Raw genomic sequence first — 72,089 nt, 5'->3', positions numbered from 1 at the left:
AACTGAACATACAAAATAGAGTATAAATATTTATTTAAGGTCATACGACACGTTCCTCGAGCATCTTTTTTGTATCTCCTCGTAATGAAGAAGTCCAATAAAGTTATTGTTTTTATAATTGTTTTTTAAATGATTAGAATTTACTTGTCTATGGATGTATGCCTAGATGGCCGAGTGGTTAGAGCCGTGGTAGCTCACTGTCATGAGCGGACGTAGGTTACGGAAGTTGCGAGTTCAAAGCCCGGCCGCTGTGCTGTATATTTATTTGTTTTTATATCAGCAATTCAAGTGTATTTTCAAGAAGAATATATATAGGAGATTGCATAGTTTAGTATTTTGCAGAAATGCCTGGTAAGGTATCCTAATTTTTTGCAAGAAAGCTTGTCAAAGTAGTAATAAACCATTAACAAATTCCTGGAAAAAGTTATATAAAGTTGAGAAACGTGTCGTCTGACCTTAAGCCATATCTCATCAATAATTTTGCGCAAATTTTTGTAAGTAAGTACGCTTTATGGACCTGATGTATGAAAATAGAATACAAAAATGCAATGCTAGTATCGCGTTTGGTAATTTTGTTTACTATTTTATGGACTCAAACTTAAATTCATGGTGTTTATTCTATAAATTGACATCTTAGAAAAAAGATTTGGTAAAATAAATTATACGTTGACGGAATACTTTTCACGCTATAAGCTTTAAAGCTATACACGCTATAATTTGCGTTAATTTTGAATGACAGTGAAAACGCATGTGTTTGTCTACTTATAAAAGTTATCCTTAATCTGTAAATTACAAGGGTGAATTCCATCTCGTTACAAAGATATAGATTTTTAATTGTTTATTTTCCTGCCAGGAAAATATACCTTTTCATGAATATTGATGAAGGAAGAGCAAACCGACCTCATTGCGCATGTCCGCGGAGAACTAGGTGGTCGTTATTGTTTGCCTAATTAAATATCCAACTTGATTTTTAATATGCTTAACAGTTGTTAATTTGAAATACATACATGTATAATGAGTAAAATACGCTTTCCATTCACGATACCCTTACTTCTGCATTAACACTTATAGGATCTATAAATAGCACATAGGGGAAAAACACAGGTCTATGTCATTTTTTTAAAGGAAGTATTCATATCTACTCACAGGCTTGTATTTTTTCCTTTTGTTTGTACTCGTATATCGGACAAGTTTATGCTTTACTGAAAATATCCTTTCCTTTGTGAAACTATCACAATTATGAAGATGTTGACCCTTCACCAGTTTTGGTATGATAGGCTAAATTTAGCTGTCAATATCACGTGATAGATTGATATTCACGAGGAGGCATTACTTTCCTGGCAGGAAAATAAATATTTTTTATTGTTTAATATTTGATATATTTGTTACGTGATCGAATTGAGCATTATAATTAACAGAATAAAGGTAACTTTTATTAGTAATCAAACACATACATTTTCCCCTTTATTCAAAATTGCCGCAAATTATAGCGTGTATAGCTTTAAACCAAGTAGACCCTAACGAAAAAATCCGTAAAAATCACATTTTGCAACAGTTTTTTGCCTAGATCTGTCAACAATGTTAAATATCATTTAAACATTAATCAATTGACCATTGATTAAATTCGAAATTGCTTCTGTCTCTAAATTTAAACCGGTTTTAGTAAAAGAAAAAGAAAAATTCGGGGGGGGGGGGGGGATCAAAACAAAGATCACGTCCAAAAGGCAAACAACCATATCGTCGGCTTAACCATGGTTCCATCGTCTATGCAAGGCAATAAGGCCGATAAGGATACCAAACAATCACATTTACTTATTAGGTTTGTCGCGCAACTTGTTGCGAGAGGGATATAGCATCGCTGCTGTGGTGGGATAGTTTTTTTGGTCAAGAAAATGTGAAGCAGATAGTGCTTATATATGTGATTTAATTTTTCGGTGGATTTTTAAATTTGCTAAAATTGGTTTGCATGTAGGGGACACATTGTCCCAACTCTTGAGAATTTTTAAACATTTGAGAATGAAACAAGTACAACTTACATATTGCACTATATAGAATAGCGAGGGACGGTCTCAAAATTTTCTGAAAAATTGCCCTTTTTTCACATTTTCACGGGTCCAGCACCACGCTCCAGTCCCGAGCAACTACCATAGGATTGGTAGTTTAATGTATACCCATGCAAATAATCACCAATTGATGGAGGTCAATCACCTTCTTTTCGAGTGACATTTCGTGTTCTGAACCCAACCTACTATTGGAGGTGGAATTACCGCGGCTGCTGGCACCAGACCTGCCCTCCAATGGATCCGCACAAAACCGAAAGTGAAAATTTTAGCCACAGTTTCGCATTTCATTCCATATCCAATGAGAAGTGCTACCGGAATTAAAGTGTCATATATCAATGAAATTGACATGAGCTCCTCTATCTACTAAATGAATATATATAAATATTCATGCAATTTATATCCCCCAAATAACCTTTATTTAAAAATGTTGACGTGTTTTTCCTTCGAAACTATCCCCTGCCACCTGTGCGTGTATATGTGTATGTGTGTGTGTTCAGCTTGGAAGTAACTTTAAAAGAAAACCCTTGCCAGATTTTTATCAAACTTCGTACACTAATTTGGCATGGTAAAAGGACAAACCCTGTTAATTTTCAAGTCAATTAGATGAGTACTTTTTAATATATCGTTAAAATATCACAATTTTAAACAGAAAGTTTATGTACGACTTAACAATAAAGTAGATCTAGTACAGGTAAAGAAAAATGTATTTTTTGTAGTAATGGAGAGTTAGTAGAATGTGGTCTGTTCATTTACATTTACATAACTATGTATTCCTAAATAATGCATCACCAACACAATAACTCATGTCGCGTGGGGATGCTCCGCTTAGTTTTGTATTTTATCTTTTTTATCAAACTACTTAAGATACCAGTGATTCTCTGGCATAAATAATTTAATTATTATCAATGCACTAGATATAACTATACCCGCTATTCATCTGCGCTTGCGACCAGATACTAGTATTCTAATCTAAGTACTGAAGTACTGTCGGGAGTTGATTTTATCGATTATTATCAATTTTAAAATCAACGATATGTTATTTTGCATGGCAAGTAGTTCCTAATCTGTATTGGGATTACGAACAATTTTTATAATATGAATTCTCGAACTTTTCCGACAAGAATTTCAAGAAAACCCCATATGAATCATATTGTGTAATATTAAAAGATAGAATTAATTCAATCAAACTGTGTATCAGTAATCGAAATGTTAGGTCCAAATATTGTTCCTATTTCGGTTTGCCTGAGTAACTGCATAGGAGAGTTGATTAAAATCAACTCCCAAAAAAATGAATAATTAAAAGTCTACACCAAAAAAATTAATTGAAGAAATATATGTATATCTTAATAGTACTTAAGTTTTAGTTTAAAAGTAAAGTGAAAAAAGGTCTTAAAGATACATGTACGTGTATTCTAGTATTTCTGTTCAACTTTAATGTGCATATCATTCATTTCAATATAACATAAACAGCCGCCATGTTACGTTTGTTCCTAAGACATCGATTTACCTGCCTTAAAAGGGACATGGCCACTATATTGGTCAAATTCTATTTGTCTGTTTTTATTACTTATATTGCTTTAGGAATGCATTTTTAGTTATCAAGTGAAATTTGAGAGCCAGTCGGAGAGTTATAAGCAAGACAAAGAGCTCAAAATTCCTTGTCTTGTAAACAAGGCTCGTGTCCTGTTTTTTGTTTACATATACGTATGTTCAATATAGCAGTATAAAATCTTTTTCAAGTTTATATGTCTGTCTACCTATTCATTGAAAGCATAAATAAACAGTTCCTAACACATTCAATTTAGGTCTTAAAATGGAATTTTCACTGTAACATTCAAAATGTGAACAGAAGCAAAGCAAAGCAAATAAATGCAAGCTCTGTAACTCGCTTATATCTCACCGAATGGCACTCAAATTTTAAATGACTATTAAAAATGCCTAAGTGAAGCATTGTTAACATTAAGATCGGGAAAATAATTTTTGACCAAACGTGACCATGCCCCTTTAAAGTTAAGAAAAACCTTAGGAATTTCATAAGATTGGAATATTGAAACAGATAAGTGATGAACTTAAGAAAAAGTTCTTTCCTAAGATATATCTTAGTCGTAGGTATGCTTTGTGAAAAGGGCCCTGCTTGGTAGCTAACCAAGAACAACAAAAGTCACGTGGTTTATATGTTATTATGTGGAAAACATTGCCGTCGTGCAAATGATTAACTACAACAAATAGAAATAACAATTTACAAAATAGGAAAATGAAGAACTAATATTTTATACCTTAGAAAAGATATGTATGGGTATAATCTTATTGTAAATGAACACATTTCATCTACTCTGTCTATTTTTCTACCAGTGTATAGGAAGTTTTTAATATACTTTTATGCAGTGGGTTCGTTCCAGATTAATGGCTAATAGGTATTATCAAACCAATTTATAAAAATAAGGTGGATCCTACTCAGCCGGAAAATTACCGCCCTATATCTCTTTAAAGTTGTCTAAGTAAATTTTTCACTAGTATTTTAGCCAATCGTCTGGAAGCATACGCCACTGAGATAAATCTTATTTATGAAAACCAAGCTGGGTTTAGAAAAAACTATTCAACTTTAGATCATATTTTGACAATACAATTTCTCTGTGATATTTTCATGAAAAGAAAAAAGAAATTATTTTGTGCTTTCATCGATTTTAAACAGGCGTTTGATACTGTATGGAGGACTGGCCTGTGTTATTTTGAATGGAATTAACGGGAAATGTTTTAGATATATTAAAAACATGTACATGGGTATAAAGTTACCAGTAAAAATGGTATTGCATCTAATTTTTTTAATGTAACGTAGGTGTAAGGCAAGGAGGAAACCTTTCCCCTTTTTTATTTTCCTTGTACATCAACGACCTAGAAAACTTTCTATGGAAAATAACATTGTTGGTTTGCAATGCATAAGTAATGAAATCGAAAACAATTATCATTACATTTGAAACTTCTTATTTTATTTTACGCTGACGATACCGTCATAATGGCGGAATCTACGGAAGACCTACAAAATGCCCTCAACGAATTTTATACATATTGTACTCGGTGGAAACTTAATGTTAACAAAACAAAAATAATGGTTTTCTCCAAAGGTGCAACATCGAAAAAGCTTTTTTATTATAAAGGAGAAGTTTTTGAAAATGTTAAAGAATTCAAATACCAGGGTATCGTTCTGTCAAGAACTGGTTCATTTACTAAAGCAAAAAAGCATTTGTGTGAACAGGCTCAATAGTCATGTATGGTGTTATAAGAAAAATTAGAAATTTTAATTTACCATTAAATGGTCAATTTGATTTGTTTGATAACTAAAGGTTGTTTTACCAGTTTTAATGTACGGCTGCGAAATTTGGGGATTTGAAAATCTAGATACTATTGAACGCTTCTATCTGCAGTTTTTGAAAAAAGTACTTAATTTTAGAAGTACAACTGTAAAGTAAATTGCGTCGGACGACTTCTACATATTACCCCCTGGCGAGACCCGTACAATCGATACCATTCTCAACTCCATGGGGAGCATACAAGCATAGCTGCCCAATACCGGCGCTTATGTTTTACATTTACATATTATTAACCAGCTCATCTCTTGTGCCAGGTACTCATTTTAACTCCTGGGTGGAGATGGGAGTGCACTAGTAGAGTAAAGTAACTTGCCCATGATTAAAATGTTATCGCGATAGCGACTAAACAGTCTCGAACCCGGAGCTACCGCGTCCAAATCAAATGCGCCAACACCTCTTGGTATACTTCAGCTTTTGAAATCAATTAGGTTTTATTTCCTCAATGCAATTAAATAAGACGGAAATAATCATAATTTTCAATTATACTACATCCATTCTCGATAAAGTTTGATATCTATGAACCATTCTTTAATGCAGTTATGGGAATGTATGTGTGCCATCTATATTGTTTGCTTTATGTTGATACAGTTATTGGATTAAAATCCTATGATCAGGGAGTTTGTATAAGTCCAAATGCAAAGTTAGCGTGAGTAGTTTTTTCCTCATTTAATTCAAATTTTTTTCTTGACTTTTTAGTACGAAAATTTTATTGTCTGTATATTTTTATTTTAATTGAAGCATTTGAAATGGGTTTTAAAATGATTTGTTTAGTTGTTAACTTAGTAAACAGAGCGCTTGTTAAAACAAAATTAATGTAATTTTACACGTATCAAAAAAGTATAGTTTTCATTAATTCCGTTTAAACGACATGCCTTCAAAAGTTGCCGACTAGATTTATTTTACAATTACAATTCTATACAGTAGGGTTTGCAATTTTGCTTTGAAATTGAAATTAGAACGGCTTTGCAAAATATTAAAAAAGTTTCTTTTGTACATGTTATAGTCATTTAATAGCAATAATAGTTACAATGTACTGTATTAACTGACAGTGCCATGCAGACGTATCGTCCAAAAACTATTTTACATAGCAAATATATTAAATGTTTATTTAATAGACGAAAGGCCATATTTGAAACTGTTTCATGCAGGTGCTGCACAGATTACATTTATCATCCCCAGATTGGTGTTTGCAATCGTAAGCAATTAATTTTAGTACATATAACTGCATCAATTGTTTTCTTCAAAAGACAGTCTGCTAAAGAAAAACTTAAGCATATTGTTATTCATGAATACTACTGTATATAGATCATTGTAAATTCCGTAATTTCATTATACATTATTATTTAAGCTTCAACAACTTTAAAATTGTTCTTTAGCAAAAATCAATATTGAACACATGAATAAATTAATTTTATTAGTTTCATACTTTGCTTGCAAATCTCAATCAATAAATTAAGCCTAATTTTTAACATATTTTTTTTGGTCATATATTTTTGTTGTGTATATAAATAGCATGTATAGGTACATTTGGTACCAACTGTACTGGTGGACCTTGTCAGAATGGATATTACGGACATGGTTGTAAAGTGAAATGTAACTGTAACGAACAACAAGACTGTGACAGATTCATAGGATGCGTGAATATTACAGGTTAGACAAAGCGCAATTTGAAAACAAACGTATGATTTACTTAGCTTTCCAATGTAGGGAAAAATGTAACTGAACGTCATATCAAGACTGTGACATATTTCAAGAATGTGTGCATAGTACAGGTAATTTATTTAACTCTAATAAATAAATTGTTTACAGTTTTTTAAACCATTGTTCACGTTGCTTGTGTTAGGGTATTGCATTTGCCATTTGAAGAACAAGCGAGTTACTTTTTTTCTTACGAAAAACACTCAAGATCAATTTGAGATGTTAAATATAAAAATGGTAACATCTTTCCGGCCTAACAGGTACGTAGTGACCTTCCGGACCTGTTACAGTGTAGGTTGGAAACCACCATAAACCAGAAAACTAGAGCATAAGCTAGGTGAAATATATATCGTACTATGTTATTCTACAAAACTATTTGGCTTGAGGTGGTCTTCAAATGAAAATTTACACTAAAATGCATAACCCTCAGTTTCCTGAATACACTTGTACGGTATCATTTAAGTAGCGGTGTAGTGGTTTAAGCTAACTGTGTTTGCCCTTTTGCCATTTTGCCCCAGGTTCAAGTCATTTTACGTGCTTGTTTCTTTATCTCTCTATTTATGTAGTATAGGTTTTGTCATTTTTTTGTTTTAAATGTCTTTGTTGATGTTTATTTTATTTAAACCACCCACATCACATGTATATATAATAAAAAAAACATTACATGTATATCTATAACATATTCAATCGTGAGTATCGCACTGTCAGTTACCTGAAATAACACCTTGCACTATATTTTAAACTCAATGGAAAGAGGAGGCCAAGAAGGAGAGAAAATTCTAAACGTTTTTCAAAAGCTTGAAATGAGACTTAAGTGCACTGTATGCAATAATTGTGTTAAATTAGGCCAAGGCAAAAAACATATGTAAAACAATTTGAGTTTTATAGCAGAAATATACAAAACCCAAATATAATAATATTGACAAAAATGGTACAATCTGCAATGCGTGCAGGATAAAGATGTATAATATAGATAGAACTATCTATAAGCAGACTGATCACTTGCCAACCACTGTCGCCGACATCACCGAAAACCGGAATACATGTAATACTCAGGATGACGTTGACGAACTTGTTACTATTCCAATTATGCCAATGAACAAGTCACACAATATTTGCACAATATGTAGATTGAAAAAAACCCTCTTGTTTGTATGGGGGAATCATTACGATTAAGCATATTTATTAACCAAGGTGTGTTGCTGAAAGAATGGGTGAGATGTTGCAAAAGACATTTAAACGGATAACAGCTATCTAGAGCGCAGATTAATCATAAACAAATCAAAACTTTGTAAAACAAAAACAACAACAATAAAAACCACACAACTTGTTCAGCTACTATAAATCCCACGAAGGTAATCTACGTCATGAATAAAGGCGTCCCAGCTTTGACGATCTGGATAATTATACAGATATTGACCGTCTAAAGTTAACTGAGCTAAAAAGCAGCAATTTGAGAAATTGGTTGAAATGTTATCTCTAAAGAAGTCGAAGTTAAGGTCACCCAGATTCGCTATTGGGGTGCTACTGAAGAAAATAAGAACTTGGCTTTCTCAGGGGTAGGTTGGTTAAAAGATTAAATAAAAAGGACAGAATAATTTTTTTGCTGTCGCTGTCATCTGTATGTAATAGTAAAAATGAATATAAAACATTTTTTTACAAAATGAAAAAAAATACAATAAAGCCATAGTGAACACATATGCATAAGAGTAAAGCCAGTGTTTGTCACAGCAACTGATGGCTATATCATAAGTATCTGAGACCCTTCTATGCCAATGGTCGTAACAACGATGCATCGATTTAAGATATATTTTAAAATCGAATGAACAGAAAATGCTATCCTGGTTTAAAAAAGATGACAGTCTTATTCTCGACAGAGGCTTCTGCGATTCAATAGATTTCTTAAATGACATTGGGTTTTGAACCAAGTTCTCCGCCTTTCTTGGTTCAAAACACAAACAGTTTACACTGGAATCATTAGAATCCGTGGTGGTTCAATTTTCGTGGTTTTCGTAAGTAGCCCTCCCCCACGAATTTTTGTCCTCCACGAAAACAAGTTTTGAAAGAGTAACTATTCTTACTAAAACTGAAAACCAACACATCCAGGAATTTACATCCCCAAAAATAAGCAAAAAACCAAAAATCCACGAAAATTGGCCCCCATGATTTTAAATGATTCCAGTACTAAAGAGGAAAATGAGTCAAGATTGATCAGATGGGAGGTTGAGTCCGTCAACGCTCGATTAAAGTACAATGGAAATTCGTAGATCGAATTATCTGCAAAAAAGATTTTCCCCAACTCAAAACATACATCGACACTGTTGCTGCTATCTATTGCTGTTTTCGTTTGCCCGTACAACAATCCCTAGAAGTAGAACGTTCAATGATGGAAAACCTAGTTCAACAAGCAGGGGAAAGTCATGTGTAGTTACGAAACCATATAAGTCATAAGCAAAGCATGGCATCAATTGATTATATTTTTCCATTTTTAGTAAAAACTATCTTAGGCCAGTTACATTTGGAGTGTATCAACTCTCACAGGCGCCATAATTCGCTGATCAACAATTCAAAGACGGAGAATTAGACATAAATGTTAACAAAACCTCCAATGAAAACATAAGAGGGAAAATTTAATACATACATCGTCCAAGATATATTTCCTTTGGATATAAATTAATCTAGATGCTCCACACGATCCACTTATTGGTTGGTATTGTAATTGCAAAGCTGAGGCGCGCATGGTTGGGTGTTGCACCCATGTTGCAACGGTTATTTGGTTTCTGGGAAAGGAAAAGCGCTCGGAATACCAACCAAAATGCCGATATACTGACAACATTGGTTCAAGATGCGGCAGGAATTCCTGAAACGGAGTTTGATGCTAAACTTGCTGAGTTCAAAATTTAACATTGATACCTGAGTACTGAACAATGTCAGAAATAGAAATGGCAAGACTTTTCGTCTTAAAGAAAAAACTGATTATTGTGTAATAAAATTTATTACCTTGAATTTATGTGGAATATTATTCAATATGTAAAAATAAATTATGAATTATTTTAGTGTTATAAATATAGAACAAAAGTTATTGTAAAACATTAACGTATAAAAAAAATCCGATGTTAAGCAAAACATTACATAAACTCCAAACGTACTCGGAAACTTTTAAAACCTCGGTTCTTAGAGTCATAAGTTTACGAAGAACAAGAATGAGTACTGGTTTGAGATAAGGCAGACCAAATATCTATTGAATCTGTAAGCCTACACTTTGCTTAATATACTAGTATATGAAGCATGCATGTATATGTATTTATTTTTAAATTTTCTTGTGCATGCCTCTATCATGCGGTTTTCTTTGACTATTACATAATTACATAAATAAATATGTGCATGTATGTCTGGCAAAAGGGCTTGTGATGAAGCAATTCCGATGTCACAATAGCAAACTAAAGACGGCACGATAGAGCATTGCGTCATCGATATCGCACCATCCCAGTATGCTGTAGCTATCGTACCACCGCGTCATCGCTTCATCATACCATTGCATCATTACAGCGATTGTGCCACCGTGGCAATGTTATCGTGCTATCGTGCCATCGATACATCGTCGGTGCATCATCGCCTTATCGTTATCGCATTATCACATCATCGCACTATCGACGAAAACCCTAGATGGTGCGATAACGCGATAGTGGACTAAATGGCCCTAGACTGATAGAAAGATATTAGTCTTGCATACATGTACTTAGGGTCTTCTACACCCCGTAACTTTAACTTGTTATGACAGTACGTCACAACATGACGATTTTAAACGATTGTGAAACATTTTATATGTCATCAAACTTAATTTCTATCTCTGTAGCTCGATAGTTATAGCTTTGGTCTACAAACCTGAACGTTCCAAGTTCGAATACAGCAAGGGCTTTTCTTTTTATGAGCAACAATTTATTTTAAAAAGTTGGATTCATATATTTAAGGAGTATAAAATTTTTGACTTTTATGCAAACATTTTCTATAGGCGTGGATTTTTTTAGCATATATTTAGCAAATATTTTTAGCATAAAACATTCCACAATTGCTACCGTTGTCATTAACAAAACAATGATATTAAAGTAGCGGAAAAAACACCCCACAGTATTTTCTTCCATAATACTAACATGATTAAAGCCTCCTCTACCGCCAAAAAACCATAGATAAAAGACAAATATTTTAAAATCGTATGAAAACCTGTATATTTGTGGCCAAATAATTATGTTGTCAAAATTGTTTTTCAGACAACAGGGCTACGGATTTTTCCCTGCATAAAAGAAAAAACCGATCTTGCAAATGGCTGCCTATTTTACTGGGGGCATTTGTAAGCGTAGGATCTTTAGCTGTTGTGCTGTTTTTTATGAATCTGAACGATAGGTAAATATAAATCTTACTTTATTAATTGGTTAGTGTACAAATAAAAAAAAAGCGTAATGCTACATGTATTTGCTGAAATTGACCAGGGAATCTTGGGTCTCCGATTTTTATAACGTGCCCTTCCTTGATCACCCTAATCGGCGACCCGAATAAAGCAACACACTGTTGCATAATTATGCCAGCGCCAATCATATGCCGTGATTTTTAATAATAAGAAAAACGGTTTTATCGTCAATTCATTATCGTTGAGGATGCACAAGTATGCACATAAAAGTTATAAGTGGCGAACGGACATTTTTGTACCTATCCATTTTGCATGAATGACAGCCAGAAAATCCTGGCAGATGAGCTGGTCTAATACTTCAAAATGGCGACCGTGACGGATCTTGTTATTATTATAATACAAATGAAGATTTTTTTAGGAAAAGAAATATTTTTAACCCCAGGAGCCTGTTTTTATGTTCTATAAAAAATCTTTTTATTCTTAAGATATTGATGTAAAACAAGATCCTTTGTCGTACACTTCTATTAAACCATAATATGGATCCCCTCCCTTTACTAAAATAAATGTGAGGAGGAAGCTCAGGTCGTGGTGATTATAAAGTTTAAATCTATTCCGGTTTAACCTCCGAATTTTTTGGAAATATTTCTGCTGATCATTAATAAATTAACAAAAATAGGAAATAAATTAGCCCCGGATGGCATAATTCAGTTTTGTTCAATGTTTATAAAACCTAAAACAATTGTCAGTTCTCACCCAACTCACGGGTATTATAATTAACTTAATTTCAAACAAATTGAGTCAATAATTTTAGTAGTATGATTGTGATAGACAACCGATTGAATAAGATGCTCCAATGTTCATAATCCGTTAAAATGTCTACACAGAAATAAACGTTTTGCTTGGTAGAAGGTTCATATAAAAATATTTAAAAATGTTAAATGTTTATCACAGTTTTCAAAATAAAATCATAGAGATTGAAACATTTTAATTTCCTCTCTTCCATTTGGTAACATGCCGCCGTCTTTAGTTTGACTATTTAAAGTGGAAATCATTTTCTGTTCGATAGGCGTATTATCCAGGATCCAAATACAAATACCCATAGCCAGGATCAGTCTAACTATGTTGAGGAAATGTGCCTACCACGTGTATACGATCAACCAAAAATTGACGATATGTCCCCGGTGTACTGCGACGTTATTGAGAGCGAAGAAGACAAAACACCAAATATCTATACAGAGTGTGTGTAATCATGCGTCCTTTAATGCGATTTCGGCGTAACAAAGCCATTGGAGATTATTCAGACTTGCTTGTATTCATGTACTAACATCGTCCGTGCTGTTCAAGCCAATAATGTACCTTTTTGCCAGTTTGAATATAACAATATTTTTTGGCTTTAAAAGGGCATGGTCACGTCAAATTTTATTTTTCCGTTTTTATTTACAATGCTTAAAGAATGCATTTCTATTGATCAAATGAAATTTGGGTGCAAGTTGATGAGTTTTAAGCAAGGTACAGGGCTCAAAATTCTTACTCATGTAAACAAGGCTCGTTCCCTGTTTTTTGTTTACATAGGTTCAATATACCAGTAAAAAAATTTCAAGCTAATTTGTCTATCTTTTTTATTCATTTTAAGCATAAATAAACAGTTACTAACAATTAACACATTTATTTGAGGTCTAAAACTGGAATTTTTACTTCAACATTCAAAATGTAAACAAAAGCTTTGTTTAAATAGCGAAGAATTGTAAGCTCTGTTACTCGCTTATAACTCAGCAAATGACAATCAAATTTTGGTTGCTTATTAAAAATGCCTTACTGAAGCATTGTTAACATTAAAATCGAAAAAATAATTTTTGACCAAAATCGTAACCATGCCCCTTTAAAGGTCTATGTATTTTATTTTTTTAATTTAAATATGTAAAAAAATTTATGTACTAAGCATTTAAAAAAAAAATATTTTTGGTGCCAATTCTGGGTAAAAACTATGGTATTTTTTAGTCCCCTACCGGTTTCAGTGGAGAGGACTATAGCTTTCCTGTCCGTCTGTCTGTTTCACTTCAGTTTTCCACAATTTTTTTTATGCGTTTGAGGAAAAATATGAAACTTGCTGAAAAGCTTCAACATGTCAAACAACAGATCGCATTTACACTTTTGTAGCGTTTGGTTGATATATTTTCGGGAAAATTAATTGTACAGTTGTATATTCCAATTCTTTAATGTTCGGGTTGAATAAAACAGGCCAGTATGTGGTCAGTAATAGCGAGCGAAGCGAGCTCTAAGATCAAATGTGCGCGGGAAAAAGAACGAGCTAAACCTACAGATTCACAAACAAAATTTTTTGTCTACGTCCCATGATATTCTCTAATGTTTTTCACCCGTGGTGCTATGCCAAAAAACGGCCGACATCTAACTCGTAATTTGAGGTAACTTGAGGTTTGAAGACACGTTTTGAGTACCGCACAAGCTTTTACGAGAGCCAAGAGACTTGTTACATACTTCCATACTTCCGTATATAGTCGAGATACGTAAACAAATATTATAAAAGTTTCTTTTGTACATGTTATAGCCATTTCATAGCAATAATAGTTACAATGTACTATTTTAAATGACACTGCCATGCAGACATATCCTCCAACAACTTTTTTACATAGCAAATAGGTTAAATGTGTACTTTACGTAGCTCGCGGTTTTGCTGACATCACAATAGGAATCGACATAAAGAGTTGACCGTAATAGTAAACTGATACATTTTAAAAAAAATGACAAATGAGATATTTAGAAGCATAAAAGGAAATATTTCAAAAAGCTTAAATGCAATTTATTACTGTTTATACAAACATTTATAATTATCAAGTGCTGAAAATTTAAAGATGTCACATTTTGTTCTATAAAGTATGAGTGTGCGATGGAACTCTTCCATTTATAATCATGTTTTAAAATAAACAAGTAAATTAATTAAACTGTATGCATTCACTTCGCTTTTATTTACAATTGAATTAAAATTTCCGGAATTTCAACTACCAATCAAATTTTTCGAATTCTTTTGGCTTGAGCTAATTATTTTATACGATTACAAACATATCATGTCAGTAGTTGCCTGGCAATTTGTTTGCATTGATTGACTCAGCGTTTCACAAAAACAAAAATAGCAATTTTCTGTATCTTTACAGCCTTACATTAACTGCATTTGTGCTTTTGGTAACATTCACAATATTGTCTAATTAGTATTAACATGTTCTAAAATGTGTTAATCAGTTTGTCTTGTCGATAGATGCATTTCAATTTTTGGGTTCTCAGACGTAAGGAAACGATGACGTCGAGCTAACGTCGTAATGAAAATTTTGAGATTTGAGAAATGTTTAAAATCTTTAAAGTTGCTTTGTCAAAAATTGACCGAGAACACGCACTGATTATTTTTTATGAATAGATGTATAATGATATCCTCTGTTATTGTGTTGAGTATAATTAATTTCGTTTGAATCGTTTAAAAGATTGGAGCATAATTTTGTAATGCGACTAAGATTTGCATTTTACTATATATTTCATTGAAATGGCGTTGCTTGGTTTTATCACTGACACTGTGTTTGAAACACGATAACATTATTACCCCGCAGACGAATCCCAAATAAATTATAGAAATAACACTTGAAAACCTATGGATCACCTGGACAAATTTTCAAGGTAGGTTTTCTTACAAGCAGGTAAACCCGCGAGCTACCTTAATAGAGGAGAGGCCATATTTAAAAGTGCTGCACAGATTACATTTATCATCCTCAGAGTGGTGTATTGCAAACGTAAGCAATTAATTTGAGTACATTTAACTGCATCAATTGTTTTCTTCAAAGGACAGTCTGCAAAAGACAAACTTTGTACCGTATTGTTATTCATGAATAATACTGCATATAGATACATTCTAATTGTAAATTCATTAATATCATTTTACATTATTGTTTAAGTTTCAATCACTTGGAAATTGTTCTTTAGCAAAAATAAAAAAAATTGAACACATGAATGAATTACTTTTATGAATTTCATACTTTGCTAGTAAATCTCAAGCAAAAAATAAAGCCTAATTTTTTAAAAATATGGTACTTTTTTGGTCATATAATTTTTGCTGTATATATAATTAGCAGGCATAGGTTCCTTTGGTACCAACTGTACTGGTGGACCTTGTCTGGAGGGATATTACGAACAACAAGACTGACAGATTCATAGGATCCGTGAATACTACAGGTTAGACCCAAAGCAATTTGAAACGAAAATATGATTCACTTTAAGCTTTCCAATGTAGGGAGAAGTGTAACTGTACGTCATATCAAGACTGTGACATATTTCAAGGATGTGTGAATAGTACAGGTAACTTATTTAGCTCTTATAAGTAAGCTGTTGTTTACAATATTTTTATCATAAGCATTATTTATCGTTGTTTCTGTTAAGGTAGCGTGTTTGCCATGTGAAGAACAAGTGAGTTACTTTTTTATCTAACGAAAAGCGCTCAAGATCAATCGAAGATGTTATCAAATATGAAAATGGTATTATCTTACGGACCTAACAGGTACGTAGTGACTTTCATTATCCAAACAACTGTTTCTATTTTAAAATACGGTTTATTTTCATTGTGGATTTATTCCTTTTGGTGAGAAGCAAAGACAGGCATATCGATACATCAAGCAAGCAAGAAGTGCTATTTGCTTGAATTTTGTCTCTTCCTTTCTCGGGTTTCATCATATTTCAATAGTGGTCTTTCTTCTGGAGTACACAACGTAATATGCTAGCAAAATATTTAGCCATTTCCTTTCAGATTCTGTAATATCCATAATGGATGAAACTTGAATCTTAGATTTAATTTAAAATCGAATGAAGAGAACATGCTATCCTGGTTTAAATTAAAAAAAGATGATAGTCTCTTTCTCGACGGAGGCTTCCACGATTTAATAGATTTCTTAAATGACATTGGGATTTCAACCAAATTCTCTGCTTTCTTCTTCTTACTAAAGAGGGCAATGAGTCTAGCTTGGTCACGAAGATCAGATAGGCGGTTGAGTTTGTCAACGCTCGATTAAAGTCATAGAAATTCTAAGAACGGGTTTTCTACAATAGAGATATCCATAAACTCAAAAAATACACAGAGATTGTTGCTGCTATCTGTAAATGTTTTCGTTTGTCCGTACAACAATTCCGTGAAGTTGATTGTCACACCGCCCGAAAGATGGTAGAACTTTCAATGATGGAAAACCTAGACTAGCAAGATGTGGAAAAACATATGCAGTTGCGAAACCATATAAGACATTTACAGAACTTTGAATTAATTGATTTTATATTTCCATTTTTAAGTGAAGACTATCTTGGGTCTATTACATTTATAGAGTATCAACAATCACAGGCGCTCTAATACGCCGACTAGTTAGCATCTGAAAGACGGAGAATGAGACATGAAGGTCAAGAAGACCTACAATGAATACATTAGAAGAAAAATGCAATCCAGACATACATCGTCCAAACGATCCACTTGTTGATTGGTATTGTAAGTGCAAAGCTTACTTAAAGGCGCGCACGGCATGAATCCCCAAAACGGAGTTTGATACTTAACTAGCTGAGTTTAAAATAAAATTATTAAATAATGTCAGAAATAGAGATTACAAGATTTTTTCGTCTTTAAGGAAAAACTGGTTATTGTGTAATAACATTCAGTAGCTAGAATATATACCGAATATTATTCAAGATGTAAAAAAAAACAACAACATTGAATCATTTTAGATAAGTGTTATTTATATATATCGTAAAGAGCAGAAATTAGAATTTCTGAACCACAGTAAAAATTTAAAAAAAATATAGAAACATTAAAAAAAAATAGAGACTTGAGAAAGTCTAACATCTACTCACCATTTTTTTCACTTGAGCTTACCAAAACCGTTGCAGAAACATTTTTAAATTACTTATTTGTAAAGTTAGAAAAAGATTCTATAAACGAATGAGTATTTTCAATCATTTGATACTTCTATCTAGTAGTTATAGAACAATCGGTGTACACAGATAATACCGTTGAATTAAATTCCACATGATAGTATTTTTTTAAATAAATGATATTTGATTGATGAGCATGGATCATTCTTAAAAAAAAATAATCATTTCACACCAAATTTATAAATTGTTCTCTGTGTATAAATCTCTTCAGGTCGTAGAATGGTATCCGGAAAATTAGGCTGGAAATAAAAACATAGTCAAACGTCAATTCTTGTAATTGTACACATATCACAGCATTATATACATGGTGAAGGTTTATTAAGATTGGGTTTGCTGCAAAATATTATATTTACTTACCATATTAATCCCGCTTGGGAGCTGCATTGGAATTAGACAGACCCCACCGTCCTCGAAAGGACCGTACATCGCTCCATCTTTCCCATACAAGTTGGGCTTCATACGGGATGAGAAATACACATCTAATCCGGGTTCTGTTGTGAAAACATCAATGTAACGACCATTTGTAGGATTTTCAAGTCTAAAAAATAGAAAGTTGCTGCACTGATCTTTTAATAAACGTGTAGTTAATAAAACTTAACTGTGTTTTACTTAAACAATAAAATACTTTCGTTTGTGATAATTCATTTAGGAAACACAAATCGAAATTACATAGAATATTGAACACTTTGGCTAATTCATTTTCCCATGAATGCGAACACTGCAGAAAATAATAAACCAACAGGTCACCCGAGTACCATAGCCCATACACAGATATGTCGAGGAAACTCATAATAGAGTGCATGACCTGATATTGAAAAGGTGCAAGACTCTGATATGAAATTTTCCCAATATTTGTTAACTTTCAAGATAGGTTTTATGTGTATATGTTTTCATAGATCAAACTAAAACAACCTGGCTTGTATAAATATTTCATTTAAAACAACCTCTCACATACGAAGGGGCCAGACAACCCCCCCCCTTTTAAATTGGGCAATTAAATGATAAAACAATGACCATTAATATCTCTTCCCATATTCCAGTCTTTTAATAATCAAACAACATGGATGCATCATCATCTGGTACTTGCACCCAAACCATTTTACATCTACAGCTTATCAGTTATTTGGCTAACCAATTATTACTTTACAAGTCTATTACTTGACACATATGTTTTAAATTAGAAAGTTTAAAAACTGTTTTGGATGTTTTATTTAAATAATTAAGATGCCCATATAACTCTTTAAATCAAACAAATATAAATGTAGTATGACTACAATCTTTCGATGCCCAGTGTTAAAACAGTTTTTAAAGAGAGCATCAGTCGGAAGGGATCGGACGAAGTATTGAAATACCAGGCAACAAACATGCCAGTGTCTGGAGATCGAAACATTTAAAATGGCGGTATAGCTAAATTTTTTCAGAGCTTTGTACTTTTGTATTTTATAATTACTGTCAATCGGTTATTCAAAATTTACAACTTAACATTTCCCACATAAACTAGTGAAGAACGACTTATACCTTTCAGATAATATGACAGCAAAAATTTATAATAATTTTCATAAAACTATAAGTAGTTTGTCAAGAGTAAAATTTACCAGCCAAGTTATCATTCATATAAAGTTGGTGGGAATTAAATTCATTTCTGAACTCAACTGAAATAAACCGCTTAAAAACAACTACTAGTAACAAATATGACGTACCTTGCAACATGTTTCCTAGTTCCTCGATCTCCGAAAGAATAGCAAGAAACTATGAAATCATTAATAACTTTCCTCACAAGTGTTGGATTTTGAAAATCAAATATGGTTCCGTTGACTGTTGCCAGTTCGCCATCTCCTAATGTGATTTAAAAAAAACCCCAACTCTCTCAGTTTTAGAGACTATCAGATGTTACTTTGTGGCAAATAGTTAAATATATTTAAAATAAATATTATAAATTAAAGATAAAAGTCTTTTCAAGAAAGTTGTTTTCAGATCTAGATGATAAAGTCACACAATGTATTGAGTATTTCATTTTTCCAATGCAACCCCGTTTTAATAAACTTTAATCACATACCCTTTGGAAGAAGAGCTTCATCAATTGGAACATATGTATCAGAAAAAACTGATATCAGATGGTCGCCATTTTTGCCAGCTTTCTGTATAATCAATAGGTAAAAAAAAATACGCTGATATTTGTTTTAAACATCCAAATATTTAAAATTTTATTCAATAAATACAAAAAATTTTAACCATAAAAACCAAGCCATACATGACCCTCCAGATTGAAGTAGACGTGGTTAGAAAGGTTGATAGGGGTCGCTTTTGTTGTTGTCGCCCTGTAATCTAGAATTAGTTCGTTTTCATTTGTGAGTTGAAATGAAATGACGGAGGTCAGCTCTCCAGGAAACCCCTCTTCCCCATCCGGACTCACGTACGTCATCTCCACTTTGTTCCCTTTTATCTTGGCGTCAAATAATTTCTGTGAATTTAAACAGGGAGAATAATGATACAAAGAATTTTAAATGTTATTGTAAACATGAACTTTATATATACGCTTACCACAAATCGGGGTCCAAGACTAAACAATTAAGAATCAACAATTTGTCAATTTGCTTGCACATAAGTACATATAATAGCATATATTATAACATTTGATTTTTTGAGAATAAAGTAAAAAAAGTTCAAGGTAAACCCTTCAATATGGCCTCACCCTACACCCAAAGATCGTGACTTTGACAAACTTGAATCTACACAATCTGACATTGCTTTTACACAGGTTACAGCTTCTCTGCCAAATTGGCTTTTGAGTGGAAGATTATTAAAGATTGTTCTCTACATATCCCTATGTAAAACTGCCATTGTGGATCAATCCTACACCAACAGATCATGATTTGAACAATCCTGAATCTACAGTTATGTGGATGCTTCAACACAATGTACTGCATTTCTGACCAACTAGTTTGTTTTAAGAAGATTTGTCTCAATATATTCTAATACAAATTGAATTGAACGGCCCAATCCTTCCGTCAGGGATTAGGATTTAGACAAACATGAATCTACAGAATCGAGGATGCTTTCATTCAAGTTTCAGCTTTTTGGCCGATTGGTTTTGAGGCAAAAATTTTCAAAGATTTTTCTCTATTTATTCTTAAGTAAAAATTCGATCCTCCCATTGTGGCCCCACCCTACCCGGATCATGATGTGGTAAAACTTGAATCTACACTACCTTAGAATGCTTCCATAAGTGTTTCAGCTTTTCTGGTCAATTGGTACTTGAGAAGAAGATATTTAAAGATTTTTCTTTATAGATTCCAAAGTAAAGATTCGACATCCACTTGAATAATTTTTCTAGCCAAATGGTTTTAGAGAAGATTTTTGAAATTTTTTTTCTCTAAAATTGTTTATAATCTTCCGTTCAAAGAGGTTTGGCCCCTTGATTTTAGCAAACTTGAATCTTTTTTACCAATGGATGCATTGTGCATATGAGACACATCGCTCATATGAATAATAGTTCTTCTATCATTCTATTTCAAATTGTTTAAATATGAAATTTTTAAAAAGTATTAAAAGCTCTCTTATATTCCAAGATTTGACAATATTTTTAAGAACTTATAAAAAGAAGCCTAATTTTTTGGACATAAAATCTATTATATCTAAGATATCTTAGGATCTAAGATGCATCAACTGGCCAATCTTATTACCCTGGGTCTTAACGTACATGTATGAAAGATAACAAATTGTAAAATGAACTATACATCAGTATAAAAAAGGAAAGACTTTAATACGAGGATGCTAATACATAGTTAAATACCGTAACTTAACGTTGCATTGTATTTCTTGAGAAGAAGATTTTGATACAATTTTCATATATACTTCTACGTTCTAATATCACAAACTGTAGCACTGTAGTTCTTGAAAAGAGGGATTTTTCAAACATTTACCCTTTTTATTTCTTTTTTATTTATTAATACTGGGGCCCCAGTATTATTCCGTAGGACATGATTTCAGCAATTGATTTTACACTTTCTTAGAAAGCTTGCATTGTAAGATCAAAAATTTAGCATTGAAGTTCCTAACTATATATTTCGATGTTGAAATCTGAACCTCTCTTGGGGCGCCACCTGCAGTATTGGTCCAGGGGTCACAGTTTAAACAAACTAGAATCTACAATTTTTGAGGATGTTTGCATTGTACAGGGAATATCAGAAAATTGTAGCATTGTAGTTCTATAGAAGATTTTTAAATATCTCCCCTTTATATTTCTATGTAATAGTTGGAATCCCTTTGGGCCCCAATATTAGTCAAGGGGTCACGATTTACCAATTTACAATCTTCACTTTATATACAAGCTGTGTTGTAAATATAGGCATTTCTGATGCAGTGGTTCTCTTAAAGATTTCCGAGACACGCGCCCTATTTTCATTGCTCAGCAATTATCTCCTTTTTAAAAAGGGTCTAGCTCTTTATTTTTTTTTATTCCGATTCTCCATCCCATTAGGGTGCTTTGTGCAAAGTTTTGTTACATTTGGCCCAGTGGTTCCAAAGGGAAGGACAGACGAACGGACAACAGGTGATTAGGAAAGCTCACTTGAACCTTCTGTCAGATAAGCTAAAGAATGGGAAAAGAACTTATAAACTACATAATTGCCATATTCTGAAAAACTGATCAGAAGTGGCACTTGTTGAATCTGAAGATGCGTTATCTGAATGGGACTTACAGAATCGAAGCCATAGAAGCCCCCATGGACTTGATTTTGTCCTTCGTTGGCCGAGACATTGTACTCCACTCCGTCTATGGTGAATTTGGCGCCTTTTAGGCGTTCTGTTATCCGACCGAGAGCAGCCCCAATTTTCGTGTGTCTATCTTCATATTCTGATAATTTTATAATAATAACAATGCCATTGTTTAAAGGTCAAGGTGTTTTTGGTTTTTAGAACAGCGCCTCTTGTTGTAAATTTTATTACATTCTCACTGTAAACTGATAAATTGATAGTTTATGTCGGCGCAATATATTGATATTAGACAAGGCAATATTTTATATTGATTACTTAAGAGAATAAAAACTATTGTGCATGTTTACCAGCAGCAGTGTCAAATCCCAAACTAATATCAAGAATTACTCCGTTTTTATCCGGCATCAGGATATCGGTAATTGTTGCTCCATAGCTGATGATGCGCACCGTGATATTGTTCTTGTTGGTAAAAGTAAATCTACAGAGATATATATGAGACAAATGCTGATTAGAAATGCATCGTACACGATAAAATGAAGAACATATTAGTTTCCTAACCAATATGGACAAGGTGTCGTTTCTGATTATGTCTATGCACGAAATACCTACAAAGCTACAGTTTCTATCTGATTTATATAAAGATATGTTATTGTGTGTTCTGATAATCAGTAACGTTTTTCCCATGCATACTATGATACTCAAACCATTAGTATTTCTCTAAACTGACTATAACCCCCCCCCCCCCCTTTTAGTTTTTTTAACAGTACCAGTTGTTCTTATCAGCACAAGGATATGAGACATTACATTACAGAAGTATTTCCTTTTAGATGTTTACAGTGATAGTAATTATTTTCTAAGGACTTCTTGCAGTAAAAACCCACTTCTGTTTATTTTAAATATATAGTACGAACGTAAGTGCAGATGTATTATTTCCTTCATGGAAAAAAAAAATAACCAAAGTACTGAAAGTACTGTAAAGTGTTAACCTTGGATGGATGTAAAATGAATAATTTCTAATTGTAAACTTGAAGAAATATTTGATTTGCAATTTTGATGTTGATAGCAATGAAATTGTAGGAAAAATGATAGAATGCAAGTTTTTTTGTCTTTAAAAGGCAGCAAAATATGCATGTGTACGTTTAAAGGGTTCTATATTAATAAGTTAGTACCACAATGTGTTTTTATTAGGGAGTGTTTGCTCGTAATAAATGCAAATTTTGTCCACATGTTGATTTTTCTGGAACATTGTACAACATGTATATGAAAAATTTGTCTTTTCGTTTGATACAAACAATTCACTGTAGTTTTCATCAAACAAACCTTTGATGAGAGTGACTTTTAAGGTGATATTAAGGAAAAGTGTAATTATAATGCATCTAAAGTTAATATGTTATCACAAAAGTTCTAGGATGTTTTTAGTGTTAAAAGTGCTACGACTGTCTGTATTAAGACAGAAAACAATTTTGTTATATCTGCTCATTATTTCACTGGGAAATCTTCACTTTATTCAATTGGTTTGTATACCGTCTTGTGTTTACTCTCGTTCAATTAAGTCCAGTTAAATTATCTAAACAAAGCAATAAGTTACAGTGTATCTTTTAATCCAGCATTGTCTTTAGATAAAAATGTATTAGTTAATCATGGATACGGATTCAGTTAAAGCGAATCGTATTCATCTGCTCTCATTCCTAGTCAACTAATTGTTATATATTGTGCAAATGTTATCAAATTGTTTACTTACTTGTATACAAAAATATATCATTATACATATTAGAAAGTTACAATTATATACTTTTGTTTTATATATCTTGATGTGCAAGAACTATTTTATGTGCATATACTTAGATACAGGCAGTGTAGATGTGAAATCTGCAAGATCACTATAAAATGGCTGCCGAGCATATGGTAATCGTGTATGTTTTTGATTTACATTAATTCTTACAGCCGGCAGGTCATGTGTTTTTTGAATTTTCGAAAAAATAAACCCAAAGAATCAGACAACGTTGTTTTACACAAAGTTTGTAATTGAAATGCATAAAATTAATAGACATGTTAAGTTTTGTGTGTTAACAAGATTTAGTAAACAATACAGTTGTAGAATTGATTATACGGCACAGAGAAAATGTGTAGAATGATTGATTACCGGTATTTTCGTGTTTAAAAATGTAATAAATAACTGAAGTATTATGATAATTACACAAAATATTAGTGACAAACTAGAACGATAATTAGTACACTTAATTAAAAACTGTTTTCCTCCTTCTATCTTCAGTTAAGGTTATTCCAAAAAGAATTATTCGGTCTTTGACGATTATATGCCAAATTCGTAAAGAGGGAGTTTTTAAAAAAAATGTTGGTTAGGGGGTATTTGCCTCCTAGCAGAAGCCTCGCTATATAGCCAGTCTTCCACAAAGGTGGTTTTCCCTATCTGTTTTCCCCATTTTTTTAATAGATTTGAGTATGTTCCTATACAAAAAAAATAAAACAATAACCTAGAATGAGCTTAATGTACCGCCATAGATGGAAAGGAATGTCTAATGCTAGTGTTTAATCTTGACCTACCTTTTTACTTTTCTTCCATCTTTAATTTCGCCAAATGGCTCCTCTGTGGGGATAACAGCATCGTCTGCATTGAAAGTAAATGGATACAGGCAAACAACAGATAAATATAAAGAAACACGTGCCTGTAAGTACATCTATCAAAGATATTATATAATGCGCACGATTACACATTAAGATATCTATTCAAATTTCGATTGACAAGACCACAAAACCACAAATGTGCCAACAAAATAACTTTACCCAAATCTTTAATAGCTGTTTCCATGTTCTTCAAATCCCGATCTAATTGTTACTTAATTGTGAAAACTAACTAGATAAGGTCCAGTATGATGACTGTGGTGTTATCCCAAAAAGACGGTTCAGATGAACAAGTTAAACAAATATAGGCAGAATATTCATCTTGTCGATACTAGAGCGCCTTGAACTGTGGCACAGTGACAACCATTTTATCAGCAAGTCTCTTTTAAAGATAAAATGGCTAGCAACAGTCCATTTGTTAAGCATTCACAAACGTAAAGAAATGATAAATGTGAGCCATTGGGATACAGAGATCAATGTAATGGAAATCTACAAGACCACCCACACCCCCTCCCCTCATCTTCTTCGTGTTCTCCGTTCTGAAAAATCGTAGTGAATGTTTACCAGTTTTTTTCTATGTCAGTTTTCTGATATAAAAATGATTTAAAATGTTGTTATACTTGTAATTTGATATTCCGTATGCTCATCTTCGGGATTTTTTATACGCATGGAATGAAAATTTTTGGCTTTCGAGGGGATGAGATATCATGAAAAATATGACGATGGCAGGGAAATATAATGATTTTTTTTGCCATGACACGTGACTGACTAGAACAAATAAGATAACGCGTTATACAGAAATGATAATGAGGTATATAATAAAACATCATATCAACTCCTTCTAAATAACTGCACCTCTGCTATTTTAAAAGGTCAACATCTGGTAAATGATTTTAGAATGTCTCATAGGTGCCAGATCCATTACGTCATAATTGATTTGATACTATTTTTTCCAGTGCTTAATGTTTATATAAGAATTATATTAAAAAATTGTACATTTTCATAAAATTCCATTGGAAATCCTTTAAAAAATAATTCCGCTCTCTATGTTTAATTCAATATCATGTAAAGAAAGAGGTAAAAAAAAAATCTGTATTCCGTTTTAAGAGAGACTGTAGACACTATGGATATATTTCATTCGTCAAAATCGGGAAAAAACTCAGAGATTTGAAGCTGGGTTTTTTTATATTTCATTGATAATGACAGTTTAATTATCTGATAATATTATTTATAATTATTAATGACTTTTGTTGATCTCTAAATTAGGCCCCGATACACCTTGTAAATACAAGATATTATTATGAAGAATCCTTGAAAGAATTCATATATCAAATTCAGAAATATGCTGGCTCCTGTCATTAACCCAATCTTGACCAAGCAGTTGTTCGACAATGTGACTTCTATCGAGCTCCCTCATCCGAATTAAAGATAAATCTAAGCTTGTTGCTATATACGCAATTGCCACCTTATGGAGCAGAAACTTTCTACATCGATTTGCTGCAGAAGAAACTTCAGCTGAAACTTTATGAAATTGATGACGAAGAAAATGAAAAAAAAAAATCCGCAAACAAGAAGATAATTAAACTACTCGAAATGAAAAATAAAATCAAACCTTCTTTCCATGCCAATGTCTTTCCAGAGCTATCCTGTGTGCTGTTGCCGGCTAAAGATGGGGAAAGAATAAACAAATGAAAATATAATGTAAACAGCCCGATTGGAACTGTGATGACATATGTACACCAAATGCTGTTATTAAGCAGCAGTAGACACAAACGTTCTCTGTTAACTTACTTGCAAAGTAAACGGCCAAAACGACTCCCGCAACCCCACATACTGATACAGCAACTAGGACCCCTACGATGATACGGTGGCGACTACACACGGAATTAACCTCTGTGAAAAGATCAGACATATTCTCCAGGAAACATAGTTTATGGATTAATGCTAGTAAATCGAGATTATGGTAAAATTATCGTTACATATAACACACCAAACTCCCATCCTTTTTCAAATAGAAAAAAAATAATCACAATAAACACAATATTTCCACGAACACAGATCGAGCTCTTCTTTGGCTACGATATTAATCTAAGGGCCCCTGTCACAGGTTTACGATTTTGGGTCTACACTCTACATCAAATGCTTGCATAGTAATGCATTGTAGTTCTTGAGAAGAATTCCAAATATTTCCTATAATATAAATTTATGTTGACATCCTTTCTGTTGTGTCCAGTTTTGTTCTGGAGGCTAGGGTTTGCACGGATACTGCATGATCAAATCTATCATAAAGCCCCTCCGACTTTCAATTCGCCCCCCCCCCCCTGAAAAAATATCTGGATCCGCGCATGTGCCTTACTTCGCATGCACATCAAACACATGTGTCGTATGTATATCGTCTGCATCATTTTGAAGACCCGGCTGCCCTACATCTACAAAAATACTCCGTTTGTTATATAAATGCGGCATTGCACGATCTGTCAAATTGTGTGGTTTGAGCATACATGTGCAAGGTTATAACAAGCAGAGAGAGAGAGAGAGAGAGAGAGAGAGAGAGAGAGAGAGAGAGAGAGAGAGATTTCCGGTCTTTGCCACACTATATCTCACTATTTCAGTACTTTAATCGTTGGTGTTAGTTAGCCCCCCCCCCCCCGAAAAAAACCGTTGAATATACAGCAATATACATCTTTCATTGAAAACTTCAAAAGTTCGCTCAAATGTCAAACATTAACAATCACTGACAGACTGATGATAAAGGCCTGTCTCAAGTGACTGAAACGTAAACAAAAGTAAAAATTTATTATAAACTCTGAAGTAACAACAGAACTATCAAAATAGTTTGATGCAATTTTAATCAAAGTTGATTAAAAGTGTTTAATTTTACATTTTGGTCTAAATGTGCAGACAGTAAATTCGAGATACCCGACAAAAGAACAGTCGGTGATCCAAATCAACCACGTTTTCGATTAGCACTTTCCATACAGTGAAGGCGCTTAAAATGCTGTATGGAACATGTTTTATAAAGCACATTCATGTTATCGATACTGGAAATCGCAAATATCTTGCAGACACCTTTAGGCTTTAAACATGCACATATAATCACGCAGAATCCAGCTTCATCACACACACGCACGATTTTTCACATCTATAATGACCGGGCGTAATCGTCTTTTTTTCAAGAGATTTGTTTTTTAGGGACTGCGATTCAAAGGGCAATGATTTGCCGACTAAATGTCATTATTACGTTAATATATACGTAAACAGTATAAACAACCACTCACCTGCGTCCGACATTGTTACAGGATTCACCTACAACAGATGATGTTTTCAGAAGACAGTATAAACTTTATAATTTCACTTAAGACGAAAAACGATGAACATCGATCTCAGGCTGTGCGTCAAAATAGCAAGGAAATTGAATGTTGTCTTAAAACATAAATGAACACTTGACCTACCTTTTGACTTTCAGCTTTAGTGAGCTCTTGTGATCTGTGAGCGTAAACTTTTACCGTCGAATTCGAAATCAAAACCCAAGATATCTCCTGACGTGTATATCAAGTAATCTTCTGCTTTGCGTATTTTGTTTTATCATCAAGTATTTATAACCGTTACATAACTGGGTTTTTTCTGTACCGCCCATGAAAGTGCACATATGTTAAGGGTTTCCATGTTGGGTTAAGATCTACAATTAGGAAGAAGGAATGATCACTACAAATTTCATCTCTAAAAACCCTGTTTTAAAAATATTTTCCTTAATTGCCTTACTAACTGAAAAACATTTTTTAAAATTGTTTTAAATCTAAATTTGAGCTCGGATTCGGTCTTCGTTTACCACAATATAATATTGGACATATAATGCGGACCAGGGGGTGTCATTAAAACGTTAAAACGGGTATCAGAAAAAAATATAATAAAGTCAGTGTAACATCTTTTTTACACTTGCCATTTTTCAAGAAAAAATATAAAATGAAGTTGACAATCATTCAATCATACATATAATATCGTCTACAACGAAGTGCTTCTCTTATATTCAAGTTGTATACTGATACGTCAAGGTTTTGTGATAACGACAGCCTAAGGAGACGCACCGTACTGCCTTGATGCATGTGCTCCTTGTGAGAAAACATATCTTAATTAGAGCTATTCAGTCATCTCAGACTCAAGTTTGAGTGCTTCTCATATCACATGAATTACCTAGAATTGGAAAATTAGAGGACTGGTGCAATTCAAAATTGTCTTCACAACATGCATGTGAAAGTAGAATAGCATGACCGTATTAAAATACGAAAGAACATCACGTGTGGCAGTAATCGAAAATATGGGGATTTACGTTGGAATTTTTCTTGAAGCTGACCAGAATGTGCGCACGTGGTTCTGGAAAAATCACGATATTGCCGCTTTAAGATGCAGTGCAGTGACAAGTCATTTCAGATGGTCGCTCTTGGAGACATTTGCGTTTATCAAACACATCACTTTACTGATTATCTTTCAAGAATCATTACTGAATTAGTCTCTTCTGTTATAGGGACTATAACGAGATTTTCTGGTTAACTAACGAGGACAAAACGTGTTTACTTGAAGTCGTACATTGCCCCGTCATATATCAACCAGTATTGAATTGATTCGGTGTTTTCCATCGAAGTTGTACTGATACCCCTCCAGATTACTACGCTTTTTAATCCTTATTATTTCAAACAACGCACACATATTTGACATGTTTGTTCAGACAAAAAAAAAATAGGCAGTAGTGTTTACGCTTGCTTCAATTTGTTCTTTTTTGTAATATTTATTTGTTTAGCATAAGATCGTTTTGAGAGAGAGAGAGAGAGAGAGAGAGAGAGAGAGAGAGAGAAAGAGAGAGAGAGAGAGAGAGAGAGAGAGAGAGAGAGAGAGAGAGAGAGAGAGAGAGAGAGAGCTTGGTTCTCCGTATCCATGTTTATCCTCTATATATCTGAATACGAGGAAGTGCAATTAAGTTCAATATCTCACTTGATTATGCCATTACCCCAGTGCAATTAATATCTGTATTATGATAGTGACAGGTGAAAATTCCCATTTAAAAACTGACAGGAAATGACTTTATTCTGGAAATCAAATGTAAAAGACGTGATATTTTGTCCATAATTACTATTTTGACAGCAAAACTGCATAAAATATGTCATTATGTTAAAGTTTACATTTAAAAAAAGAGCGAAAACAAAATATTACGTTCTAAACAGGAACATTTTTTCCTAAATAACCGTAAACCTACGTCTTTATCGTGTTGTCGAGGACGTCATTCCGAGAACAGGCTTTACAAAAGGACAGCGTGATAGCAGATATTCAACCAGAGAGGTTCAAATAATTCATCGAAGTACATTGTTCCATATGGAAGTATTTTGGTTTATCTCTGTGAATACTTTGACCTTTTCCATTGTTTTTGCAAATTTGCTCAGTATAAGGAGTCTGAAAACATCCGGTGTATGTAAACAGAACGAGTAAGTCGATCATGGAAAATTCACGCATGTTCTTGTTTGTCTGGTTCATCTTGTCGTATATTTCATTGATAGACTCAAGGAGGCTGGATGGTCAACAAAATAACCAAAAGATCTGCCTAAAAAGTTTAGAAAGATTTTTTGGTCATTAAGTATTGTTTAGCAAAAGAATTTCTAATATATCTGCTTTAAAATTTGAATATTTTCTTATATCTTTATACGAAACTCTTCTTCTTAAGAAGATTATTTTAGTGTAACAATGATCACGACCATCAAGCCATCTTACAGATTTAAATGATATATTTATATAAAATATTCCTCTCTACCTCCCAACAGCGGATTGTATCGATGCTGCAACAACTTTCGACAAGAGGGTCAGAATTGTATTCGTAAGTTTTGTGAAACATGCCATTAATATTAAAATAAACGTCATGCAAATAAATAAATAAATAAATAAATAAATAAATAAACACGTTCAGTTGAATAACAATTTTTACAACCTTTAAATGGAAAATGTCATGATTTGTGATGATTATTTTAAAATTTATTTTCAATTATGTTTCGTTAATTTTCAATGGCCCATTGAGATTTGAGTGTCAGGTGTTGCGTTATAAATGAGATAAAAAACCCACAATATTTTGTTAACATGTAAACAAACCTTAGCATGAGTTTTCGTTTACCTTTTGATTGCTAAAAAGAATATAACAGATTTAAAACAAAACAAATTTTGACAAACACTGGATTGAAAACTGTTTATTTGTGTTCATAGCAAACTAGCTAATAGGTATAAAACCATACGCGTTAAGCAAAACCTTTACCAGTAAATTTATTCAAAGTAAACCAAAACATTACAAGTGCTTTGATAACATCTTAACAATTTTGTACTCTGTATCTTGCCTTAAACTCGTCAACTGACAAATGGTTGACCATTAAAAATACCTTTGTTAAGCATCGTGAATATAAAATTTCGAAAAATAAAATAGAAAATTTTTCAGCTGAAATCCTGAGCATGCTCCTTTAAGGCTACATTTGGTGTTTATTATTTTGACAAAAATAGCTTGTGTTGGATCTTTTGGTATCAACTGTTCTGGAAGATGCGTTGACGGGTTCTTTGGTTTTGGATGTCTGGATCGCTGTAATTGCAGTGAGGACCAAATCTGTGACAGTCGTGACGGATGTATGGCGGACAAGATAAGACAATATGAAGGTATAATAAATGTGATGAGAATGCTCTAAGTGTACATTGACGTCTCAAAGGAAATTCAAATGCGCTTGTCCAATGCTAACATGGTTTATTGTCATGATTGTAGAATCTCCAAGAATATACCTTTATATAATAATCCTACTATGTGCTTTTATAATCTGCCTGCTTGTGGCACTGGTGGCAGTATGCATAAAAAGGTAACGATTGTAAAAAATTCTCGCTAGAGACAAATTCATGTAATATCCCCCTTTATCTTCCACATTCAGACATTTTCCCGTGGCGATATATTTCTGTGTTCACCGTTTTTCCTCTTTACCAGATTTTTCTTTTTTTTTTTTTATATCACTTTGGTGTAAATACCTATATAAATGCATTTTTATCAAGAATTTGCGTTAAATTTGTAACTTAGATATGTGAAGGTTTTCCCTAGTTTTATTTTTAAAATGATATCAACATTTTTTCAAAGTTTGACAATCTGAATACCTTTTTACATTTTGCCAGACATTTTTTTGGTAGCATGATAATATGAAATATGATAAATAAAAAACAAGTTAAACATTTAGTAATATTATTTGGAGGAAATATAATTTTATATTATAGAGTGATAAAATAAACAATGTTTAAGAAGGTTGAATTTATCGATTAAAGAAAGGAAAGAAAAGTGCTTGCAATTCCTAATCGCAATGGAAAACATCACAAATAAACTATAATTATGTTTTTCCATATAACAAAGCAATTGTTCTTTAAATAATATTGATGCATTTAAAGAAAACCGTTCAACTACAATGAAAACCTTGGACAGAATATAAGCTGTACTTTCTTGCATATCCATCTACATATTGCTGTAGTGGGATTTTTTAAAATTATATATTAGATTAAAAATTGTCTTCTGAACATACCAAACTGTTCATTTGTTTTTGTTTTTACTTAAATATACGAATATTTAAATTATTTGTCTTCAGAAAATTCATACCATCTCGACATTACCAGCATGAACTTGTTGACACTGACACGCCGGGAGAGTACACATCTAATGAACATCAAAGTTACCTAGAATGTGTCGCTGGCTCTGGACGAATGTTAGAGAACAGTTCACTTGAAAATCGGTGTGAAGAGTTACAAATTAGTGAGTTAAGATCTACACATTATGAGTACACAAATCGAAGACTTTTTTCAAGTGAGGACAAAACCTTATCTCAAAGAGAGAACATGCAAGAAATTCGTCCCGAAAATACTATTGAATCTCCTTTAGGAGCAGACGTATGGAAGTCAATCAAAGACAATATTAAAAAGAATAGAGAGAGGAACAGTATTCTACGAATATTATCGTCAAGAATTTCTCTGCACGATACAAACCACAGTAGTAGTTATATTTCTGTTGTTGACGAAAATTCCACATCTTGCAATGCTGGAAAAAGTTGAAAAAGGTTATGTATTTATAATGCAACCTCCACGACTGTGTTGCTCTTTGTATTTCTGATGCAATGTCCACGACTGTGTTGCTCTTATACAGAATGTTACATCATAGTTTGATTGTAGTTAAATCGATATTGGTACCATAATTATTTTTAATTAAAGACACGCATTGTAGATTTGTCAATGTATGTGATACTACAACAATATTTCATGGTTAAATCAGAGATAAATGAAATCATTTATTTGTGGTATGAAAAAGACAAAATCCATTTCTTTTTATTGTTACAAGTATAATGAATTTGGAAATGGAAGGATTTTATTTTAACATACCTTTTATATAATAAATTAATTATAAGATAAACCCAATCATTTTAGGTAGATTTTATGTTTTTTGATAAGTAAATGTACATTCAAAATTAAAAGGATTATACAATCATTGTGATATACATGTACGTTTATCCTGTCACTATAATTTAATTTCCAGATCAACATTTTAGTTGTCTGTCCCGATTAAGGGGCCTTTGAAGAGCAATCAAAAATATTGATATATATATATATATATATATATATATATATATATATATATATATATAAGGAAAATAAAAAATGTTCAATTCAACAAATGAGTCATGTAAGAGACATGTTTATTTTCCTGCCTTCACCACATATGTTAGTCGTTAGGTTCAATTTAACCTCTCTTGTGGGACTTAAATGTTTTTATAGTTGATGGCTTTAAATTCCGAGAAAAAACACTGACTATAGAAACTGTTGGATCTACACTATTTTACCTATATATTCCTTTGTAATAATTCAATCCTTATTGTGGCCACACCATACTTACATGGATCATAATTTGAACAAACTTGAATCTACTCTATAAGAGACTGCTTCCACAAAAGTTTCAGCCTCTTTGGCCAAGTGATTTTTAGAAGGTTTTTGAAAAATACTAAGAAAAATTCAAGATTTCGTACTTATCTCCCTTGGGAAGAGGGCGAGGTCCTTCATTTTAACAAAGTTGAATCCCCTTTACCTAAGAATGCTTTTAATCAAGTTTGGTTGAACTCGGGTCAGTGGTTCTGGAGAAGAAGTAGAAAATGTTAAACGTTTACAGACAGAAGGACAGACGGTCACCGAGCAAAAAGTTATTAGAATAGCTTACTTGAGCTATCAGTTCAAGTTGGCTAAACAACACAAACCCAAATGCTGTGCCAGTTGTAGGGTAATAGCAAAAAATAGTCAAAGCCGCTGATATAATAAATTTACATTTTAATGTTATATTTATTATTAACTTTTTAGATTTTACTGACTCACTACAGCTTCGCCTCGCCATCTATGAGATTGATCAACCCAATATATTTCCGTAGTGAGTCAGTAACTAACTATATATATATATATATATATATATATATATATATATATAGGATATCTATACTGTGTGATTTTATATTTGCTTTATCCAACGAGTTGAAATGGTGTATATATTCGCGAGGCTTGCCGAGCGAATATAACCATTTGAACGAGTTGGATGAAGCAAATATTAAATCACACAATTATAGATGTTCTATTTATCTCATACCATTTGATTTATATTATGAAGCTTTTGAGACAGTCCCTTATGTGACCCGAATTGTTTTTTTTTCAAAGATTAAAAACGATGATGCAACGTTGAGTTATGCGGCTATTGTGACCTTGCGCAATACAATTTAGAACGTCATTCCTGAGATAAATTTAACTGTTTTAATGTAAAGTTTCACTGAAATAAACCTTAAATTTTTATTTTAGCTCTAAATAATTTTTCTTAGAGCTTATTCACTGGATTAAATGGAAATTCCGATTAGAAGACTTGAATTATCAAGTTTGTTGACATAGCCTACACGAAGTTGCGAATGCTCGTTAGATTGAATTGACTCGAACGAGGAACATTTGTTGATGTTTAATAAAACAAACACTAGGCTAGCCTTATGATTCGAAATTGAAAATAGTGAATAAGGATGCTTACTGGTGGTGGAATAAAAGTCTTATGAAACATTATTTCGGTAAGTTCTTGTATATAAACACAACCAGAGCGCTCTGTTTTCATCGCGTCGTCAGGATGAACTCCTTGATAGTTAACGTTATCTGCAGTTTTATAAACTTCACAACGCAAATTGAAAGTTGAAAGTGGGCTAAACTTATCAAAAATTTTGACAAATAAGAAAAAAGGGTCTTGTGGTTACGGTTATGATAAACTTTGCAAAAAAAGCCCCCCGGTTCCGACGCCCGTGCTACGCAGTTATGTGTTTTCCTTCATATTTGTAATTTAAATCTTTGACAATGAAAACAAATTTTATATTAATTTTTGTAGTAGATATAGTTATGTTGAAAGTACTAGCAAATCTTCGAAAATAGGTCACTGAAGCGTTGAAGCGCGGGGTTGTGTCAAAAATAGTTCGGACCGGAAGTATTTGATAAAGCATCACCCGTTTGATATAGCAAAGGTTTATCACACGGGTAATATACACCACACGTATGAGATAAATATATATATATATATATATATATATATATATATATATATATATATATATATATATATATATATATATATATATATATATAAACACAAAAAATAAGTCCAATGCTCAAACAACTTTTATCTATTTATGATTTACTGCATGACATGCCCTACTTGTGGTGACAACTATATAGGACAAACTGGAACCAAACTCACGGATAGCGTGCGCGTCCACAAGCAGCATATTAGAGACCCATCTGTGAGGAACACACCATGCATCGGCCATTTCGATATATGCGGAAAGGGAATGTTTTATATTTTCCCTTTTTATAAAGTGAAAGAAAACAATGAACAATTGCGTAAAGCTAAAGAAAATCATTTTGTTAAACTGTTGAAACCTAAGTTAAATTCTTAATACTATGTATTTTTAACATCTGCATATATATACATGTATATAAACATGTATATAATTATGTACAAGAGACACTGGACTTTTATTATTATAATTGTGTTGACTCTTTTTATGCACTGTATAATGTTTTGACGTTACTATGTTTTGACGTCAAAATCACGTCTTCAACAGTTGGTTTGTATAACGTTGCCTACCTAACGTCACGAGATTGACGTCATAATGTTCTTGTTTACTTTGTTTTGTTTTCTTGGTACCGGGGATGAATAAACACAAAAATAAGTCCTATGCTCAAACAACTTTTATCTATAGCGCTTTCGCCCTACCGGGCTCTTCAGTAGACTACTGAAGAGCCCGGTAGAGCGAAAGCGCTATAGATAAAAGTTGTTTGAGCATTGGACTTATTTTTGTGTTTATATATATATATATATAATCCAAAATGAGTGAAAGGTGATATCACACAGTATAAATAATCAAAAAAGGAAAAGAAAATGAACAGTTCCAAAGTTTCTATTCACTAGCGCTTTCTGGATTTACATCCTTCTTCAGGTGAACGTACATAAGTTATGAAATTGTTTTCCTTAGAAACGTTTACTATGACGTCATGATGTAACGAGTCTTTTCAGGGAAGGAATAGATCCATGACGTCATAATACAATAAAAAACGTTAAAGTTCGGGAAAACTGAATTAGACAAAATATGATCATAACGACATCAATAAATTTACAAATACAAAGACAGGTTAGAATAAAGATAATTATATATACAAATATTTAATGTTTGTTGAGTTTTGGGGAAAATAATTTAATAAAATAGTTCTCTTTCACAAGTCTCATGGCGGTTGAATCGGTTTTAAGTTTATGAAATGGGAATACTTCATAATTTCCCTTAGCACATCTGTCAAAATGTTCACTGCATGGGGTGTTTCTGGTACTGGGATCATTGATCTGCTGGCGATGGACGCGCATGCGGGCGGTAAGTTGTGTTCCAGTTTGGCCGATGTAATCTTCGCCACAGTGGTTACATGTAATACAGTAAAGCAGATTTTTGGATTTGCACGACAGATTTTCATTAACATAAAAAATCTTGCCACATTTAAAAGAAATCGAATCTCCTGTCTTTAGATAAGGACACGTGCCGCACCTTGAATCTCCGCATTTGGAAACAACATATTTTTCTGGTGTTGAATGAAATTTAGCTCTTGTTAACATTTTCTTCAGATTTGGTGGATGTCTTTGGCTATGGAGTAGGTCAGATTTTTTAATTAGTTGTTGAAGTTCTTGATCCCGCTCAATGATAGAAAAATTCTTTTTTGCTTCTTGAAATATATTAAAATGTTTGGGATTGTAGGTTGTAACAAAAGGAATTAAAAATGGATCTTTTTCCTTTTTTCTGGTTGTTCTGAGTATATTCTGTGGTATTTTCTTTGCTTCTTCTATGGCCGAATCTATTAGTTTTTCTGGATAATATTGAGCACTTAGATACATTTTTAATTCCATCAATCTTTGATCTTTGGTTTTTTCTTCACTAACAATAGTGCAAATTCTTCTTGATAAATTGTACGGGATATTTCTTTTGGTGTGCGTAGGGTGACAGGATTTAAAATTTAGATACTGATGAGTGTCCGTGGTTTTGTAATAAACATCTGTTGAAATTTTTGATTGGTTTTTTAAAACCATAATATCCAGAAATGAAATAGAACAGTCACTGAATTCCATGGTGAATTGAATATTTGGATTTAAAGTGTTAAGTAAACTGTGAAAATCATGAAGGTCCTTCTCGGATTCTTCCCAGAAAATGAAGCAGTCGTCTAAATATCGTTTCCAGGAATGTTTAAGGTGTTCACTAATTTTTTGGTCTAGTTCCTTTTCAACTTTTAGATACAAAATTTCCTCAAAATATCCCATTACTAAAATACTGTAGGTGGGCGCCATTTTTGTCCCCATTGCAGTGCCCTTGATTTGTTTGTAAAAATCTCCATCAAAATGAAACGTATTGTTTTCCAAAATAAACTGTATTGAATCTAAAATGAAGTCTGGTGAAAAGTCTCTCGGAATAAGCTCTGGGTGTTTTTCTATCCAAAATTTTATAGCTTGTAATCCAAAATCATGAGGAATATTTGTATATAAACTAGTAACATCAAATGTTACTAGGAGAGAATTTGGGTCTGTTGTTTCAGGAATTTTGTTGAGGAAATCCATGCTATCCCGAATGTAACTAGGGACTTTTTCACATATATTCTTAAGTAAAATGTCCACAAAGTTGCTCAGTCGATGTGTTGGGCATGATGGGCCTGCAACAATTGGTCGAAGCTTCAGATCCAAGGGTTCAGTAGTAGTAATATATGTTTGATTCTGATCTTTGATAGCGGTTTTAATATGATTACTTTTATGTATTTTAGGAAGTCCATAAAAAATGACTAGTTTTCATTTCAAAATCTGTAAGATAGTCCAGTTCCTTTTCTTTCAACAAATGTTTATGTTTTTTGCAAAGGCGTTTCAAATCTCTCATGATTTTCTTGTCGGGATTTTCTGGTAATTTTACATAATTATTACATTATTTTTTGATTATATATATATATGTATATACAGTTCCAAAGTTTCAAAAAAGAAAAAGAAAATGAACAGTTCCAAAGTTTCAAAAAAAGAAAAAGAAAATGAACAGTTCCAAAGTTATATATATATATATATATATATATATATATATATATATATATATATATATATATATATATATATATATATATATATATATATATAGTCCAACAACGATATAATAACTGACTGTCGCAGTGCAGTTGTCGGTGTGACATCATAATCATACTGTAAATTTTGACTTTGTGTAGAGAGAGGCGGATCAACCGATTTTCTAACATGGAAAATTCATTTTATAAATGAATAGAGCATGATCTTAAAACAATTATTATACCAATAAATCTTATTCATTATGCTTATTTTGATTCGACATGTGAATATTTTTAGAGCGTGTATTATTAGTGTGTTTAATGTACAAGTTCTATGTGTTTAATTGACATCGGGAAGCCTATCTAAATCTACTTTTACAGGGCATACACCTAATAGATAATTACGATCTTTTAAATATAAATAAAGGAACTGTTTAATCTATTAAAAAGTGCTGCTGCTTTGATGAAATCTATAGAATGAATTAATAAATACGTAAAATATTAAGCGAAGGTCATATAAATTCCAACAGGAGCTCGTTTCTTTTATATTTATTCTAATAAAAGATGGACTCTGTGCAAAGCAGCAGCATTTTTCAGAATTGACAAGAAGAGTAGAATTTAATTACATGTATCATTTAAAATTTTAATTCAAATAAGGGAATGCTCTTGTAATATTGAAATTTGTTTATGACCTCCATTCGGGAGAATTATCAACACATATCACGTGACTGTCAATTCAGGGGAACACACTTAGTGTCATACAAAGTAGCATATAATACTGTTTCATTTAATATCACATTTATATCATGATAATATAGCTTTACATGTTTGTAATACACTGTAGTTTGTAATAACAGATGCATCGTTTTATGAATGTTTAAATCCGCTGATATTTTCATCGTCAGCCTTAAAGGGGCATGGTAACGATTTTGGTCAAATTCTATTTTTATGTTTTTATTATTTACAATGCTTTAGAAATGCATTTCTAATGATCAAATAAAATTTGAGACTCATTCGTAGAGTTTAAGCAAGATGAAGAGCTCACAAGTCTTTGTCATGTAAACAAGGCCCGTGCCCTGTTTTTGTTTACATAGGTTCAGTTTACCAGTTAAAAAATATTTTTCCAGCTTATTTGTCTATCTATTTATTTTAAGCATAGATAAACAGTTCCTAACATATAAAACATTCGTTTTAGGTTTAAAACTGAAATTTTTACTTCAACGTTTAATATGTAAACAAACGCTTTGTTTACACAGCAATGAATTTCAAGCCCTGTTACTCGCTAATAACTCAACAAATGATACTCAAATATCTGTTGCCTATTAAAAATGCCTTTCTACAGCATTGTAAATAATAAAATCGGAAAAATAATTTTTGACCAAAATCGTGACCATGCCCCTTTAAAAAAGCATTGTTTTAACAGTGCTGCGTGTAATACCGGTGCATCGGTGGCTCAAACCCCTTTACCTATGTGTAGTAAATCTCCGTGGAGAACCAAGCATTTCGTTAAATAACAAGAAGACTAGTCTATATAAATGCAGATTTATGGTACGAATAAAAATAAAATCGGATAATTTAGAGTTATCGAACATGGATGAGGATCGGAGATCGTTAGCACACGGTAAATTGTCTAATGCGGCAAAAGTTGGTTCTAAATAAATCGCTTCATTTCATATTGACTTGCATGTTATCTTTTTACATTCACGTATATTGAATATTCACAACAAAACCACTTAAGTATTTTTTTTCATTTTTAAACATCGTTGTTTATTTGCATAAATATTTTGGCAGTTTTTCAGTACTTGTAATAATGTCCAATTTACGTCTCTTTTGCAGATAATCGTAAGTTTCCTCTTAAAAAGGGTTTTGTCTGTTAAAGATTTCATTTCAATAACAGAATTCAATAAATTTTCGTCGTCAACTCTTACAAAATGTTCAATTCTAATACAATATTTTATAATCTTGATTACGGCACCAATTTTCATTTTCACTTTCATTTGTAAAATAGTTAGTGCATAACAAAATACAAAAGAAATTTAAACTGTAAGTGAACTAATAATTAAGGAGAGAGAGAGAGAGAGAGAGAGAGAGAGAGAGAGAGAGAGAGAGAGAGAGAGAGAGAGAGAGAGAGAGAGAAAAGAATGGCAAAAAACAAGGAAGTTCACTATCATGTGATTTTTTAATGAAATTCTTCCGCTTAGCAACTTATCAGTCATAAAGCATTAGCACTACCAACTGTGCCAAATGACAGATTTTTGGATTTTACTTTTTCTTGCTCACTGTTGCATCGATTGTAAGGGATATTTAAATCCTATTGACCCGCAGTGCGATACTCATGGAGGGTAAGACAAAGTTATTTCTTGTTTAGAAATAAATGGTCTACAAAATCCTTTAATATGTTGACTTTTAAAATGAAAACACATTTTTTCATTAATTTTATATTTTGTTTTCAAGAAAAGAAAAAAAATGTTGTGCCGACTATAGAACAATCGGAGATAAATGTCATGGTTGGTTACTATTAGTTTTATGTTTCAAGTGTGTATCGTTGTTATATGCACATGTACGAGAAGATTATTACTGATTTAAAAGGTGAAGATATGCATAACAAAGATAACTATGTGTTTTAAAAATTGTTATCTTTTGATAAAGTGGTGTTTGGCGTTTTTCTTTATTAGCATGCTATAACTCCTTTGGTCCGGAATGTGTTAGACCGTGTCCTCTAGGATTTCATGGAATACAATGCTCAGAGAAATGTCGGTGTGACATTTGCAACGCCTCAACCGGGGAATGCTCAAAGAAGACAACTACAACAGGTTGTATTTAAATACAGAGTTATATATTCAAAGAAGTTGTTGCAAAAAAGAAAGATTATTCCCTATATGGGAAGGAGAATTGAATATTCGCATTTCTAAAGATAGACACATAATGTAGACGACTATATTTACACAGCGGGTATGTTCCGTATGTAGGCAAAATAGATGCACACACATTTTATGCACTTTTCTATCGAACACAGCAACCACCACTTGATTTTCGTTAATACGGTTAGGAAGATGGCATTATATTCTCTATTTTGGTGTTAAGGATGACGTTTACTCAGAATGGAAAAAAATTCCACTGATGATAATGAAAAAGCAACTATTGTGTGTTATTGACCTTACATGGTAGTGTTGTTCTTTACTTTCAAAAACGTAGGTCAATGACCTACTTTTTGAGTTAATGGCCATTGAATATTTTTTGAAAATTTAAGAAAAATCCATAAAAATTTTACACTATGATTGAGATTTTCTTAATTGTGAAAATAATACAATTTGCTTAACTCTTTAAAAAATGAAATACAGTTTATGAATGGCAGTGACTTTAAATAGATACAAAGCATTAAGTTTTTATTCACATTTTTTAATAGATATTCTAGTCCGAATTTCCTCTATCAGTTTTCAAATTACTACCCATTTTTGATTCAATATAACAAAAAACTGAATGATGATAATGCTAAAGCATTTATAGTATTAAACTAAGTATATTGACCTTTCTCTGCTGGCATAAAATTTATATGAGGTCAATGATCAAAATTTTGAGATATGGTGTCTTTTATCATTTTTAAGCGTTTTTCAATATGTTTGTAGTGTGTGCCATACAATTATCTTAACGAAAAAGCAAGATAAAACCAACAGAAAATATGCAAAATTATGTTGACTAACAAATAAAATCTTAACTTTTAATATTATAGAACTACCAAAAATATTTTAGTGGAAAACAAAATTTGAAAAATTTAGTCCGAATTTCCTCTGTTTTGCTAAAAGTCAAACTTTGTCAGAGCCTAATTCCATAATTTAATACAATTATCGGTTGTTATGTCAATAATAATTCATTTAATAAATACATTTTGTATTTAAAACCAATTTTACTCATAAAATTGAACTTTTTGACAATCCGGATTAATTTGATTTCTAATGTCCAGCGTGTTAAAAATACCATTCTTTGGAACAACTTGAATAGATCTTACTCTGGCTCTTCAAAACCGTCAGATATGTAATTATTATCATCGCATGATTTGTAACTATAGAGTTACAATCTTTTAATATCAAATTGAATTCTATGTAAGAATCAAAGACTAATAAGAGTAACGCATAGTCACCAATTTACCTTATATTTAATACATGGACACATCATGGTGTAAAAAGCAAATAGACACTAAAAGTGGGTTGCTTGGGGTAACCGTTGCCATGGTAACTGAGGCTAAAGATTGAAAAATAGCAAATCTGACCTACTTTGAAGCCATTATATTAGTAGGTTTTGCCAACTAAAGTAAACTATCAAAGACATAAAACAGCCTTTGTCCTATTTTTAATTCTTATATTATATAAGAAAATTGATGAAGAAACCCATACTTTTAAAATGTTACCATAAAAACAATTTTTTTAATCAATTTTTTTGCAGGTTTTTTTCTTATAAGCAGAAACGAGAAACTATTGAATTTTCACATCCTTATCAATGTCCATGCAATTAATATTTTATTTGAAAATTGACATCCATTGCTATGGTAACAATGCCAGAAAATAATGAGGAAATGAAGGTGATTTTGGTATGCTTTAATTTCTGATTTTGGAATTTTTAGTTGTTGTTTAAGTTGGAACTTGTAAAAATATATCTAAAGTTTTATAATATGATACCACAAAAAGCTTTGCTATGGAAATTTAAGTTGGAAGAAAATCGCACAGAAATTATCACTTTTGAAAACTCTCAATGTCATTAAAGTTTAGAGCATACTTAATTTTTTAATCTTACCAATTGATTTTATATATTTATTAATTTTATGAATAATATCCATTCAAAAATGACTGGTATTATAATTTACCTTATTTTTTAGCTTGTTAACATAGCAACGATTCTCAATATTTTATATTTGAATTCTTAATTGCACAAGCACAATAGCGTTTACAAAAAATCCATGATGAGCACTTTTTATTAAAATCAAATAAAGAGAAATATTTCTAAAGCGACAAACCGACTTGAAAAAAATTTCCGATCGGGTTCGGTATTTTTGTACTACTCATGAATGTATAAACTTTCGGAAAATTACAAAGTTCTCCATGAAATTAATCTAATTGTTTCATTAAAATGAATAATTACGTATAACCTATATCATATTTACATCTCAACGTGTTACGGGGTTCAGCCTTCTATACTATTATGCATGCGTGTGTACTGTAAACAAAACACATGCAGGTCTCGCGAAGATTCTCCTGGACATGTTTGTTGATAAAAATACGTTGTATATTTGTGTTTATCATAGGAGTTGCTACAACCTACGTTCATTTACAAATCATCGAGTAAGTGACGATGTGTTCCGTTTAGAGAGTCCCTTTAACCTCGTTTACCATGATGACCGAAGTTGGACGAGGATCTTGTAGTTTTCAGCATGTGTCAATTACTGTCAATCAAAGCCCACGGGGTACAAATAAACGATATAAGATTATTCCGGTTTGTACGACCCTTAAATTTCCGTAAGTTCATAATTACGTTAATTAGGTATGTGAAAGGACTCTTTGTGTATTTCAACTATTACAATCAACGTTATTTCATATTTCCGAACGGTACAATGGGTAAATCTGAAGTTATTCACATATTATTTTAGCTGTCCTGTCTCTTTAAAATTCTGTTTAGTAAACGTGGAAATGCTTTAAACCTTTGCCTTTCTCCATGAATATTTTTCGTTCTTTTAAAAAAACCCAAAAACAACTATTTTTGATAATACATTCTACCCTGGAAACCCCTCACAATATGTTTTCAAATAAACATTAAAATGTTATTTTTACATCTTTACCCTTTGTTACCAACAAATAAATGGTGTATGGCTTTTTACTTAAATCTGTGACTATGCGTGGCCACCGAAGTTTGATTCTTACATAGAATTGATCTTAAAAATCAGATATGCAAGATTGAACTGCAAGCACTGTTCAAAATGCAGCAGCAGTTTTAAGATATTACATGTAGTACGAAATTACTGGAAGTGATAAATTATTAGGACTCGATTTTTTATCTACATTGTAAAATATTTGTTTTTATATAATATTATACGATAACGTAAAAAGAGCACTATTTAGTTTACAATTGAACATATGAATGATTATCATTAAAAAAAGCTATATCAGCAATCTGATTGAAAATAGATCTAAGATCTGCTCACGTATGATCGCTACACTAAGTGAGCGGATCGAAGATCTAATTTTAATTAGATTGGCTATGTCAGATAGTGACTGTCCAAATTTAGATAAAATCAAACTGAAATATGTGTCGACTGATAAAATCAAACTGAAATGTAAAACATAAGTACATTTGACCTTCTTTTAGATACATCAATTGTCTCATCGGGTGCCATCGACGTTGATGGTATGTTTTGGAACGATTTTATAAAAGTCATCAAGTACATGTATATACAGTTCATTTTTGTTTATAATTAGCGTACCAAATGAAATAATGAATCCTATTAACGTCAAAAATCACCCCCCCCCCCCCCTATAATTTGCAAAGGAATCAAATTAAAGGGGCAGGGTCATGATTTTGGTCAAAAACTTTTTGTTCTTCCGATTTTAATGTTTATAATGCTTCAGTAAGGCATTTTTAATTGGCAACCAAGATTTGAGTGTCATTTGTTGAGTTATAAGCGAGTTACAGAGCTTAAAATTCCTCGCTATGTAAACAAAGCTTTTGTTTACATTTTAAATGTTGAAGTAAAAATTCCAGTTTTAGACCTAAAATGAATGTGTTTGTGGTTAGAAACTGTTTATTTTTGCTTATGCTTATACTTATTTGTGATGGACTATAAAAGCAAAGTTGTTGATCGTAACAATATTCATCAAAAAATCATTGCCACGCCCATTTATTACGTAATTAGGGATGGATTTTTAGGGGCCAAAGTACATAAACTTTGACGCATTATATCTAGAGAAGGAGACAAGAGATCTCACAAACGGAGACGACTTGAACTACCGAACTTTGTGGAATGATAGCCCTATGTATGTATCTGTGTTTACATTATTTTGTTTGATTCGTCGTAACTTCCGGTCGTCACCGGAAGCACTTAAAATATTATTTCCGTTATTTTATTTATTTTACAAGGAATGAACAGGTCAGTATAAAATCTTATCTATGTTAACTAAGCAAACATATTCTACTTAGGTGAGTTATATCAAATATCTTAGGTAGCTTTCCTTTTGAACAAATTTGATACATGCGTGATTTTTAGTCACAGTAAGTAATTGAAACACGACCCTTTTATGAATAATAGCCAATTGATTGAAAATCTGTTAAATGGGTTTTATATTGTCAACCGTCACTTCCAGTACTCACCGGAAGGGTTCAAACAATTCATGTTTTTAACAAGTTTAACAGACTTTCTTAGGTGTTTCATCTAGCCTGACAAACAGTGATGTACACTAGGCAAATGTACAAGAAATACCATCTTTTATTTCCATCAATGATTTCTGTTCGTCCGTTTCCGGTCCCGACACAAAAACCTTGTTTAAAAAGATTTCAGATTTGGCAGAGAGTATCGATGTTTCGTCGTATCATAAAAAATACAAATCAGACGAAAACGAATTTTGAATCAAGTTTTTCATACGTTTTTATCTGTATCTTTTTATCAGTTGATATTTTGTTAAGACATGTAGAACAAAAGTGGTAAAACCTTAAAAGTTCTTTCCAACAAAATCAAGAACAAGGGGCTGGCCCTTTTTTTTAGGGACCAAGACACTTGTAAACTCTATTACAAATCACTTAAAAACGATAACGATTTTGTAATGCATTATAGAAGCAATGTTGTTGATCGTATCAATATCTATCAGAAAAAAATCATTGCCACGCCCAGTTATTACGTAATTAGGGATTTTTAAGGGGCCAAACTACTTAATCTTTGACGCAATATATTACGAAAAGGAGACATATTTTGTTAAGCATTGTAGAAGAGATAATGTTTGCATTGATGATTCTAATATAATCGATTCCATTAATCAAAACACCAATGTCTGTCCCCATTTATGATGTAGAGGGTTGGCCCCTAAAACATTCAATCATTTGTATCTCAAAAATGAACAACAATTTTAGATAGGTGAACAAAAAAGAACAGAAAATGTTAGTATTTGTGAGATCTTTTGAATAAACTCAAGAAAAAGGGGCTGGCCCCTTGAATTAGAGGCCAAGAGACTCGTAAAGTCTACACTTATCTTAAAAACGATCAAGATTTTGTATTGCATTATAGAAGCAAAGTTGTTGATTGTAACAATATTAGTTTGGAAATCTGATTGCCACACCCATTGACGACGTAATTAGGGATTTTAGGGGACTAAAATCATAAATCTTTAATGTGCTGTATCTGAAAATAACAAAACACTTGGTTAAGCATTTAAAAGAACTGTAAACATTATCTGAAAGGGAGGGGTTGAGGGGAAATTCTGAAATTCCATTGAAATTTTAATCGTATCGTTTAAAAGATTGAACGGAAGACCTACTCGTAACGAGATTGTTATTTAGTTATCATAATTAAGGTCTTCCGGATGAGGAAACGGAAGACCATATTGTTTTCGTACTGTTTATTACATGTATTATTTTTCCCCAAATATTGTGCACGCGATTTCTCAAAAACTTCTCAACCGATCTCGACAATTTTTTCACAGATTATGGGACATTATCTGAATTTTATATGTTTTTGAATTTTTGTCGTCTTCACTTCCGGTCCGGATTAACGGTCGATTTTGTAATATTTTACGACCAATTTTGTGCAGAGCTGATCTCAGAAACTATTAGAGATATGACTTTGAAATTTTCAGGATAGGTAGACCATGGTTTGAAGTTGTGCACTTTATAGTTATTTTGCACCAGTGGCGCAATTCCTTGAAGCTCGCTAAGGCACGAAAATGGGGTTCAGGTTTCGAATCAAAATTTTCATACGTTTTGATCAGTATCTTTTTATCAGTTGATATTTTGTTAAGTCATATAGAACAAAAGTAGTAGAGCATCAAAAGTTTTATCCAATAAAATAAAAAAAGGGGGCTGGACCCTTTAATTAGGGATTAAGAGACTCGTAAAGCTTATTACGAATAACTTAAAAACGATAAATATTTTGTTATGCATTATAGAATCAAATTTGTTGATTGCTACAATATCTGTTTGAAAAAGTCACGTCAGGCCCATGTTTGACGTAATTAGAGATTTTTATTCAATATCTTAAACTTTTTTTTTGGGGGGGGGGGGGTTATTTGGGAAATCGTATCGATATTTCATGGTATCATTTAAAATAAAAAAAAAATCGGACGCACGACTTACTCGTTACTTGTAAAGAGATCGTATGTAGGTATTATTTTTTTCCCACAAATTTTGTGCACGCGAGTTCTCAAAAACTATTTCACCGATTTCAGTCATTTTTTCACAGAAGATGGGACATGATTTTCATACTTCATACAGTTTTGAGATTTTTTTCTGTCGTCACTTCCGGTACCGATTTATCGGCTATTTTGTACATTTTTACGACCAATTTTGTGCAGAGCTGATCTCAGAAACTGTCAAAGATATGACTATGAAATTTTCAGGATAGGAAGTCTATAGTTTGAAGTTGTGCACTATTATGTTTTTTTTACGCTAGTGGCGCCATTTCTTGAAACTTGCCTAGGCACGAAAGTTGGTACGATTTTTTATTCAAAACTTTTATACGTTTTGATCTGTATCTTTTTATTAGTTGATATTTTGTTTAAACATACATAACAAAAATGGTAGCGAATCAAAAGTTCTTCCCAACAAAATCAACAAAAGGGTCTTGCTTCCTTTTTTAGGGGTCCGGGCACTCTATTAAACTCTTTTACAAATAACTTAAAAATGATAAAGATTTTGTAATGCATTACAGAAGCAAAGTCATTGATCGTAACAATGTCTATCAGTAAAAACAAAATTATTTCCACGCCCATTTATAACGTAATTAGGGATTTTTAGGGGCCAAAGTACTTAAACTTTGACGCAATTTATCTAGAGTAGGAGACATATTTTGATAAGCATTGTAAAAGAGAAAATCTCTGTATTGATAATACTAATCGATTCCACTGATTGAAACACCAATATATATATATACCGGTATGTCCCAATTAAGGATCTAAAGGGCTGGCCCCTTAACTATTCAACCATTTGTATTTAAAAAATGATCAACAATTATAATAGGTATAAGAACAAAAAATGTTAGTAATCGTTAGACGTTTTGAATGAACTAAAAAAGGGGCTGCCCCTTAAATTAGGCGCCAAGACACTCGTAAAATCTCTTACACATAACTTAAAAACGATCCAGACTTTGTAATGCATTATAGAAGCAAAATTGTTGATCGTAACAATATCAGTTTGTAAAACTCATTGCCACACCCATTGATGACCTTTTTCGGGAATTTAGGGGACTAAAATCTTAAATTTTTAATGTGCTGTATGTGAAAAAGCAAAACACTTTGCTAAGCATTGTAAGGATCTTGACAATCGTATAAATTATCTAAAAGGAAGGTGTTGAGGGGGAATTCTGAAATTTCATTAATATTCTTATCGTATAGTTTAAAAAAATTGAACGGAAGACCTACTCGTTACTCGTAACGAGGTCGTATCTAATTAAGGTCTTCCGTTTCCAACGGAAGACCTTCTTGTTATTGCTTTGTTTCTTTTTCACTATTATTAAGGTCTTCCGTTTCCAACGGAAGACCTTCTTGTTATTGCTTTCGTTTTCACTATTATTATTATTGTTTTTTTTTCTGTCACGTTTTCTCAAAAATGTTTCAGCTGATTTTCATGAAATTTTCAGATCTTACTCATGACAAAATTTGTAAGAAAAGAACATGGGATTTGGTCGTCACTTCCGGTACCGAGATATTAAAGATTTTATGTTTTTGCTTGTTCACGATTTTTCTCAAAAAGTATTTAAGATAGAACCTTCAAATTTTCAGAGATGGTAGAGAGTAAACGGCCGCAGTGCCCTTCGCATATCCAAACGTCCGCCGTCACTTCCGGTTGTCACTGGAAGGGAATGCAAACCCTAATTTTTCACTTTTTTGGACTTGAAATTTATTTATGTTTTAATTCGATAGAGACGCTTAAAACACTTCAGAATATGAAATTTGTTTTAAAATCGATCCAAGCATTCCCGAGATTTTGAGCTCAAAAGTTCTGAAGCGAGGGTCCGCGTACATCAGTCGTTAGAGTGTTGGACTTGTGCCCAGGCGACCCGGGTTCCGTCCCCGAGTGCCGATTATTTTTTCTTCCCTAATTGCGTGGACCCTGAGGTCCACGCAGGAAATATATAAGCGAGGTTAAACCGGATGCTATGGGAAAAATTCATCCTGCGCATGAGCTAGCCTGGTTCCTGTGCGTAATGGGTAGCTCAGGGAACCAGGCTAGCACACGTTTATCTGAATCGGGATTCCGTGACATATGCACACATAAGTTCAAAGGCGCTGTAATTGCAAAGTTGTCGGTAAACAGTACAGAAACAAAGTATTCCTTTCAAAGAAATGATTGGCATGTGATATTAACTATCAGTATTATGAAATAAGTTAATGTTATGCCGAAACTACAACATGCATCAAATAGCATAATTTGCAATGATTTGTTGTTTTCCGAATAAACATGTAACTTAACTTTACTTTTATAGTAGGCGAGGCTAGAGAACTTCCCGATTAAATTTTTAAGCATTTAAGTATGATTGAATAATTATGTCACTGTATAAAAGTTTATGTCTCAAGAAAAATGCATCAAAATATGAAATTTTTAATTTGCACAAAGCTGTCACTGCATAGATAACAAAGTAGTGCGAATCGTAATGTGTGCGCAAATAGTAGAATTCACCGAATGCCTGATACTATTTATGCAAACCTTATTCATAGATAGATCATAATTATTTTAGAAGTATGAATCATTTAAATTCTGAGATAAAAAGTCGGGGCTATACATACATGTATACGTAATGCAACGTACAAATTTAGTGGTTAAAAGCAGAGGGCTAGAGTCGGTGGAATCTCTGATAATCTTAAGGCTTTCACGTTTTCGTTGGAAACACATGCAAATGGTCCACGTATTGTAGTCCTTTTTTAAAGGACAGCAACTTGTTCTGTTTTCTTTAACGATTTTATCTTTAAAATAGTGATTTTTATTGTTTTCCGTTTCATTTTTATCATAAATAAAAATAATAACAGCTTTTTTAGTACAAATAAAGTTCTCGTTTCTGTCAGCAGTTTGCTTAATTCAGACGCTCGACGCATCGCCGGCATCAAAGACATGCCGCCGAACCGCCCCTGCAGTACGACCGCATTAGAGTTCACTGGGTCGCTTTGCCGGCATTAAAGAAATGCCGCCATCTCCATGATTGTATGCACACAACATTTAGCAATGCAAAAACGTTATTCTACATGGCTTTAAAAGGAGGACTGATTAGTATTTATTCACATAATTATATAGAAACACGCATGCATGTATACATGCGTTTATTGACATAATTATGTTGCTTTAGCTTGTATATTGATTTCCTGAACACTATAAAACACTATGAAATTTCTCTCTCTCTCTCTCTCTCTCTCTCTCTCTCTCTCTCTCTCTCTAATTATAGTTAGATAAACAATGAACGTGCACATCCGTATAAATTAGCCTAGCGAAAATTTTCATCTGGATATAATATATGTATTAATTTATTAAATCGGAATTTGAATTATTTATTCTCCCCTGGGAATAAACCCGTTTCAAAATCGCCCCCACTTGGTTTCAGACTTATGACGAGTCATCGGACAATATGCTTTGCCCTGCGTATGATCTCTCTCGGATGGGGATCCGATTACTATTGATGAAATAAAATGACTATTATTGATGAAATAAAATGTTTTTCTATTAACTTATACAGCAAATTAACATTGCTGAGGTGGATTGAAAATTCGCTTCTTATAACAACATTTTCAATCCAGTCTTTTCTCAGACGTCCGCGTCAATTTGTTCCCGCCCATTTGAAATGTTTTGACTGTATCAGGTGACGTTAGCTGTATATTTCCAATCTTGTCAGTTAATGTTCTGCGGTCTTTGTTTTGTATCCTTGCTGGTGAGGAAGATGTATTTTTATATGCTTATGACCGCCAGTTTACAAAATTAACATATTAATTATATGAAATTCATGCACTTTTTTAAAAATCAGGTTCAGCATGTAAAATTTAGATTTTTCATCTTCTAGATGAGAAAAATGTCGTAAAGAACATATCATTATCTTGTGATCCTAACATTAAAAAACGATGAAAATTAGTAAATTAGAAAACATTAAATAAATTTAACGACCTGATGCATTCTTCTTCATGTTCCTAATGTTAATGCTATACATATATTAGAAAAGTAATTATTAAAGAAAAAACTGAAAGATTTTGAGAAAGATTTTAATATTTTAAATCAATGGTACAGTGGCGTACAGTGGGGTACAGTGCTGGTCAGTTCTCTGTACAGTGCCATACAGTGAGGGTACAGTGCTTCATTAAGACTGTATAGTGGGGTACAGTGGTAGTCAGTCAAAGGTACAGTGAGGTATAGTTAATGTACAGTAAATTTCAGGCAATGTAAGTCAATTTTTGGGAATATTATTGAATTTTAAATTCAGTAATCTTACTGCCTACTTCTCTCGCTCTCTGTATCAACATTTCAGTGATGATTGTTATTCTTCAGCTGCAGTGCATTTCGCAAATCCGAACGTCCGCCGTCACTTCCGGTCGGCACCGGAAGAAAGTAGAAACATTTATTTTTCATTATTTCTTGTTTTTAAATATTTTTTCTGCCATATTACAATGCAGACGCTTTAATAAATGCAGAATATGTATTTTTGTTCAAAAATCGATCCACATTAGAATAGTAGACTTTTGTCCAAGCGGCATGGGTTCAATCCCCGAGTGCCGACTCTTTTTTCTTCCTTAATTGTGCTTCGATTCAAAATTTGTCTCTGAAATAATGGACTTTAATTATTTTTGTTTGAATTCTATCAAAAATCACAGTAACATCGCCTTTTTCTAATATGAAGATATCTGAAATCCTTAGAGAGGCTTACTGGAATTTGAGAAAGTGTTGAGAAAAAAAAAATGTCCTGATAGCCCTTTTAAGGTGTTTTCAAACGGAAGACCTCTTGTTGCTCGCAACGAGCGTCTAGGTATTATTATTTTTTTCAACAAATTTTGTGCACACGGTTTCTCAAAAACTATTCGACTGATTTCAGCTATTTTTTTTTTTTACAGAAGATGGGACTTGATGTAATCTTAATACATTTTTGAGATTTTTCCTGTTGTCACCTCCGGTACCGATTTATCGGCCATTTTGTACATTTTGACAACCTATTTTGTGCAGAGCTGATCTCAGAAACTATCAGAGAAATAACTATGACATTTTCAGGATGGGTAGTCTATAGTTTGAAGTTTTGGACTATTATGTTGTTTTACGCCAGTGGCGCCATTTCTTGTAGCTCGCCTAGCACGAAAATTGGGTACACATTTTTATTCAAAACTTTCATACGTTTTGATCTGTATCTTTTTATCAGTTGATATTTTGTTAAAACATATATAACAAAAGTGGTAGAGAATTAAAAGTTCTTTCCAACAAAATCTCGAACAAGGGGCTGGCTAATTTGATTAGGGGCCAAGACACTGGTAAACTCTATTACAAATAACTTAAAAATGATAACGATTTTGCAATGCATTATAGAAGCAAAGTTGTTGATTGTAACAATATTAATCGGGAAAAATCGTTGCCATGCCCATTTACGACGAAAAGTAACCCCCATGTTCAAACTTACGCATTTATAATTATACATAATAAAACATCCTATAATTATATTGCAGCGAACCGTACAGATTGTTGACAAGCAATTAAAACTCCCCACATTTTTTACATCCACTATACTAGCATGATTTAAGCTTCATCTGTCGCCCAAAAACAATACATAAAAGACTTATATTTGAAAATCGTATAAAAACCTGTGTATCTGCGGCCAAATACTTATGTTGTCAATTTTTTTTTCAGAAAACAGGGCCAAGGATTTTTTCCGGTATGAAAGAAGCCGATCTGGAGAAATATTATGGCTGCCTATTTTGCTGGGAGTATTTGCAAGCGTGGGATCTTTAGCTGCTGTGCTGTTTTTTATGAATCTGAGAGAAAGGTAAAAATAATTCTTACTTTACGATATACTCTTAGTATATAATCATGTGCAAACACATAATAAAAATAAATCAAGAAATACCGAGTTTATTTTTAAAGCGTAATTTTAAGGGATGTAATTTCATATGGCAAAAAGAATTCGAAGAAAGTCCGCAACCACTTGGTTTTAGTAGCAGGGAAGCTACAAAACTTTATTCGGAGAAATATTACACTGCCTTTTCTTTTTTCTTCTTCTTTTTTTTTTGTCTTGTTCCATTTTTTCCTCGTCTCGAATCCTATTGGAACCCAATGATTGAGCGTAGCACAAACCCAATCATTTTAAACGTTAACGCATAACGATATTAAGCAACAAAGTCGAACTTTGTTAAAGTAACGAGATGTGATCAGATGTCAGCGGAATGTTTTTAGAGATCATCTTTAAATTTAGTGTTTTCTATAACTCTTTATCTATTGGTCAGTGTCCAAAGATAATGGTCACGTGATCCACGATATTTAAATGTTTTTTATTAGCGAAATACTTCATGTATTTGCTGAAATAAACCAGGGAATCTCTGATCTCCGAGTTTAATAACGTGTCCTACTATTGTGTCAAAGATTTTACTTGTATTTATTTTTTTCTTCTTCTAGATTTTAGAGTGATTTTAATCAAATTACTTTCCCAGGGTTTGAATATTATTATAGTTAGGAAATGCTTTTATTAGGTTCAGGTGTTAATTAATCTCAATTACTCTATCTAAGTTCATGATAGTAAAAATGTCAAATGTCTTAAAATTTAAGATAATTGAATTTCCTCACTTGTGATCTTTACACCGCAAGAATCACTTACAGGCATTAAATAGTTCAAAGGGGATTAATTAGCTATGTAATTTACTTAGGGATTAACTCAGGTGTTATGTTACATAATTTTTGTTTTATTTATTGTTGAAATTCTTTTGTACATTAGTCGGAATTGAACAGCCGTCCCGATATCACCGATCCGTATCAAAATTACTCTCAGATCCTTGTAGTTAATAAACGTTGAAACGTTGATTAGACTTTGCTCGGTTATTTTGACCATAGAGACGGCTACCACCATAGTGTCGATCGGGTCATAATACAGCCAGGTGTCGATCGAGTTGTACAGTGGTTCTTACTGGTGGTGCTACTCTAATCGGTGACTCGAGACCCGAATAAAGAAACATCGTTTATCGATTAGCGCTTCTTTGTGTTTAAGTTCAGACGACACGTTCCTAAAGCATCTTTTTTGTATCTCCTCGTAATAAAGAGTTCCAATAAAAATTATTATTTTTATAATGATTTTTTAAATCATTAAAATTTACTTGTACATGGATATATGCCTAGAAGGCCGAGTGGTTAGAGCCATGGCCGCTCTCTGCCAGAAGCGTAGGTTCTAGAGGTTGTGAGCTCAAAGCCCGGCCCAACATAGTGAATTTCGCTGTGCTGTATTATTTGTTTATTTTTATATCAGCAATTCAAATCATTATGTATTTTCAAGAAGATTATATAGGAAATTGCATTCTCTAGTATTTTGCAGAAATGCCTGGTAAGGTATTCTAATTTTTTGCAAGAAAGCTTGTCAGATTAGTAGTAAACCATTAACAAATTCCTGGAAAATGTTATATAAAATTTAGGAACGTGTCGTCTGACCTTAATTTCCGATTTAAACAAAGATATATATATATAAATATATATATATATATATATATATATATATATATATATATATATATATATATATATATATATATAAAATAAACACCGACTGATGAAGACCGGTCACACGGTCGAAATATTTTGAAACAGTGTTTTAAAGTTTTTTATTATTAATTGAAAAAGAGACTTTGGATATATATAATTATGCCAGTTTTAATTCAAATACCATGATTTTTAATTTAAAAAAAACGGTTATATCGATTTGTTAATTCATTATCGTTTAGGATACACAAGTATACAATTTAAGTAATAAGTGGCGAACGGATATTTTTTGTACCTATCAATTTTGCATGAATGGCAGCCAGAAAATCCTGGCAGATGAGCTGGTCTAATACTTCAAAATGGCGACCGTGACGAATTAAATCTTGTTAATAATTTATTATAAATGAAGATTTTTGTTATGAAAAGAAATATAATTTTTAACTTCAGGCGACTGTTTTTGTGTTCAATAAAAACTCTTTTTATTCTGAATATATTAATGAAAAGCAAATTCTTTGTCGTACATTTCTTTTAAACCGTAAAATATAGATCCTCTCCCTTTACTAAAAATATATGTAAAGCAGAAGCTCAAGTCTTGGTACCGGTGATTACAAAGTTTAAATTTATTCCGGTTTAAACTAAAATTTTTAGGACTTACTTTTGCTAATAGAAAATAAATTAGACCCGAATGGCATAATTGAGTTTGGTACAATGTTTATAAAACCTAAAACAACAATTGTCAGTTCTCACCCCGATTTACAGGTATTATAATTAACATGAGCACAAAAAATCGAGTCCATAATTTCAGTAGTATACATGTAGATGTTATAGACAACCGAGCGAATTAGATGCTCCAATGTTCATAAAACGTTAAAATATTACACAAAAATAAACGTTTTTGCTCAGCATAAGGTTCTCATTAAGAATATTTAACACAGTTTTCAAAATTAAATCATAGAGATTTAAACATTTTCTTCTGTTCTATTTTGCAATCTGCTGCCGTCTTTAGTTTGACTATTCAAAGTGGAAATTATTTTCCATTTTCTATTCTAAAGGCGTAATACCCAGGATCCAAATACCCAAGGCCAGGAGCAGTCTAACTATGTCAAAGAATTGTACCTACCACGTGTATACGATCAACTAAGAATAGACGATAGGTCCCCTGTGTACTGTGACGTCATTGAGAGTGAAGAAGACAAAACACCAAATATCTATACAGAGTGTGTGAGATCATGCGTCCTTTAATGCGATTTCGGCGTAATAAAGCCAATGGAGAATATTTAGACTGCATGACGTGTGAACATGTACTAACATCGTGCCTGACATTTTTATGCAAATTATGATGTACCTTTCTACCAGTCTTAATATAACATTAATTTTTCGGTGTAGTGGTCTATGTATGTCATTTTTCAATTTAAATATGTTCAAAATTATCGTTATTTTTGAATTTATGTACTACGCTTTTTAAAAATTTTGTTTGGTACCAATTCTGGGGAAAACTATAGTATTTTTGAAAACTTGATATTGCTGCATGGAAATTTTAATTTAAAATATAAACATTGAGGAAGTGCAAATATTTTTAATTAATAATCCATTAATTTATCGATATACAATCGTGGGAATCTGATACTAGAGTGATGTCTTAGGAGCTTAATGCAAAGCCAGTTTCCTTGCTTTTTGTTTTTATTAATTGTTTTTATGCCAGTAACGTAAAGTTAGGATATATATCTTGATATTTTTTCCGATATTACTAAATGTGATAGATAATAACAGTTTGAAATAGTATCAAAGTATATTCTATATTCACAAAGTTTACGAATTAGTCAATATGATTAAAACATGTTAATAAATAAAGAATTCACGGAATTTTGTTTAATAAACTGGAGTTTTTCAGAGTAATTAGAATGAGTTTTTGATTGAATTATTCTTTTTGATTACTTAGTTAGTACCATAAGCCCGTCACTTGATCGCAGAAAAGCATTTTTTAAATACTACATTTCACTTCCGGTTCATTTGGTATGAATCATAAAATGAAGCAAACATTATAAAACCACCTTTGACGTAATCTTTTGTTTGTTGTCGTGCGTTAATATTTGAACATTTTCAGCTTCTTCTCTGAAACTACTAGGGTTCTCTCAACGAAATTCAGTGTGTAATATCTATAGCTGAAGTGAAATATAATTTATGAAATGCATGACCCCAACCCTAGGAGCTCTACGTTTTGGTAAAAAAAAATGGAAAAAATGGTGCAAATCGATATTTTACATTTTGGAATAAGATTTTCGTTATGTCACAAATAAGATAATTTTATTACTTTGCAATGAAAAGTTCTGAATCCCACCGGAAAAAGTTGCACTGCCCTCCCGGAAACAGTAACATTTCACAGGAAATAGTCACCCCTGCGAATGTTATTGTCATTCAAATTTTAGACCACGTGGATTTATTTGACCCTTTCAGTTTCGCAGTAAAAATCGTACCTCGTGTATAAAGTCTATTTCACAGCTGATCTAGGTTCATGTAGTCAAATATAAAATCTAGAGGTTTATTGATTTTAAACTTTATCTTCATTAATTGGTGAATAAAATGTGTTCTAGAAATAAATGTGACTATACAAAAATGAGTTTTTGTCTGCTGTTGCAACAACTAACATGCTTAAAAGAGATCCCTCCTGAGGATAAATTTCCGATCCGCGCCTGACCTAGTAATAACATCAATAGTGAAACAGACTATACCATTTTATGCAGAATGTTCCTTGAAAATGGCTCGATATACTAAGTTTTAATGCAAAACAGACACCCACTACTTTTTTTTAAAACATGGTATTGCACACCACAAGCATCAAACATGGCTATGATTTTATTAAGCAACCCCATGTTTATATTTTCAACCACTCTACACGTGGTTGAACACGAACGATAACTCTGTTCTGAATATTATCGTTTAATATAAATAACCGCTAGATGGTGAAATAAGACATACATCTTGAAAGCTTTTCCCGTTTTAACATAAATCAAAGTAGGATATGATATGAAAAACGACCAGTACTTACGTATTTTGAGAATATTATCCGAACACTTATACTTCCGCTCGAAATTTCACAGGAACTGAACAAATCTCGGTGAAGTCTCGTGAACTTTCATTCGAGCACCTCTGGATTTATTACGTACTTAGCAACGATAAAGAAAACATTCCGAACACATTCGCAGGGGTGTAGTTATATTGCTCTCCCGCCACTGTTATATCACCTTCGTGTGCAATAATTCTGCATATTAATTACGTCGGGTTCGAAAGTTAGCTAAGCAAACGTAAACGGTTGGTTTCTCGAAAATAAAAAAAGGACAGTGTCAGCTATTCAGAGGAAATTACTTTAATTGTTTAATTTGAAAATTATCTATTTTTTGACAACACCGATCGACATTTTACAAAACATTGATTTGGTTGATGATATGAAGATGCATTATTTACTGAATTGTTATTTACAATTGTTCATGAGGAAATTACTTTAATTGTTTAATTTGAAAATTATCTATTTTTTGACAACACCGATCGACATTTTACAAAACATTGATTTGGTTGATGATATGAAGATGCATTATTTACTGAATTGTTATTTACAATTGTTCATGAGGTAAATATGTTCTTAAACTGCTTTTGATTTTTAAAAATGTTATATAACATATATTACATGTCTTCTCGGATGAGAATATATACAAGAATAAGTGTCCCTCGGTGACAGGAAATTCCTGGAGTGTTGAAACTCCAGGGCTTTCCTATCACCAAGGGGCAAATATTCTTATATGTTGACCTCCTAGCCATGTAATATACTATGTATACAAGTCTCTTCTGATAAAAGGACTATTACGAGATTTCCTGGTCAACTAACAAGGATAAAACGTATTTACTTGAAGTCATGCATTGCCCAATCATTTATCATCCAGAACATATTGAGTTGATTCGGTGTTTTCCTGCACTGATATCAAAATCATGATTATTTTTAATCAACGTACTATATTAAACATTTTTGTTCAGATAAACAAAAGAACGTTGTGGTGGTCTTTACGTTTGCGTGTTTGTTCTTCTGGTTTTTGTTTGTTAAGCATGACATCGTTATTTTGACACCACTAAAGCGCTGGATTCTCCATATACATTATATCTTTTATAAATTTATATACGAGGAAGTACAATAAAGTACAATATCTCCACTAATCAAGCCATTTACAAAAATCACCCTAGTGCAATTAATATCTATACATGTACATGATAGTGACATGCCTAGGTGAATCTTTCCACTTCAAAACAGGAAATGATTTTATTATGGAAATCAAATGTAATAAATGTTGTGATAGTTTGTCCATATTTACTGTTCTGACAGCTAAATTGCATATTATTGGCATAGTGTTGAAGTTTACCCTTTTTTTTAAATAAAGAAAACAAAATATTACGTTCTAACATAATTTATTTGTAAATAACCGTAAACCAACATCATTTTCATCGTGTTGTCAAGGACGTCACTCCAAGGACAGGCTTTACAAAACAACAGCACAATAGCAGATATTGAACCAAATAGGTTCAGATAATTAATCGAAGTACATTGTTTAGTAGGAATATATTCCGTTATATAAGTTTGAATAGTTTGACTTTTTTACATTGTTTTAGCAAATGTGCTCAGTATTAGGAGTCTGAAAACATCCGGTGTATGTAAACAGCACGGGTAAGTCGATCATGGAAAATTCATGCATGTTCTTGTTTGTCTGGTTCATGTTGTCGTAGTTTTCATTGATAGACTCAAGGAGGCTGGATGGTCAACAAATTAACCAAAAGATCGGCCTAAAAAGTTTAGAAAGATTTTTTGGCCTTTAAGTATTGTTAAGTAAAAGAGTTCCTTACATATCTGCTTTAAAATTTGAATATTTTCTTATACCCTTATACAAAGCTCTAAGAAGATTATTATAGTCTAACAATGATCACGACCATCAAGCCATCTTACAGATTTAAATGATATATTTATATAAAATATTCCTCTCTACCTCCCAACAGCGGATTGTATCGATGCTGCAACAACTTTCGACAAGAGGGTCAGAATTGTATTCGTAAGTTTTGTGAAACTTTCCATTAATATTAAAATAAACGTCATGCAAATAAATAAATAAATTAATAAATAAAAACGTTCAATTGAATAACAATTTTTACAACCTTTAAATGGAAAATGTCATGATTTGTGATGATCATTTTAAAATTTATATTCAATTATGTTTCGTTAATTTTCAATGGCCAATTGAGATTTGAGTGTCAGGTGTTGCGTTATAAATGAGATTAAAAAACCCACAATATTTTGTTAACATGTAAACAAACCTTAGCATGTGTTTTCGTTTACCTTTTGATTGCTAAAAAGAATATAACAGATTTAAAACAAAAAACTTTGACAAACACTCGATTGGAAACTGTTTAAACTGTTTATTTGTGTTCATAGCGAACTAGTTAATAGATATAAAACCATACGCGTTAAGCAAAACCTTTACCAGTAAATTTATTCAAAGTAAACCAAAACATTACAAGTGCTTTGATAACATCTTAACAATTTTGCACTCTGTATCTTTCCTTAAACTCATCAACTGACAAATGGTTGACCATTAAAAATACCTTAGTAAAGCATCTTGAATATAAAATTTCGAAAAATAAAATAGAAAATTTTTCAGCTGAAATCGTGAGCAGTTCCTTTCAGGCTACATTTGGTGTTTATTATTTTGACAAAAATAGCTTGTGTTGGATCTTTTGGTATCAACTGCTCTGGAAGACCGGTTCTTTGGGTTTGGATGTCTGGGTCGCTGTAATTGCAGTGAGGAACAAATCTGTGACAGTCGTGACGGATGTATGGAGGGCAAGATAAGACAATATGAAGGTATAATAAATGTGATCAGAGTGCTCTTAATGTAAATGAACATATCAAATGAAATTAAGCTGCGCTTGTCCAATGCTAACATGTGTTTATTGTCATGATTTTAGAATCTCCAAGAATATACCTTTATATAATAATCCTACTATGTGCTTTTATAATCTTCCTGCTGGCACTAGTGGCAGTATGCATAAAAAGGTAACGATTGTAATAAATTCTCGCTAGAGACAAGTTCATGTAATATCCCCCTTTATCTTCCACATACAGACATTTTGCCGTGGCGACATATTTCTGTGTTCACCGTTTTTCCTCTTTACCACATCTTAAAATTTTTTAATATCACTTTGGTGTAAATACCTAAATAAATGCATTTTTCTCGAGAATTTGCTTTAAATTTGTAACTTAGATATGTGAAGGTTTTTCCTACAGTTTTATTTTTAAAATGGTATCAGCATTTTTTAAAAGTTTGACAATCTGAATACCTTTTTACATTTTGCCAGACATCAGTTTTAGTAGCATGATAATATGAAAAAAGGTAAATAAAAACAAGTTAAACATTTAGTAATATTATTTGGAGGAAATATAATTTTATATTTTAGAGTGATAAAATAAACAATGTTTAAGAAGGCTGAATTTATCAATAAATGAAAGGAAAGAAAAGTGCTCGCAATTCCTAATCGCAATGGAAAACATCACAAATTAGCTATAATTATGTTTTTTCATATAACAAAGCAATTTTTCTTTAAATGATATTTATGCATTTAAAGAAAACCGTTAAACTACAATGAAATCCTTGGACAGAATATAAGCTATACTCTCTTGCTTATCCATCTACATATCGCTGTAGTGGGATTTTTAATTATATATTAGATTAAAAATTGTCTTCTGAACATACCAAACAGTTCATTTGTTGTTTTTTTTTTACATACATATACGAATATTTAAATTATTTGTCTTCAGAAAATTTATACCTTCTCGACATTACCAGCATGAACTTGTTCACACTGACACGCCGGGAGAGTACCCATCTAATGAACATCAAAGTTACCTAGAATGCGTCACTGGCTCTGGACGAATGTTAGAGAACATTTCACTTAAAATCAGTCTGAAGAGTTACAAATTAGTGAGTTAAGATCTACACATTATGAGTACACAAATCGAAGACTTTTGTCAAGTGAGGACAAAACCTTATCTCAAAGAGAGAACATGCAAGAAATTCGTCCCGAAAATAATATTGAATCTCCTTTAGGAGCAGACGTATGGAAGTCAATCAAAGACAATATTAAAAAGAATAGAGAGAGGAACAGTATTCTACGAATATTATCGTCAAGAATTTCTCTGCATGATACAAACCACAGTAGTAGTTATATTTCTGTTGTTGACGAAAAGTCCACATCTTGCAATGCTGAAAAAAGTTGAAAAGGGTTATGTATTTATGATGCAAACTCCACGACTGTGTTGCTCTTTGTATTTCTGATGCAATGTCCACGACTTTGTTGCTCTTTGTATTTCTGATGCAAAGTCCACGACCGTGTTGCTCTTAAACAGAATGTTACATCATAGTTTGATTGTAGTTTAATCGATATTAGTACCATAATAATTTTTAATTAAAGCCATGCATTGTAGATTTGTCAATGTATGTGATGCTACAACAATGTTTCATGGTTAAATCAGAGATAAATGAATTCATTTATTTGTGGTATGAGTAAGACAAAATCCATTTCTTTTTATTGTTAAAGTATAATGAATTTTGGAAACGGAAGGATTTTATTCTAACATACCTTTTATATAATAAATCAATTATATGTTATATAAAAAAACAAATTATACATATAAGATAAACCCAATCAATTTAAGTAGATTTTATGTTTTTTGATAAGTACATGCACATTCAAAATTAAAAGGATTATACAATCGTTGTGATATAAGTTTATCCTGTCACTATCATTTAATTTCCAGATCAACATTTTAGTTGTCTGTCCCGATTAAGGGGCTTTTGAAGAGCAATCAAAAATATTGATATATATATATATATATATATATATATATATATATATATATATATATATATATATATATATATATATATATAAGGAAAATAAAAAAATGTACAATTCAACAAATGAGTCATGTAAGAGACAAGTTTATTTTCCTGCCTTCACCACATATGTTAGTCGTTAGGTTCAATTTAACCTCTCTTGTGGGATTTAAATGTTTTTATAATGGATGGCTTTAAATTCCGAGAAAAAACACTGACTATAGAAACTGTTGGATCTACACTATTTTACGTATATATTCCTTTGTAATAATTCAATCCCAATTGTGGCCACACCATACTCAGGGGGATCATAATTTGGACAAACTTGAATCTACGCTATAAGAGAATGCTTCCACAAAAGTTTCAGCTTCTTTGGCCAAGTGATTTTTAGAAGATTTTTGAAATACTAAATTTTTTTTTCAATATTTCGTACTTATCTCCCTTGAGAAGAGGGCGAAGTCCTTCTTTTTAACAAATTTGAATCCCCTTTACCTAAGAATGCTTTTAATCAAGTTTGGTTGAACTCGTGTCAGTGGTTCTGGAGAAGAAGTAGAAAATGTTAAACGTTTACAGACAGACAGAAGGACAGACGGACACCGAGCAAAAAGTTATCAGAATAGCTCACTTGAGCTTTCAGTTCAAGTTGACTAAACAACACAAACCCAAATGCTGTGCCAGTTATAGGGTAATAGCAAAAAATAGTCAAAGCCGCTGATATAAAATCTTAAAAGTTAATAATAAATATAACATTAAAATGTAAAAGCAATTTTTTTTATTTCAATCAAACTTACTAGTACAAAAATACAAAAAGTGCCATAACTGCAATTATGAATTATTATTAATAACTATGAATTATGCATTTAAAACTTCAAAGTATCATGAAATTTTATTCAGTGGTTTAAGGTGGCTCTATACACCCACAGTTTATTCCAATTTTCAATAGAAGACCACAAAACATATACTTATCAAATATTAAAATGATGATAGGGATACTATGGGTATTTTAAAAGAATTTTTAAATGATTTTTCGTGTTTTTATAAAATATTTTTTAAAAAGATAGCTATTAACAAATTTAGAGAATTTTTTTTTTTTTTATATTTCCTTCGGACACATAACAAATTATATTTAATATTATATGTTAACGCTTCTTAACATTCAAAAATGTTATTATTGCAATTTTTTGTATTTCCCCAAAACATAATTTTTCATATTTTTTTACTCTGTTGACAAATCATCTGAAAAAGTTGCTTGATGTTAAAAGAAAATGTATTTTAATAACTATGACATAAAAAATTGAACGGAAATCATTGCAAATAAACACAAAAAATATTTTAGATTTTATTTGGTATGAAAGTTCCTCAGGTAAGGGTTATCGTTCCTAAGTCCTAAGGTCCAAACACCTTGGGGTCTTTTCATTTCTGAGTTGAAGAAAATTTCCTTAATATAATGTTGGAATGATAAAAACATACATATCATTTAACCCTGTATAAGTTAATACATTCGCTTTAATGCAAAACTAAGTCAAATAAATAAAGGGGAAAATTGACTAGGCTAATAGGATTTATGTATCTCAACCTGAGAGAAATTCAAAGCAACCCTCCCATCCCCATAAGGTGGTAAGGAACATCTGTCGATATTAATGTGCATTAAAGTATATTATAATTGAGATACCTTTACTGGTTTAGAATTTTCTTTCACAGTAAAAGTTAAAAAATTTATTTTTCTCAACGGGAATCGAACTCAAGACTTACAGGTTTGTAGTGAATCCACTAACCCACTGCGCTACGGTGTAACATATCGATGATGGGAAAAAAACTGTTAAAAAAATTATACTTGATTTTATTGTTTATTCCGATAAATAATACCACACAACGTGAAGGAGTCACATACCACATTACTTGTAAGTAATGAATTTTCCAATTATCAAATGGAATCTATTCATTTAAAAATTTTTTCAAAAGAGCGGTCCCCATACAATTCGCCTCAGTTTAAATCAGCCAGTACCGGAATTGCATGCTTCCAGATTTACTTTTTTGCGGACTGCGTGATCAAAAAGTGGTGTATAGAGCCACCTTAAGAGAAGTTGCGTTGACAAACTGTTACAGTTGTATATTCAATAAAGGCCAGAAAAAGACATTCAATGTATTAACATTTTTAGAAAAACAAATTATGGAATAGAAATTTTGTGCAAATATGCACAATTGCAAGTTATGAATCTATGATCTAAAAAATTAATGAAATTCTTTTCAGCATTTATTAAGAGGTGCGCTGCCAAACAGTTTTAATTGTATATCTGATAATAGCTTCTACTATAAGTCCAAACGGGCAAATGTACCTATATATTACATGTAATACAATAAGATATAATTCATATGAGGAAATTAAACTTATGACGTTACACAAGATTGGCGAACTTCTTTCGCTTCACATATGCATACTGTGTAATTCAAGCTTCGATGCATAAAGTAAGTTGCTTTTCATTCATTTAAGACTTTTAGATTGTACATTTAAGAATATTTCATACATACATGTATTAATCTAAAGTGATTTTGAAAAACTGATATAACATCTTAATGACATAGTCAGAAAAATGGCAGTAGATGGTTATTCCGAAGACTTTGTCCACATAATTCTTATATCAAGGGAGGGATGCCACAAAAAAAAATGTGCTTGTGGTGTGTACGTTTTAGGATAGGTAATTAACAAAAAAGTTAATTTAATCTTAAGCACTTGAATTAAAAGTGTTTTTCTCTAAACCGGCTATACTTGTATGCTGTCACTTGCATTAATGTGTAAATGTGACTCTGTTTATCAGCATTTAAAGGGGCATGGTCGCGATTTTTGGTCAAATTCTATTTTTCTGTTTTTATTATTTACAAGGCTTTAGAAATGCATTTCTAATGATCAAATAAAATTGGTGAGTCATTCGTAGAGTTATAAACAAGATTCAGGGCTCACAGTTCTTTGTCATGTAAACAAGTCTCGTGCCCTGTTTTTGTTTACATAGGTTCAATATACCAGTAAAAAATCTTTTTCTAGCTAATTGTTTATCTTTTGCTTCATTTTAAGCATAGATAAACAGTTCCTAACGTTTAACACATTCATTCATCTAAAATTAGAATTTTCACTTTAACGTTCAAAATGTAAACAAACGCTCTGTTTACAAAGCTAAGAATTGTAAGCTATGTAATTCAACAAATGACACTAAAATTTTGGTTTCCCGTTAAAAATGCCTTACTGAAGTATTGTAAATAATAAAATCGGAAAAATAATTTTAGACCAAAATCGTGACCATGCCCCTTTAATGCGCAACATTGGCTTGAACTTGTTTGATTACATGTACCACAATATAGGTATTTTATTTTGGGGGACTTTCCCAAGGAGAGTTTAAGCCCCAGAAACTATTTAGATGAAGAAGAATGTGGTACATAATATGCGTATTATCGGTATTAGAACTGCTAGCTTATGTCTTTTGTACATGGCAACTTAAATGATATTTTATGAGGTTAATTGTGAAAATCAGTTATGTTGAAATTAGATTTCTCTTATCTGTCGGCCAAACAAGAAGAAAAAGGGAGTCAAAGAGTCCGAGAAGAAAAAGGGAGTCAAAGAGTCCGGACTGCTTAACGTTCCTCTCTTGATGCACAGGTGTAATGTTTACCCTGCGAGCTAAATTTTTGTAAGGTTGTTGCAAAAACCATGGAGTCAGAATTTCAGTAGGATAATAGAAATCCCTGACCTCTACAGACATTTTGCTGGCATATTTTAACCTCTTTTGCGCGTGCACGATTAGCTGAATATTAGTATAATGCAAATAATTATCAAAATGACATTTGATTAGCTTTCGTGTCCGCTTTACAACAAATCATCGTGTTCCACTCATTCCAATGTCTTGTTTCACTTTCGATTTGAGTCATACGAAAAGTCCAGATAACGCAAACGACAACAATCGATGACGGCAAGATTTATCAGAAGTGAGGATTTTGCCTTATTGTTGAACAAAAGGGACGCTATTAATTATTAGAAAAAGGAAGATTCCACCCGACGTGGCTGGTGCCACCTTGCCATTGGCCGCCACCTGCTGGACGTGCAGTGGACTATGCACAAAGCATATCTAATAATAATCTCACAGACAGACAGAAAAACACGACCCAGACCTTTAAACGCATATACATGCTTTGAATAATAACACATGTTGAGTTGAAATAAATTTATTGTTACTTAAGGCACAGTTGAACAAAACACAACAGTTTTTAACCTTACAAAACAAAATTGGTAATAGTAGGCCGCAATTTTTTGTGGGGGACAGGGGATACCTACAAGAGTACCAAACAACTATGGGCACTCAGGGGGCCGAGTGTACGCACACGTGCCCGATCCGAACGGTCACCACGTTCTGGATCGATGAATGAGTAACTGCCCTTCTCCCTGTCCCGTGCCACCTGATTTATACATTACTCACCTGACTGTGGCCCCCCCCCCCACGCTTGTGCGAGGTGGAGGTGGAGCCAGTTATGACAGGCCATGGACTACTAATATTAACGTCTGGGGTTATATATTTTATAAACACTTATGTACAACACCCCGAACACCCCCCCCCCCCGGGGGGAGACAACCAGGTCAAGGGGCCACTTGATCACAACATACACCAAAGTACCCCGCAGTCCCCCATTTCAACCAAAGTAACCTAAGCAAAGTACTTTAACCTTGTTATAATTTATTTCAACCCCCTTCTAGCTACTAAATTTGGTTTTAGTGATGCCAATGGTGTGCGTTGTCTTTGCCTTCAGCGTCCATGTGGTCAACAGGAAGCATTGGCGCCTGTTTTTTCTTGTAGGGTCCTGGAAGATATAATTGCTATATTCTGAAATACAAAAGAAGAGAACAGCAGACAATTGACATTAATGACAGAAATTAATGCAAAGGGTGGGTGGAAAGGGCTAAAAAGTACGCCTGCTCTAGAGCTCGACTGTGGTTAAAAGAAATTCTGATCGTTGGGAAGCTGATTAGTTCGTACCGCGACTTATTAGCAATGTTTATGGTTTGCGAAACTTTATTTAAAATGGTTACTAGCCCTGTCCTAAATTAATATTTGCCTATTTGATATAAAATCAAATAATCTTGATTAAATGAAAAATGCTGTTTATTTTATCTGCAATTGAATGCAGTGAATTGTCGACAAACTTTGAAGGTTTGCCAATAAGAGAATTGAACAAGACGTTGAAATCTGTTTACGTATACGTTTGGGCAAGAAAAACATCATGGAGGTTTCCAAGGAAGTAAATAATAGAGCATTCCATATGCTTTAAACGTTTTCATGAAGAAACAAGAAAAACTGACATTATAAAAGAATTAAATGAGAGCAGCAACGAAATTTTCAAAACAGTATTTTGGGGCCACAGCATTTTAAACCCCTTCTACAATGAGAATTGCAATTCAGAACGGGATGTGAATATAAATTTTAACGACATTATTATTCTGAACATCCTCTACAGTGTGAATGAAAAATAGGAGAAGGTTGAATATGTGGCAGCCGTAACATCTCGAACGACTCTACCAGATTTGAACTGAAAATCAGATGGATGGGTCCAATATTTAGCGGCCATGATATATTGAACCTGGCTTTACTGTATAATTTTATGATGGGTTAAATATTTCGACGGGTTCAAAATAATATACATGTATGACAGGTGTATTTGATACCAACACTCTAATTAGTTTATAGAGCAAATTTTGGTTCTAAATTACGAAGAGGAGAATATTTGAAATCCAGAATCAAGGGCACTTGAAGGTTTCTACATGTAACGATGATGCATTTAAGTATGATTGAATAATTATGTCACTTTATAAAAGTTAAAATCTCAAAAAATGCATCAAAATATGAAATTTTTAATTTACACAAAGCTGTCACTGCATAGTTAACAAAGTAGTGCGAATCGTAGTGTGTGCGCAAATAGTAGAATTCACCGAATGCCTGATACTATACATTCCAATTTCATTCATAGATAGATCATAAATTTTTGAGAAGTATGAACCCTTTAAATTCTGAGATAAAAAGTCGGGGCTATACATACATGTATACGTAATACAACGTACAAATTTAGTGGTTAAAAGCAGAGGGCTAGAGTCGGATAATCTTAAGGCTTTTACGTTTTCGTTGGAAACACATGCAAATGGTCCACGTATTGTAGTCCTTTTTTAAAGGACAGCAACTTGTTTAAACTGTTATTTCTTTATCTGTGATACAATCTGTTATTCAGAATGTAATATCTTTCAAACTTTTGCAATGAGTTTTGTGAAAATACTCAACACTGAATATAAATATTTTTGTTAAATATTGACATAGGACATAATTTAATAAAAGGAGTTGAATAAGTTTAGTATTTTAGTCTCCATGTTTTCTTCAGAACCACTTTGAGAACCAAATGGTTGCTTTATTATAGAACTCTCGAATGATATATCAAAACAACGGTCTTTGAGAGTAGGTGTATTATATCACACTCGGCATTAGAAATGATCTTGTATTTTAAAATAATCAAATATTGTGTAGTTGAACCATCTTTTAAGGTACTATATGGTCTACAATTTACTTATCAGACTTGTCCTAAAATATAAAATACGATATTAACTATTTTTAATTAAAGAAGAAATCCATATACGGTAGACGTACTTTTGTCCGCGTGGTATTAATTTACGCTATGAACGCGGGCACAAATTTTCCGCGGAATTTGCATTACATGAATAAGGATAATCCGAAGTTACTATATTATAGAACACTTGCATATACGTGTACCCAATGTATATTGTTTTTATCTATAAAAACTGTCAAACAAATTTGTATTGAAAATTCACATATTAAATTATTTAATCTCCTAAAGATTTGAATTTTCGGTAAATTTACTTGCATGAAATTTAAACATCTCCCAGCTTGAGATAACGGTACGTGTCAGACGACAAATAGCCCCAAGCGGGTCTCTCTTTCAATGACCCAATTAACTACACGCTAAGACCCGTGTTTTTGCTGCAATTTTTAGATCCCTTTGTGCTCTGACTTTTGATTGATAAAACTGATCAACTCATAATTTAAACGACGTGTGAACCAATAAATTGACAATTTATAAAAATCACAAGGTGCATAGTCCGTTTCTTTTATATCCTTTCAAAACTCTTTATAAAATTCTGCTGTAAGTCCATCTTGCCCTGGAGATTTATTATTTTTCATTCATAAAATACAAATAGCCCCAAGCGGGTCTCTCTTTCAATGACCCAATTAACTACACGCTAAGACCCGTGTTTTTGCTGCAATTTTTAGATCCCTTTGTGCTCTGACTTTTGATTGATAAAACTGATCAACTCATAATTTAAACGACGTGTGAACCAATAAATTGACAATTTATAAAGATCACAAGGTGCATAGTACGTTTCTTTTATATCCTTCCAAAACTCTTTATAAAATTCTGCTGTAAGTCCATCTTGCCCTGGAGATTTATTATTTTTCATTCTTTTAACTGATATATCGCATTCATGCATTGTCAATTCATCACATTCTCTCTTTTCGTTATCGGTAATTTTTTCACATTCGATATCCTTAATTAAGAAAATCATCAATATCATTGTCACATATATTTTTTGCTTTTATAAAGTGTAACATAGAAGTTAAATAAACAGTTCATTATACCTGTATTATCTGTATGCTCTATTTGATTTTCATCTTTTACCTTATTGATTGTATTATTTGAGTGTTGTTTTTTTTTCAAGATTTAAAAAATAAAGTGAACTTTCTCTCCTTTTTCTATCCATGCCGCATCGGCCTCAAAAGCGATGCCGAATAAGTAAGTAAGAATCCCTCAGCACCTAACAGTTCAGGGACAATTCTGCTTTGAAACTACTCTCTTAATGTTAAAGGTCTAAATATATATGAAAAGAGAACAATACTTTTTGTTTACTTGAAAGGTGCTCAATACGACATAACTTTTTTACAAGAGACTCATTCTGTAAAGGAACAAGAATGTTTTTTTTAATTCGCGATGGTTTGGAGAAATATTACACTGTTTTTGGACTCTTAAGAGGTGTTTCAATCTTGTTTTAAAACAATGGTAAAATAGAGATTTTCAGTCATAATAAATCTTTAGATGGTGGGAGATTATTAATCAGTGTAAAATACAATGATTAGATATTAACATTGTTAAATGTTTATGCCTAACAGCGAGAAGGATAGAATTGATTTTTAAGAGAATAACTACATGGATTAACCAAAATGCTATGAACCTAGATAATGTCATATTGTGTGGGGACTTTAATTGCCAGCTTGATACAAATAACAATGATATAAATGTTAATATTCTGAATAAAGTTCTTAAAACATATTATCTTAAAGACTGCTGGATATCAAGCGGGAAAACCTGTATACAGGGCATAACATGATGTTATGGGGTTAATACACCCCAAAGTAGAATTGACTATGTCTTTGCTTCAGAAAACTTAGTTTTCCACTGAATAATATGTTTTTGAGAAAAACCCCTAATGTTGATAATAATAGATTTACAGATCACTTAGGTATATCTTTTGAACTGTGTACTTGCGATAATTCACGGGATGCTGGTTATTGGAATCTCAAGGATATTAAAAATATAGTAAAAATGACCATGGCCGTCCAGACCTTATTAGTAGGCAAAAATGAGGGAGAGAGAGGGGCAGAGACATGCAGAGAACAGCTTCATAAGCTTGTCAACTTTCATGTTATTAAAT

The 72,089-nt window shown here is 32.4% G+C and overlaps 3 protein-coding genes across 5 annotated transcripts; 2 read left to right on the top strand and 1 right to left on the bottom strand.

Moving 5' to 3' along the window:
* Positions 1 to 17,282: 17,282 nt before the first annotated feature.
* On the bottom strand, positions 17,283 to 28,443 carry LOC105318439 (galactose mutarotase). 2 transcript variants are annotated; one of them, XM_011415563.4, is made up of 12 exons: positions 28,307 to 28,443; positions 28,133 to 28,160; positions 26,646 to 26,747; positions 26,467 to 26,517; positions 24,777 to 24,840; positions 22,562 to 22,692; positions 22,199 to 22,353; positions 19,750 to 19,959; positions 19,555 to 19,636; positions 19,199 to 19,334; positions 17,856 to 18,036; positions 17,283 to 17,737 (listed from the first exon to the last, which is right to left on the bottom strand). In XM_011415563.4, exons 2-12 carry the CDS (start codon positions 28,143 to 28,145, stop codon positions 17,660 to 17,662), a joined length of 1,203 nt encoding a protein of 400 aa, XP_011413865.3. In that variant the 5' UTR covers positions 28,146 to 28,160; positions 28,307 to 28,443; the 3' UTR covers positions 17,283 to 17,659. The 2 variants fall into 2 exon arrangements, with proteins under 2 accessions (XP_011413865.3, XP_034337449.2); XM_034481558.2 differs by lacking the exons at positions 26,467 to 26,517; positions 26,646 to 26,747; positions 28,133 to 28,160; positions 28,307 to 28,443 and adding an exon at positions 25,017 to 25,196.
* A 1,435-nt stretch (positions 28,444 to 29,878) lies between these two features.
* LOC105318438 (uncharacterized) lies at positions 29,879 to 33,227 on the top strand. The gene is made up of 5 exons (XM_066077797.1): positions 29,879 to 30,328; positions 30,662 to 30,714; positions 31,383 to 31,532; positions 31,636 to 31,726; positions 32,492 to 33,227. The coding sequence occupies exons 1-5, from the start codon at positions 30,219 to 30,221 to the stop codon at positions 32,949 to 32,951; spliced, it is 864 nt and encodes a 287-aa protein (XP_065933869.1). The 5' UTR covers positions 29,879 to 30,218; the 3' UTR covers positions 32,952 to 33,227.
* A 7,505-nt stretch (positions 33,228 to 40,732) lies between these two features.
* LOC136273949 (N-acetylglucosamine-1-phosphodiester alpha-N-acetylglucosaminidase-like) lies at positions 40,733 to 58,045 on the top strand. Of its 2 annotated transcripts, XM_066079730.1 has the most exons (5): positions 40,751 to 40,873; positions 40,986 to 41,038; positions 41,207 to 41,344; positions 53,583 to 53,718; positions 56,465 to 58,045. In XM_066079730.1, exons 1-5 carry the CDS (start codon positions 40,776 to 40,778, stop codon positions 56,652 to 56,654), a joined length of 615 nt encoding a protein of 204 aa, XP_065935802.1. In that variant the 5' UTR covers positions 40,751 to 40,775; the 3' UTR covers positions 56,655 to 58,045. The 2 variants fall into 2 exon arrangements, with proteins under 2 accessions (XP_065935803.1, XP_065935802.1); XM_066079731.1 differs by lacking the exon at positions 40,986 to 41,038 and having other exon boundaries at positions 40,733 to 40,873.
* The last annotated feature ends 14,044 nt before the right edge of the window (positions 58,046 to 72,089 follow it).

Source organism: Magallana gigas, chromosome 3, assembly GCF_963853765.1.
Source record: "Magallana gigas chromosome 3, xbMagGiga1.1, whole genome shotgun sequence".
NCBI classification, from domain to species: domain Eukaryota; kingdom Metazoa; phylum Mollusca; class Bivalvia; order Ostreida; family Ostreidae; genus Magallana; species Magallana gigas.
The sequence above is the reverse complement of the archived record's forward strand: the minus strand, read 5'-3'. Positions and strand labels throughout refer to the sequence as shown.

Excerpts from the sequence above, each read along its gene's own strand:
- LOC105318439 (XM_011415563.4), bottom strand. Across the intron at positions 26,518-26,645 it reads TTTGGCCGTTTACTTTGCAA|CCGGCAACAGCACACAGGAT; the intron begins GTAAGTTAACAG and ends CCCCATCTTTAG. Across the intron at positions 24,841-26,466 it reads GACATTGGCATGGAAAGAAG|ACGATGCTGTTATCCCCACA; the intron begins GTTTGATTTTAT and ends CTTTCAATGCAG.
- LOC105318438 (XM_066077797.1), top strand. The coding sequence starts at position 30,219 with ATGGAAGTATTTTGGTTTATCTCTGTGAATACTTTGACCTTTTCCATT. Across the intron at positions 31,533-31,635 it reads CAAGATAAGACAATATGAAG|AATCTCCAAGAATATACCTT; the intron begins GTATAATAAATG and ends TCATGATTGTAG. Across the intron at positions 31,727-32,491 it reads GTGGCAGTATGCATAAAAAG|AAAATTCATACCATCTCGAC; the intron begins GTAACGATTGTA and ends ATTTGTCTTCAG.
- LOC136273949 (XM_066079730.1), top strand. The coding sequence starts at position 40,776 with ATGACAGATTTTTGGATTTTACTTTTTCTTGCTCACTGTTGCATCGAT. Across the intron at positions 41,039-41,206 it reads AATCGGAGATAAATGTCATG|CATGCTATAACTCCTTTGGT; the intron begins GTTGGTTACTAT and ends TTTCTTTATTAG. Across the intron at positions 53,719-56,464 it reads TTTATGAATCTGAGAGAAAG|GCGTAATACCCAGGATCCAA; the intron begins GTAAAAATAATT and ends TCTATTCTAAAG.